At 47.2% G+C, this 71,769-nt stretch overlaps 1 protein-coding gene across 1 annotated transcript; it reads right to left on the bottom strand.

The window, feature by feature from the left end:
- Positions 1-33,907: 33,907 nt before the first annotated feature.
- Positions 33,908-71,509, bottom strand: LOC307219190 (papilin-like; the record flags this gene model as incomplete). The annotated part of the gene is made up of 17 exons (XM_079982193.1): positions 33,908-34,134; positions 42,508-42,639; positions 43,265-43,432; positions 45,878-46,045; positions 48,645-48,812; positions 50,357-50,524; positions 51,831-51,998; positions 52,969-53,136; positions 55,251-55,418; positions 56,713-56,880; positions 62,485-62,652; positions 64,934-65,077; positions 67,697-67,837; positions 69,498-69,632; positions 69,764-69,811; positions 70,332-70,577; positions 71,410-71,509. The coding sequence occupies 17 exons, from the start codon at positions 71,507-71,509 to the stop codon at positions 34,124-34,126; spliced, it is 2,469 nt and encodes an 822-aa protein (XP_079838319.1). The 3' UTR covers positions 33,908-34,123.
- Positions 71,510-71,769: the final 260 nt, after the last annotated feature.

Raw genomic sequence — 71,769 nt, 5'->3', positions numbered from 1 at the left:
GCGAAGAGTCCGTGTGCCTATGTGTAGAGAGCCTAGCGCTTGGTCTCTTTAGAGAGGCGCTCAGCGCTGGCCAGGAATCAGCAGTGCGCAGCATTGGACACAGGCGTTTGCCTTTCAAAAGCAAAAGAAAACAAATTTGGCTTCTCCTTGGTAGCCTCTTCGTCCTGCAAGGATGCAAGTCTTTTGTACAGTGGTTGTGATAGGAATTTTGAGGTCTTAATTATATGTTAAATGTTCATAAGTGTACCAACCAAGCACGTACATAGATCAGCACAGGAAGACCGACCTGAAACCATTTTGATTCCTAAACTGAGCAAATGTTTTCTCTGCAAGGTCAAAGTGGGAAACCTTCCCATTGTCTCTTTCCTCACAAATCCTGTCTTAAGGGCACATTTAAGATATGAATACGGTGTGAGCCTGTGACCTGGCCCAGGAACTAAGTATTTACAAAAGACTGGCCAGGCTCCCCACGCAATCCAATCAAGTAACCTGCCAGACAGGAGATAAACAAGGACAGGAGAAAATAACATTCAAATTTCTGTTTTAGACCACCTTTTCTGTGATGTAGGTGTGATGTATCTGGGGGTGGTCTTAGGTTACACCCCTTCTGTGATGTATGTATGATGTTTCTGGGGTGGTCTTGATCTACAGGGTGGCAATTTCAAAAGTCTATATAAGACCTTGTGTGCCATTGTTCTGGGTTCCTTTTCCCTCCTTCGTGTGGTGAGTGAGGACCCTGTTGCAACAGATCAATAAAGATTAAGCTTACTAGCTGCTTTGCTTCTCAATATTCTCTGGTTGGCCTCTGTTATTTTCTCCTACCAATAGGGAACCTAAGTAAGGACTCTATATGGGCTCTTGGATACCCCATAAGGGAAAAGGGGCAGATTTTGTTTACAACATGGTTCTCAGGAGAACATAAGAACATAAGGAGAGCCTGCTGGATGAGGCCAATGGCCCATCTAGTCCAGCATCCTGTTCTCACTGTGGCTGACCAGATGACTAGTTCGGAAACTGGCAAGAAGAACAAGAAAGAGCAGCAGTCTCCCTTTCTGTGCTTCCCAGCAGCTGGTATTCAAAAGCAACTGGTATTCAAGCAACCACGTTCATGGGTTTTGCATGCTCTTGCCTCCCAACCCATCAGTGCTGGCCTGCTTAAGCAGAGCATGAGGCTCTTAATCTCAGAGTCGTGGGTTGGAGCCCCACGTTGGGCAAAAAAAGGCCTGCATTGCAGGGGGTTGGACTAGATGACCCCCATGGTCCCTTCCAAATATACAATCCTACGATTCTGTATTCCAGCTGGCGCTCTCCCAATATCCATCTGTTTGGACCAAGCTCCAGAAGCGACACATTTCAGACCTTTGGGCAAACACACAGAATCTATTCTTTTCTCTGACGGGGACTCAAGGTGGTTTGCAGCTGAAATAGCTGAAAACAAAGCCATAATAACCAGCACTTTGAATTGTGTTTGGATGGGGAAATGAAGAAAAGAGCCTTTTGCATCGCAGGTAGCAGTCCCTCTTCTGCTCTGCTACCTGCAGCATTACCTCTAACAGCTGCTGGAAGGCTGTTCCTACACTTGCCTGCTCAGTAGTGTTGGCAAACTCTGAGTTTGAAGCACCGGTAGACTCTCTTTTTTTGCATGCCAGATTCCCCCAGGGCTGCATCAGTTCCCTGGATTGACATCTTTTGTTCTTAAGACAAATAAAATTAAAAACCAGTCTCTCGCCATTTTGCTTGCGGACCTATAAGGGAACAAGCATTCCAGATTTAACGCTGTGAAATCCTTTTACACATACGGTATTAGGCTTGCAGTGTTTACTTAGGTTCTGGTTGTTCTGCTGGGATCCCTGCTATGCCCCCCCCGCCCCCCCCCCCCCCGCATGGTGGAGGGAGGTGCATAGCTGTCAACTTTTCCCTTTTCCTATTCGGAATAAGGGAATTTCCCTTAAAAAAAGGAAAATGTTGACAGCTATGCTCCGGGAGGTGTCTCTGTCGCTGCAACATTTCTGCCTTCAACTTGCCCAAAGGTCCAGCCTGTTAGGGTTCATCGCTTAATTGGTGTGGATGAGATTGCAAGGGGGTCAAGAAGGGAGGAGATCCGTGTGCGAGAGACGGGGAGAGAAGAGGGGGAGGGTGTGTGTGTGTGGGGAGATGAGGTTCATTGCTCCCACCATCTGGTAGCTTTTGTTAGCAGGCAAATCCATTCATTTCCTTGGCACTATCCCCCTTGGCCTAACCCGTCCAAATGCAGAAGGTTAATTGCACCAACGATTTAAGTGTGTGTGTGTGGGGGGGGGTGTTTTCTGGGAAGCAGAAGAGGGGAGGGTGCTCTTCTGTTTGGGTCCCGCTATTTATTTTATTTACTTTTTTTGCAAAAATTATATGCTGCTTGCTTGTAAACAGCTTCAAAGCGGTTTACCAGAAGATCAAACAATAAAACTGGAGGGGAATTCACGACCGTACTTAAAAACATACAAAAAGTTGCCTCAACTTCCTAAGCATCTGGGTAGGCTTGTCTTTTTTTCAGCAGGCGCTGAACAGAGTACAGTAAAGGCACCTGCTTCATCTCAGTTGGCATGGAGCTCCAAAGTTTAGGTGCCAAGTTCTTACAAATGTGGAGCAGGTATTGTGTGGCACTTGTAAAATTCTACCCGTTGGTTGAGTGGGCACACGTGGCGTCAAGGCAACCTCGCAGGTCAACTGGTCCCAAGTTGTTAAGGGTTTTATATACTGATAGCAACACCTTGAACTTGGCCCAGTGGCAAATCAGTAACCAGGGCAGAGTTCTGAGCACAGGTGTTGAAGGATGACAAGGTCTCACAGCTGTCAGCAATCATGCTGCAGCAACAACAGCAGCAAGAATACTCATCGCGAAGTATTGGAAGACACAAGATTTACCCACCCGGGAAGAATGGCAGATGAAGTTGATGGACTATATGGAACTGGTGGAAATGACTGGCAGAATCCGAGACCAGGGAGAAGAGTCGGTGGAAGAAGACTGGAAAAAGTTTAAATATTATTTACAGAAATATTGTAAAATCAATGAATGTTAGGAAAATGATGGAATGAAACTATATGGCTTTGGCAGAAATGTTATAAGGAATTAGGTACAGACAGATTGTAAATGTATTAAAGGGAAAAAACAAGGTTAGAATATGTTAAGATAAATTATAGGACAGGAAACAGAGGAAGATGGAAAGGAATTGCTGAAACAGTTTATTGAAGTGGAATACAAAAAGGGAGGTGTGAGGAGGTCGCTGAAACAAGTGAATGAAAGTTATGATATTGAAATTATTGGATGTGTTTTTAAATTGTTTTTGTTTTGTTTGGTTGATTCAATGTTTTAGGGTTTGGGTTGTGTGGTGTTTTTGGTTTTGGTTTTGTATTGTCTTGTATTGTCTTGTATAATTCTTTTTCTTTTCTTTTGTAATCTTCAAACTGTTAATAAATATTATTTTTTTAAAAAAAGCAATCGTGCTGCAGCATTCTGCATTACCTGCAGTTTCCAAATCAAGAGTAAGGGAAGCCCAACTTAGAGAGCATTGCAGTATTCCAGTCTGCTTATGAGATTCCCATGGGGGCAAATGGTCTGCCACTGTCAGAGCAGGATACTGGACTAGGTGGGCCATTGTGTTAGGATCGTCCTACTCTCGTGTAGGACCCTGATAGAGACACATGCTTGACTGGCATGTTCTCTCCCTCCTGGTTGGTCATTCGGGAGCTTCAAAAGCTTTCTTCAGCCCGAACATCACAGCGACTGATACCAAGAAGCTTCAGCACACTTAGGATCCCGCAGAGTATTGACTGTTCACGTAACAGACTCAATAGCTCAGCGTCTTGGCTAATCTACTTTATTTACATATAATACACTCGGAGCATTCTGCTTTAGCTCCTTCCTCTTTCTCATCAGACAGCAAAAAGAAAGAAACAAAAGATAATAATCCCACATCACAGAACACAGTAACACAAAACATCCTGTCTCCGCCACTTCCCACACTGTGGAACGAAAACATAAGCTGTCATGTGATAGACAACAATCCCATGACTGCAAACATGGAGCAAGAATCCTGACACATTGGCCTAAACCAGCAGGACTCTTCTGAAGTGATGATGATAATGATGGTGATTTATATACTGCCCTTTACTGAAAGATCCCAGGGTGGAGGAACATATTTTACTGAGCATAATAATATAAACATAATAAAATAGTAATAGATAGCATAATGATGAAATAATAATTACAACCCGCCATAGATTGGTTAACAGCCAGAGGCCACGATGAGCCTCCTTTAGCCTCAGCCAGCGAGTCTCATGTTCTTCTGGCGTTCTTCATCCGCACCACATTTCCCCGGGTTTCGTCCAAGAAGCCTGCATGGCCCCCACTTGATCTCCCCCAAATGCCCCTGCCCTCCCTCCCCCTCCCCACCCCGCCTGCCGCCTGCCTTTGCCCTCGCTCAATGTCACACTCAGAGTCTGTCAACTTGAAAAAAGGTTTGCATCCGATAAGCGATCGGCCTGTCAGGCGCCGAGTGTCGCTTGCCCGTGATTTACTGCAGCGCCGCTAACGGAGCACAGATTTTTCTTAATCTAAATTGAAAACTGCTCAAGTAGAAAAATAATTTCATTGCTTCATCTTAAAAGGAGGGTGGGGGGGGGAGATGGGGGCAGGTGAAGGGGGAGACATGTGTCAGCTCTGGGCTCACTCAGAGAAGAAGCAGAGACCACAGCCAAGCAGCAGCATCCCACAGCACAGCACCGGGGTGGCCTCATCCTGCCATGCCCAGGAGGAGGAAGAGGAGAGGGCAAAAGGCCTGCAGGGACAAGCGATGCTTTGGGGCAGGTGGCAGCTGGAGGGAGGCCAGGGAGATCTTGAGAATATCCATGCAGCAGCACGAGGCCCAGAATTTGGCAGAAGGAGGAAGAAGAGGAAGGGGGCAGAATGGAATCAGGGTTCCCATTACCCCGTGATCATAAGCCTAAGATCTGGAGAATGTTTGTGTGTTGCAGCTGCCCTGGCTCAGATCCTTCATACTCAAGAAGTCTGTCATCCAACTCTGTCCCACACCTAGCTATGGGTAAGAGACTCTTCTGGGGTAAGAGGCTTGGCTAATAATAAAAATAAAAATATTTTTTTATTTATATGCCGCCCTCCCCAGCCGAAGCCTGCCTCAGAGTGGCTAACAACAATAAAAGTAACACAGCATCCTAAAATCAATTCATTCTAAAATCAGTTCAGAGTCAAATTAATGGCAACCACTTGGCTGTGAGGATTACCAAAGGAGGGGGTCAGACTGTGCCTTGGCCAAAGGCCTGGTGGAACAGCTCCGTCTTGCAGGCCCTGCGGAAAGATGTCAAGTCCCGCAGGGCCCTAGTCTCTTGGGACAGAGCGTTCCACCAGATTGGGGCCATGGCTGAAAAAGCCCTGGCTCTGGTTGAGGCCAGCCTAACCTCCCTGTGGCCCGGGACCTCCAAGATGTTTTTGTTTGAAGACCGTAAGGTCCTCCATGGGAGATACCAGGAGAGGCGGCCCCATAGGTACCGTAGGCTACAGTGCTATATTGGATGTGGCCGCATCAGCAGAAGTCTAATGTGTCCAGATCAAGGGAAATCATAGTCCCACTCTATTCTGCCTTGGTCAGACCACACCTGGAGTCCTGTGTCCAGTTCTGGGCGCCACAATTTAAGAAAGATATTGACAAGCTGGAACCTGTGCAGAGCAGGGCAACCAAGATGATCAATGGTCTGGAGACCAAGCCTTGTGAGGAACGGTTGAAGGAGCTGGAGAAGAGAGAATGAGAGGCGATATTATTGTTTTCTTCATATATCTGGAACGCTGCCACATGGAAGATGGAGCAAGCTTGGTTTCTGCTGCTCCAGAGAGGAGGACCTGAATCAATGGATTCAAGTTACAAGAAGGGAGATTCTGACTGAAGATTAGGAGGAACATTCTGAAAAGACTTTTAAAAGTCTTTTAAAATATTTTAATCAAGATTTGTACTTTGTAACATGGAAATATATATTTGTGTGCAAGTACAGATTTAAAGCTATTGTTTATGGTAAATATTTTTCTATTGTCTAATCTTTTTTTTCTTCCTTTTTTTCTTCTTTTCTACACATTGCTTGAAATATGTAAATAATTATGTATATATGCATATGACTGAAATTTGTTTTTTATTTCTTTTTTTTGACATTCTTGTATTATTTAATAAAATAAAAAGGGGGGGGAGGAGGAACTTTCTGATAGTAAGAGCTCTTTGACAGTGGAAACGACTCCCTCAGAAGGTGGTGGACTCTCCTTTGTAGAAGTTTTTCAAGCAGAGATTTGGTGGCCATCTGTCAGGGATTCTTCAGCTGTGATTCTGCACTGGAGGGGGCTGGACTACATGATCCCTGGGGTCCCTTCCAACTCTACAATTGTGTTATTCTATGATGACCAATAAATACACGTCAAAAAAGAATACAATAAAATATAGAATCATAGACTCATAGAATCATAGAGTTGGAAGAGACTACAAGGGCCATCGAGTCCAACCCCCTGCCAAGCAGGAAACACCATCAGAGCACTCCTGACATATGGTTCTCAAGCCTCTGCTTAAAGACCTCCAAAGAAGGAGACTCCACCACACTCCTTGGCAGCAAATTCCACTGTCAAACAGCTCTTACTGTCAGGAAGTTCTTCCTAATGTTTAGGTGGAATCTTCTTTCTTGTAGTTTGGAGCCATTGCTCCGTGTCCGCTTCTCTGGAGCAGCAGAAAACAATATAACCCAGAAAGCAGCAGAGATACAAAATCATACCCCACTTTGCAGAATCAGTTGCCTGGAGCTCACGGCGTTGTGGTCCGCAAGTTTTCGAGAGCACCAGGTTGGCAAAGGGTAAAGGGACAGAGTAGTTTAGGCATGGAAGGGCAGCCTCCAAGAGCAGGGCTGCTCAGAGACGGTCTCCCCACTGCCAGGGCTCCCCATCAGAAATCCCACGCCCGCCACGCCGCGGGCCAGAGGGGCGACGGCCGGCACTTAAAATGGTAATTTCCGAGAGGCTGCGGATGGCGGGCGCCTTGGCTGAGCTGGTAATGACGTGCCCACTGAGCTGCATCGCAACGGCGTCGCCACCAAATTAAAGAAATTCTTTTTCCCGTTTAATTTGAAAGCCACCGCTGGGAAATCTCCCGTGGCTTCGGCGATGATTTCCCCCCGGGCTGGCTTTCTGGAGAAATCTTTAATTTTGATTGTCACACTTTGCGGAGTTTTAAATCAAAGGGAGCGGAGCCATAAATAAAAACCGCCAGCTCAGGAAGCAGAAAAACAGAACGGCAGCCGCCGAGGTGCGCAGCTGCTGCAGAAAGCCACAGGTCTCGCTCCACGGATGGGCGCAGGCTCAGGATGGGCGCAGAGACCTTTGCCGGGATCTGGCACTGCGGAGTTCATAGAGAAGCAGAGACCTGGCACCGAGGAGTTCATAGAGAAGCACGGGGTGGGGCAGGTTGACTTTTCATTTATAGAAATATTTCTAAGCCACTAATTCATGAGGGCGAGGGGAAATAGCAGAGCAGTGCAGGAAGCCACAGAACATTCAAAGAGTTAAAATCAGAAACCAGGTAACTATCGTGGAGAAATGTGTCCTTCGTTCCCTACGCAGAGTTGGCAGAAGAGAAAAGTTTTCAGCAGGCATTTAAAGATTGAAAACAGAAGGCGACTGCAGGATCTCTTTTGGCAGAGCATTGCACCGGGGATATTAGGGGAGATGGGAACCATTGCTATTTCTGTTATTATTCTTGTTGTTGTTCGTTTATCATAAACATATGTGCAAACTAGCGCATAACCATAAACACAATAACCATACACGGATTATATTCAGTAAAAAAAAAAGTCATCACTAATTCTGAGGAATCTGAAATTTTAGCTATTGGTTGTTTCTAATGGCTCCTTCCTTGTCCCTCCGCTGGCAAACAGAGACCCTTTTCTCCAACTGGCTTTTGGGAACGGACTGCTTTTGATGAAAGGGCTGGTGCAATGCTTCTTTTTATCATAATTATTTGTATATTTTAAGCAGATCGTATACCTTTATTTAGTTTAAATTTTATCAATGTTTAAACACATTGTTAACAATCATTCTGTTAATGATTTTTCGTGATTCTTCCCTCTGTTTATCGTGATTCTTCTTTTTATCTGTATGCTGCCTCGAGTCCCATCAGGGAAAAGGGCGGAGGGTAAATAATTATAACAACAACAAACCCAATTGCTTTATGGAGCTTTTACCAGACATATATAGACTCTTGAGAGCAACTAAACTCAAAACAAAACATCTCCCCAATATAATGAAAATGCCACCAGACTGTTGCCCTTTCTTTTTCTTTGGGGACTTGCATGCCACACTCCACAAAAAGCCAGGCTGTTTTATTGCAATCCCATCAGCAGAGCCCTCTCTTGAAATTCTCCCAGCCAGTTGCATTAAGGACCCTCAGTTCTACTGAATTAACTTCAACCAGTTGTGCATAACCAGGTCCCCCAATATCCGTCTGCCTGGAAGACAGTCCTTCTTCTTCCAACTGCTACACGGCCGCCCCAAGTTTGGTTTCCTTGAAATGAAGGTCAACGGAGACCATGGTGTCCTTAGGAAATACGGTTTCATTTACACATCTGTAACACCCCAACCAATCTTCCTTCTCCATTTAGTCCAAGCTTTGGATCTGGCAGAGAGCAAGCAGCTCCCTGTATCTCCAGCTCCCAGCTCAGCCCACACATCTACCCAGGTCATGGTTCTCCTACCTACTAGCTGGGGGTTTGGGCCGTGGGGTGGAAGAAAGGCTCACAGATGAGTCTGCAGGGTCACGTCACTTAAATTTGCCTGACTTGTTCAGTGGCCTCTTTTCTTTGATTCTAACCCTCCCCAGGCACAGGAGCCCAATAATTGGAAGCAACTCAGGGTGTCCTTCAGACGGACCTGCTAAACCCAAAGTTTTCTTTTCTTTTCTTTTTTTGCTGCATTGAAACAGTTCTACAGCTCTTTTCCAATATTGTCACCATCAGTTTGCCCAATAAAAATGCTGCTGTGTTTCTTCCTCTTTCCCCTCCCTCCCCTCCTCTTTTTCTATATAATAGTGTTAATCTGCAATAACAGAGGCGCTTTTTAACTCTCCTGTAATGAAGACCTTGGAAAGGGATCACTTCTCAGCTCTATTAGCAATTAAAATAATGAGGGTGGGGAGGGGGGGAGATGAAAACTCCCAGTGCCGGCCTGTGTATGAGCCCCCTTCTCCCCCCTCCCAGACAGCAGTTCCAGTAGTGAACTCCGCAAAGGTTACCACTGATTTGCATTTTACTCTTCAGTAATTTCCACACTTCAGGGTGCAATTAGATAGAAGGCTGGAGTTATGAATCTGTCGGCGTGGAGAGACCTGAATGCTAACTGACTCGATTTATCCGTGATAAAACCGCAATAATGCCGGCAGATCTTTCCACCGGCCGCTGTAATGGACCTTGACTGCATTAAATGCACATTTTTTATTTTATTTAATTTTTTTTAGCATATCTGATGGCCTGGTCTTCTGTGAGGCATTTCTTTCAGTGAAGGGGTCTAGTTGATAGGATCAGCTGATAGCAGGAGTGAGAGAGAGGCCATGTACACATTAGCAGCTTGAAAAGCAGCAAGGTCACCTGTCCAGCCCTGCACAAACATTTCCAGTTGCATTTGCGCAGTGCTGTACACCCCAGAGATGGGGAGGGGGTGTCTTCACCCCAGGCACATTACTGGATTTGTTCCTCCAGCACCTGCTACACCCCCAGTCCCCTAAACGCCTCTTCAGGGAAGCTGCAATCTGCACATGTGCAATGGCTTTCTGAACTGTGCACAGTTCAGCTTGACCACGGCTTCCCTCTCCAAATCTGACGGAAGGTGGTTTGAGGGGAAATACATCAAACAGGAGTATTTTTCAAGAAGCTGCAGAACTGCGGCTAAGGTCACGCATACACAGCTGCAACTCCCCGCTGACAATATTCTCAGAGGATCCAAGCTTCAGGGACAGGCTTCCTTTTCCTTCGCGAAGCGCACAGCCCAGGCTGATTTTTCCCCTGGCAGGAGAGGGCTGTCCCTTTAAGTTCCGTCACAATTTAGCTGGATCTTTCTGATCTTCAGTCGCATGATTTTCTCTCTCTTTCTTTGCCTCCATCAATTTGGCCTGAGATTTCTTTCTTTCCCTCTATTATCCGCCCTGATTAACTCAACTGCACCTGTCAGCTTTTATTCCACAGAGCGGGGAGCAGGAGCGAGAGCCTGTTAAAATGCATGAGTTCTTATCACATTTGCTGTTTCCCGGATGGCAACGCTGAACCAGAAGCGGGCAAAGGGGAAGGAGGCAGCCGCCCTGGGCTCACGGCTCCGCTGGAGAGCAACCTCTCAGGCTGGCAAAATAAACTTGCCACTTCCAAGCGGCTCAAGGCGCCCGAGAAGTTCAGTTCTCACTCCAAGAAAACAGACAGCCTAGCTCTTCTAGAAAGCAAGCTCTCTCTGAGCTGTGCTTCACACAGCCAATGCAATCCTCTCACAGTGTGGACCATTTTGCTTCCCAGCTAGGTTCATTTTTCATTCTTTTCATTCCTAAGAACATCAGAGGGGCCTAAGGGATCAGGTCAGTGGCCCATCTAGTCCAGCATTCTGTTCTCACAGTGGCCGACAAGATCCCTCAAGCAGGATCTGAGCACAAGAGCCCTCTGTCCCTCCTGTGGTCTCCAGGACTGGCATTCATAAGAACTGCTGTCCCCAAAAGTGGAGGGCAGAGAACAGTCATTGTGGCTGGTGGCCACTGATAGCTACATCTGCTGTGAATTTGTCCAGTCCTATGTTAAAGTACAGAGCGTAGAGGTCGGAAGAGAGTTCTAAAAAGGTAAAGGGACCCCTGACCATTAGGTCCAGTCGTGGCTGACTCTGGGGTTGCGGCGCTCATCTCGCTTTATTGGCCGAGGGAGCCGGCGTACAGCTTCCAGGTCATGGGGCCAGCATGACTAAGCCGCTTCTGGCAAACCAGAGCAGCTCATGGAAACGCCGTTTACCTTCCTGCTGGAGCAGTACCTATTTATCTACTTGCACTTTGATGTGCTTTCAAACTGCTGGGTTGCCAGGAGCTGTGGTTTAACCCACAGTGCCACCAGCATCCCTGAGAGAGTTCTACCATGGTATTAGAAGGTCCACAAAATGCCCAATGAAACTCATTACTAAGTGTGAGCTTTACATTTTCTTCGTTTAGGCGTTCTTATTTCCAGTGCAAAACATTGGAAAGTAGGAGGATATTCGCTGTCTTCTTTTTGCTGGAATTTAAGGATGTAAAGCATGCAATAACCAGGCCAGATTAAGATTGGTTGAAGCCTTTAAGCTGTTCTAATTTCACAGAAGCATAGAATTGTGGGGTCATCTGGTCCAATGCAGGAATCACAGCTAAAGAATGTCCATCCAAGCTCTGCTTAAAAACCTCAAAGGAAGGAGAGTCTGCCACCTTCCGAGGGAGTCTGTCCTCCTGTTGAACAGCTCTTACCATCAAAAGTTGGTCAGATCTGACTTCCGGTCGGCGCCAGCGCTTAATGGCGGTCCGAGCCTCGAGCTCCGAGGCAGGACTGCTCCGTTAGTTCGGGTCTTACCCGCTACGGCAAGCGGGGGACCCCTAAAATCACAGGCGCGGAGCCTGTGAACAAAGGAGATTCGGTGGGCACCCTTTGCGCCCCCCGGTACTGTGAGGGAGCCTTTTTAAAGGCTTCTGAGCGGCATCGGGGTAAGCGCGGTGCTGAGAGTCGTCACCCAGCTAGCGGAGTGAAGCCGCGTCGCCATGAGCGGAGAGCGCCGATTCCTTCCTGCAATTGGAATTTGACCACAACACCCGTGAGTAAGATTGGAAAAGTAACGGGACTTTAAAAAAAAAAAAAATTGGCTGAAAACGGGAAAGGCAAAAATTAAGGAAGTCTGCCTCCCCGGAACTGCAGAAGGAATAAAGCAACGAAAATCAAGCTGCACTTAAAGGGAACCTTTCTAATTTTTTTAAGCTGTCAAACTGACATCGGACTTAAAACCTCCCCCCAGATTGGCAGGAGAAGGGGGGAAGGGATTGGAACGTTGTTAATCTGCTGGAAAATTAATGGAAAATTAAGACCTTCCATTGCCAAATCCCTTGGGGTCGGGCTGCCCAAACAAGACACCGGGACGTGGACTGTCAAACTTTGAGAAGTGGGGACTTGTTTGCAAAAAAAGTTATCGGACCTTAGATGTACTTTGCTGCATTTTGGCCACATAGAAAAATAGAGACATTACAATTTGGACATTGGAAACTTTTGGCTACTGTTATACTTCCTTGCTTCTTTGTTTTCTTCTATCTCTGCCATTTGGATACAATTGAATGCTCCCTCTAGAGGGCTCTATCTGAAACTGTTGCACTTGAAAAAGTAACAGTGGGATTTTCCACTTGGGAATCAACTCTGTGAAAACGACCTTGAGGATATGAGTGCCCCTACAGAAGAGATAGTAACAAGGCAGAAAGCAAAACAATCTCACAAGAAAAGGGCCTCTATATCAGGAACTGCAGCTGTGCAGGAAAAAACACCAGCTTCTATGGATCCTATGACTCAGGCTCTACTTAAAATAAATCAATCCCTGGAAGCATTGACAAAACTTTCGACAGAGAATTCTAAAAAATTAACAGAGTTGACAACAAGGTTGGATGTGAATACGGCTAGTGTTGCATCGAACACAGATTCTATAAATAGATTAATTCAGGAAAGTTCAGAAACACGAAAGATTGCAGAAAGTGCAAAAATAACGGCTGAAGAGACAAGGGAAAAATTTGGGCCTATTATTAAAAAAGTGAATGAGCATGATGCAGCCCTCTCCTTACTGGAACTTCAACGTAAAGAGAAGAATTTAAAATTTAGATTGGTGCCTGAAGGGGAAGGGGACAACCTTGTGAAATTTCTCACAGAGAACATCATAACTTTTTGGCAGGAGGAATGGGAGGAAGATGAGGAACTTGAGATAATATCAGCCTTTCGACTGGGTAGAAGGCAGGACAAAAAACCAAGGGACTGCCTAATTACATTGAGATCAAAAGAAGAAAGAGATAGAATATTGAATTTGCATTATCAAAAGGCATTGGTGATCCAAAATTGTCAGATACAGATTTTTAAGGACATTCCTAAATACATTTTAGAGGTGAGAACATATTACAAGAGTTTAGTAGACCTGCTGAAGAAAAACACTATACCATTCAGATGGGAGTTTCCACAAGGATTGTCCTTTAACTTCAATGGAAGGAAGATTAAAATAAAAACAATTCAGGACAAAGAACTATTTCTAGAGAAGTATCTGGAGGACCTGCAGAAAGGAACCGTGGAGGAGAGGGAACCACCCGATATAGCAAATTTGTCATTTGGACTTTCACTACCACCATCGGAGGAAGAGCAGAAGCTTGGAGCAGTTGGAGGAACAGCTACCTAAATACAAAATGTCTCTGCAACTCCTTAGTTGGAACTGTAATGGTTTGAACCTTCCTCGGAAAAGAAGACAGGTTTTTCACATTTTGAAGAAAGAACAATTAGACATAATATGTTTGCAAGAAACCCATATTGCCAGGATACACAGGAAATTATTAATAAATAAGAGACTCGGTCAAGAATTCATCTCATCAGACAAAGTAAAGAAAAGAGGTGTGGTGATCTATGCAAAGGAAAAGTTGGCTCCAAAATTAATATTTAAAGATGAACAAGGAAGATACCTGGCAATTGAAATACAAATTCAAGGAGAAAAGATATTAATTGTGGGAGTTTATGCCCCAAATGAAGGGAAGGCTGAATTTTTTAGGAAGTTGCATGAGACATTAGTTGACTTTTTAGATTATAAAATCCTAATGATGGGAGATATGAATGGAGTTGTCTCAACAAACATGGACAAAGCACAGAGACAAGTGATCTCGAAAGAAGGGAGACTACCAAGGATCTTTTTTGAAATGACTGAAACAATGGACTTGATTGACATTTGGAGAACAAAGAATCCTTTAGAGAGAGAGGGAACTTTCTTCTCAGAAGCAAAAATGACATGGACAAGAATAGACCAAATTTGGATTTCTAGTAGCCTGGCGTCAAGAACAAAAAAAGTAGAAATCTGCCCAAAAACGTGCTCCGACCATAATGCGGTCAAGATGGAGATGAAACTAACAACAACTGGTTCCTTTAGATGGAGAATGAATGACACCCTATTCAAGGACGAAGAGATCCATAAGAAGGCCCTTAAAACATTAAAAGATTACTTTGAGATCAACAGGAAAACAGATGTGGAAAAAAGAATAATTTGGGACGCAAGCAAAGCCGTGATGCGAGGTTTCCTAATTCAACAAAATTCTATTAAGAGGAAGCAACAAAATGAAAAGAAGGAAAAATTTTTAGAAAAAATAAAAGAAGGAGAGAAGAAGTTGAGGTCCAAACCAAAGTCTCATGAGATTTTGAGAGAAATAAAGTTTCATCAGATGCAATACATGGAACTCATGAACCAACAAATAGAATGGAAGATAAAGCAAATGAGACAAAAAACTTTTGAATCAGCGGATAAATGTGGGAAACTTCTGTCATGGCAATTGAAAAAAAGGCAGAAAATGAATACGGTAACAAGTTTAGAAATGGATGGAAAGATTATCCACAAACCCAACGAGATCAATAATTGTTTTCAAAGCTTTTTTAAGAAATTGTATGCACAAGGGCCAACCAACGAGCAAGAAATAGAAGAATTCATCAGAAAATACGGTTTACCAAAAATCTCAGAACAAAGTAAAAGGATCTTAAACGAGGAAATAACAGAACAAGAAATAGAGGGTGCCATTCAAAATATGAAATTGGGAAAATCACCAGGACCAGATGGCCTGACGGCCAAATACTACAAAATGCTGAAAGAATGGCTGATACAACCATTGAAGGAAGTTTGCAATGAAATTTTGAAGGGGAAAAAGGCACCTGAATCGTGGAAAGAGGCTTTCATCTCACTTATACCGAAAACAGAGACTGAGAAGAACCAGGTTAAAAACTACCGCCCTATATCTTTACTCAATGTGGATTACAAAATTTTTGCAGACATTTTGGCAAAAAGATTGAAAAGAGTGTTGGCAGAAGAGATTCATAAGGACCAAACAGGCTTTCTCCCAGGTAGACATATGTCAGACAATGTGAGGAACATTATAGACATTTTGGAGCTGCTGGACGTTGACATTAATAGGAAAGCAGTTTTGATTTTTGTGGACGCGGAGAAAGCCTTTGACAACATTTGTTGGACTTTTATGAAAAAGAATCTCCAAGGGATGGGGGTAGGACAAGGTTTTGAAAACGGTATAGGTGCAATATACTCTCAACAAAAGGCCAAATTAATTGTAAATAACGTGGTAACAGAAGAAATACCTATAGAAAAAGGTACACGACAGGGCTGCCCAATATCCCCTTTGCTTTTTATATCGGTCCTGGAGGTTTTGTTAAACATGATTAGAAAGGACCAGTTGGTTAAAGGAGTTCAGGTCGGAGTTAGACATTATAAATTAAGAGCATTTGCAGATGACCTAGTATTGACTTTGCAACAGCCAGACACTAGTACTAAAAGAGTATTAGAACTAATTGAAACATTTGGTCGAGTAGCAGGTTTTAAATTGAATAGACAAAAAACGAAAGTGTTGGAAAAAAATTTAACAATGGAAGAAAGAGAGAGTTTTCAGAATGAAACAGGTTTGGAAATTACAAAAAGGGTAAAATACCTGGGGGTAAACTTAACATCCAAGAATGTGAACTTATTTAAGGATAATTATGAAAAATGTTGGTCAGAAGTTAAAAAGGATCTGGAAATATGGTCAAGGCTGAAACTTTCCTTGTTAGGCCGAATCGCTACTATTAAGATGAATGTATTGCCTAGAATGCTGTTTTTATTCCAGACGTTGCAGATTGTGGACAAGATGGACTGTTTCAAGAAGTGGCAGAAAGACATATCAAAATTTGTCTGGCAGGGCAAAAAGCCCAGAATTAAATTTAAGATTTTAACTGATGCAAAGGATAGAGGGGGGTTTGCCCTGCCGGACTTAAGACTTTATTATGAATCAGCAGCTTTCTGCTGGTTGAAACACTGGCTACTTCTTGAGAATACTGACATTTTGGATCTGGAAGGGTATGACAACAGTTTTGGTTGGCATGCATATTTATGGTATGACAAGGTAAAGGTGTATAAAAGTTTTAAAAACCATATTGTAAGGAAAGCATTGTACAACGTTTGGATTAGATACAAAGATTTGTTGGAAAGTAAAACCCCTAGGTGGGTGTCACCAATGGAAGCTAGGGAAGTAAAAAAGCTTAATATGGATTCTAAATGGCCAAAATATCATGAGATCATAGAATACGATGGTGAAAGGGTGAAACTTCAGAGTTATGAGAAACTAAAACCTAAGGTTCGAGATTGGTTGCATTACTATCAGATAAATGAGACGTTTAAACAGGACAGGAAAATAGGATTTCAGAAAGAGAAGTCAAAATTAGAAACAGAATTGTTGGAACCCAATACTAAGAATTTATCAAGAATGTATAACTTGCTGTTAAAATGGAATACACAGGATGAAACGGTGAAATCAGCTATGATCAAATGGGCACAAGATATAGGTCATGATATCATGTTTGCTGACTGGGAACAATTATGGACCACCGGTATTAAATTTACTGCATGTAATGCTTTAAAAGAAAATATTATGAAAATGATCTACCGGTGGTACATGACCCCAGTCAAGCTAGCAAAGATTTATCATTTGCCTAATAATAAGTGTTGGAAATGTAATGAGACTGAAGGCACTTTCTACCACCTTTGGTGGACCTGCCCAAAGGTTAAAGCTTTCTGGGAAATGATCTATAATGAAATTAAGAAGGTCCTTAAGTGGACTTTTCCTAAGAAACCAGAGGCTTTCCTTTTGGGTATGGTGGGCCAAGTGGTGTTAAGAAAGGATAGGACTTTCTTTATGTATGCCACTACAGCAGCAAGAATTCTACTGGCAAAGTATTGGAAGACGCAAGAATTACCTACTCTGGAAGAATGGCAAACAAAGGTGATTGATTTTATGGGACTGGCCGAGATGACGGGCAGAATCCGGGACCAGGGGAAAGAGACAGTGGAAGAGGACTGGAAGAATTTCAAAATATATCTTAAAAATAATTGTAAAATTGAGGAATGTTAAGATGTCAGGGGGTAAGAAGTAAAGAATTGCAGCAGTAAACAAAAAAAAAAAAACTTAAGAAATATTTACGAAAAGGAATTAAGACAATGGACTTAAGGGTTGCTAAAGAATTATTAAACAAGGATGCAGGGATGGGGAGGTATGGGGAAGTCAAAGAAAAAAGGTTATGAACCGATGAGTATGAAGTTATATTGTGTTATATTGTTGTTTATTATCTGTGTGGAAAATTAATAAAAATTATTATAAAAAAAAAAAAAAAACAAAAGTTGGTCAGATCTCACAGGGAGTCCTGTGCCCAGTTCTGGGCACCACAGTTCAGTAATGATCTTCAGAAGCTGGAAGGTGTGCAGAGGAGGGTGACCAAGACGATCAAGTATCTGGAAACGATGCCTTGTGAAGAATGGTTGAGGGAGCTGAGTATGTTTAGCCTGGAGAAGAGAAGATGGTGAGGTGATATCAGAGCCACTATGAAATATCTAAAAGGCTGTCACACAGAAGATGGAGCAGGCTTGTTTTCTGCTGCTCCAGAGGGCAGGACCCAAAATAATGGATTGAAATGACAAGAAGGGAGATTCTGACTAAACATTAGGAATAACTTCCTGAGGGTAAGAGCTGTTTGACAGTGGGATGGATGAGCTCATAAGGCGGTAGACTCTCCTTCAAACACACCTTAGACAGCAGGTACCCCCTCAGGTGGGTGCTGTCGAGAGAGCAAAGTGGCAACCAGGAAGCATTCCTTTTCGCCAGAGATTCCTGCATCTGCTTTGGCTGGAAACAGGTAGTCATTTCTGCCACCAAAAAGGCAGAGTGAAGTTTGTAAGAAGGACCATGGCTTGCAATTTGCATGCAATCCCACCCTTGCCTTTGGTCATCAAACTGGCCTTCACTGTATTGGAAGCCTCCCATATCCCATATTCCTAGAGGTGACCAAAGGGCTTGTCCACACTGGAGCTTGTTGTGTGCTTGCATCTGTTTGGGTTCCCATTTAATTAGAGTTCCCATTAAATTTCCATATGATATTATTACAATTATTATATATATAAATAATAATATTTTGTGCCCCACCCATCTGACTGGGCTGCTGCAGCTATTCTGGGCAGCTTCCCACAAGGTATAGAAAAACACAACAACAACAGAACAGAACATATTAAAAGAACGCCGATACAGGGCTGCCTTCAGATGTCTACAGAAAGTCCTATAGCTATTTATCTCTTGGACATCTGACAAGAAGGTGCTCCACTACCGAGAAGGCCCTCTGCCTGGTTCCTTGTAACTTCACTTCTTGCATTGAGGGAAATGACACAAATCTCCACGTTTACCCCCTAGGAATTTAGGTTCGCCTGATGTGGGAATAATCTGATAAGCTCTCAACCACTCCACTCAGGGCCACATGCAATTTGTTTGCCTATTTTTGAATGTGTGGATCAATGGCCACTTTTTGCTACTTTGCTTTCAATGCTCACTGCTTCTTCCTGAGCTCTTTCCCTCCTTTTCAGGCAGTGAATACATACATACATACATACATACATACATACATACAGTATTTGATTTGATCCCTCAAATTTGCACAAAACCAGAAATCTGCATGAGCAAATTTCTAATCACCCGACTGTGCTTTTGCACACTTCTTGGACAGGTGTTTTTTTTTTCTTTTTAAAGAAACTGCCAGTGCTTATTTGACATGACAGAACCAACAAATTAGAAGGCAGGGAGGAACACAAAAGGCAACTCCTATTGGTATTGAAGGGGAAGACTAAAGTTGCAGATTCCTCATATGCAAATTCTAATACGCACAGGTCTGGACTATTCCAGTCTGATTCAAACGGGGAGGCAGAAATGGATTAAGAGCTAAGCAGTGCTCAAATGTGGATTCACAGTGAAATTACATTCCAATGTGGACAAGCCCAAAGAGGCATAGAAGAATCTGTGTGCACATCTCCCTGGGAAACAAGTCCACCGCCTGCCAAATCACTCCTGACGCCCTCTTTAAAAATGAGTGTCTGTCTCCAGACTCTGCAGAGTGCACAACTTGAATCGATCAAACTGTTATTTCTGGTGCAGCAACAGCTCCCTCAGAAACTGGAGCCCCCCCCCCCCCGGCAGGCACTCAACTTCCTCACACTGCAGTCACCATGGAAATGGTTCTCAAGGGCTTGGTGGAAGGGGAGGGAGGGGCAGGTGTAGGGAGTGCCGTACTAAAAAAAATAATTGCTTCTGATCACCAAAAGAAGAAACGAATCGGCAAATAGCAACAGATGCAGCCCCTTTCAGGTGCATTCCTCTAAACTGAAGCACAAGCAAGCAAGCCCAGCCTGCTGTGTCCCAGAGTTTTAGTCTGGATGTCAACTGCCATCTGTTGCTTTCAGGATCGGGTTCAGTTATGTGTTTGCCTCCCACTGCAGGAGATCTGGGGATGGGGGCTGGAAAATATAGGCACTTTCCTCTGAGGTGTTCTTTATCTAGATGAAGAACTTGCAGGCAGGAGATGGTCTCAGTGCATGCTTTGAATGTGCCTCATTCAAAGTGTGCCACTGTATTCTGCTCTGGTCAGACCTCACCTGGAGTACTGTGTCCAGTTCTGGACACCACACTTCAAGAAGGACACTGACAAACTGGAATGTGTCCAGAGGAGGGCAACCCAAATGGTCAAAGGCCTGGAAACGATGCCTTATGAGGAACGGCTAAGGGAGCTGGGCATGTTTAGCCTGGAGAAGAGGAGGTTAAGGGGTGATATGATAGCCATGTTCAAACATATAAAAGGATGTCACATAGAGGAGGGAGAAAGGTTGTTTTCTGCTGCTCCAGAGAAGCGGACACGGAGCAATGGCTCCAAACTACAAGAAAGAAGATTCCACCTAAATATTAGGAAGAACTTCCTGACAGTAAGAGCTGTTTGACAGTGGAATTTGCTGCCAAGGAGTGTGGTGGAGTCTCCTTCTTTGGAGGTCTTTAAGCAGAGGCTTGACAACCATATGTCAGGAGTGCTCTGATGGTGTTTCCTGCTTGGCAGGGGGTTGGACTCGATGGCCCTTGTGGTCTCTTCCAACTCTATGATTCTATGATTCACAACAGCACATGCTTCCTATTTGGAAGAGGGGAGAAGGGTTTCCGGTGCAGAAGAGGCATAATAATAATAATAATAATAATAATTTATCATTTGTACCCCACCCGTCTGGCTTTGTTTCCCCAGCACTCACTGCATCTGCTCATTTCTTTAAAAGCTCTCATCTTTATCCTAAGTCAGACCATTGGTCCAGATTTCAGGTGGGGGCATCTTCAGTCAGACCTGGAGGTGCCAAGGCTTGAAGCTGCAACTTGGCTACTCTAGCAAGGGTGATTGCGCTGCTTTGCCTCCAAGCTTCGGGATATGGGTTGCTGGACACCACAGGAGGAGAGGGGGCTTTTGCACACAGGCCTTGCATGGGGGCTTCCCATAGGTATTGGGGGGGGGCAGATGGGCCACTGGCTGATCCAGTAGGGAGAACTATCTAATAGTACGGGTTGTTTGACAATGGGACGGACAAATTCATAAGGTGGTGGGGTGACCTTAAAGTTTTTGCCCAGAGGTTGGAGGGCCGTTTGCCAGGGGTTATTTAGCTGCGATTCCTGCATTTCAGGGGGTGGGAATAGAAGACCTTTGGGGTCCTCTTCCGACTCTATAGTTTTATGATTCTATGATGCCAAACAGGTGGGTTTTTTACAAACCTAATTTAGCTGAATCTCAAAATTCAATATGCTAGAACTTTTGGTGGTGGTAGAATAGTCTTGAACCAATGTATTCAATTCATAAGGCAGGAGATTCTGACTGAACATTAGGAAGAACCTTCTGGCAGTAAAAGCTATTCAACAGCGGAACAGACTCACAGAATCCTAGAATCCTCACTTATGGCTTATGTGTGTGGTACAGAAGCTGCACTACCCAGGACAGGATGGGGTTGTGCAGAGTTGTGAAGGCAGCAGAGAGCATTGTTGGCTGCCCACTCTCCACCTTAGAGCAGATCTATGCCACAAGGTGCCATAGGAAGGCACTGGACATAGTAAAAGATCCATCGCATCCTGGTCACTGTCTCTCCGAGCTCCTGCTGTCGGGACGGAGATACAGGACGATGAAGACAAGAACGAGCCGTCTCAAGAACAGCTTCTTCTCCAGAGCGATCTCGGCCCTGAATGGGAAACCTGGACTTTGAAAGTCATCTAATCTTCCTTGCTGTATTATACGATATTGTTTTAATTAGTGTTTTTATAGTTGTTCTGATTTTGTGTGGAGTGCCCTGCCTGGGTGGATGGAGCAGCCAAGTAATTTCCGTTGTCCCCGAGAGGGGGCAATGACAATAAAGATATTCTTATTCTTATTATTCTTATTATTATTATTATTGAATTGCAGAGTTGGAAGGGACTTCACTTCCACAAGAGGCGGTGGACCTCCTTCCTTGGAGGTTTTTAAGCAGAGATTTGGTGGTCATTTGTCATGGGTTTTTTGGTTGAGATTCCTGCCTTGCAAGGGGGTTGGACTAGATGGTCCTCAGGGTCCCTTCCAACTCTGCAGTTCTGTGCTTCTACCACTGAGCCACATCTTCCCACCTCCGCTACAAGGAGTCCAGACACAGAGGCCAAAACTAGGACCCTTATCCATCCTCTGGTAGATTCTTCCTGATGCAGCCTGACCCTCCCTGCCACCGCATAGCGAAGCATCCATGTCTTGCGCGGCCTTGATGGGAAGCTCTTGGCTTGCATGCCCGCAGGCAGCTGCAGGAAGGGACGGGAAACAAATGAGTCTGTTTATGGAGCCCATAATGTGACCGGCCAAACAAGTCGCTCAGCGAAGCGTCTCCAGCCCTGTAATGGGAGGTTATTTACAGCCATCCCTTCTGGGTGCCATGCAGGAGCGGCTGCGGAGCAAGACACCCGTCTGACAGTGTGCCAATGTCACCGTGAAGGAGGCTCAGCTGCACATGCAGACACACAAACACCTTCCTGTCTTGGAATGAGAGAGGACTCAGCAGGCGGGGGGGGGGGTTTCAGGTGGGGATGAGGTTCTCAACCAAGTGTTGACGCCAAGATCACTGTTTGACAGTGGAACAGGGTCCCTCAAATCATGGTGGACTCTCTTTCCTTGGAGGTTTTTCAACAGAGGTTAGGTGGCCATCTGCCCGGGATTCTTTAACTGTGATTCCTGCATTGGAGGGGGTTGGAATAGATGGCCCTTAGGGGCCCCTTCCACCTCTACCATTCTGTGATTCTGTGACTGCCTATGCACCAGGAATGGCCTGCCTCTTCTTGGGCACAGAATTCAGGCCAGCTCACTCTTCCTTGTCTTCACTTGAGTCCACCCTCTCCCAGGCAGCCACCCTGCAGACCTCATCTTCTGGGTTTCATGGCCCTGGCCATCACCACATAGGTGCACAGTGAAGAACCAGGGCAATCCTAAGCTTGAGGGGATCTGAAGGTTGTTCATTCATGGCATTTCGCTTTCCCCACTTCCCTACCCGTGGTGAACAGTTACGGATATAGTGTTGGTCATCTTTGGATTCCTGCGGAGGAGAGGGTGTGAGGAGAATAGGTGTTTCTGTATTTGTTGTTGTTGTTTAGTCATTTAGTCGTGTCCGACTCTTCGTGACCCAATGGACCAGAGCATGCCAGGCCCTCCTGTCTTCCACTTCCTCCCACAGTTTGCTCAAACTCATGTTGGTAGCTTTGAGAACACTGTCCAACCATCTCATCCATGGCCCTCTAGTGGCTCTGGTGGCTCATGTACTGGAAGTAATGGATTTAGCGATAACTCTAGAAGTGTAGACTCCATTCTGATCTATGTATATTTTGCTCTAGGCCAGGGGTCTGCAACCTTTAAGACAAAAAGAGCCACTTGGATCCGTTTCCGAAGAAAAAAAAACCCGGGAGCCGTAAAACTCGTCATTATAAAAATAACTTTTTTGTCACTTTTTTATTATTTCTTTGTTTGACCCCTCAGAATTACTCCTCCTCATAGAAATAAACGTTAAATTAACAAGTTACCTTTTTGTGTGTGTGTGTTCTTCACTCCCCTTCAAAACAGTGACCAGCGTACATGCCCCCTTTCAATGCAGTGACCAGCGTACATGCCCCTTACAATGTAGTGGGCAGGCGGGCGGGAAGGTGACGTCGGGACGGTGTGTGACTAACGCACGCACCGCCCCCATGCGACGTCACAGCCAGTACAGCGCCCGCCACAGTGGGGAGTGTTGGGGCGCACAATGCGCCTCCTCCGCTCGCTAGTATCCGCCCCGGAGCCGCGGCAAAGGTGTAAAAGAGCCACATGTGGCTCCGGAGCTGCGGGTTGCAGACCCCTGCTCTAGGCGGCTTAGTTTGGTCAGCAGTGCGTTGGTTGCCAGATGCAAAATTTGTTGTTGTTTAGTCGTGTCTGACTTTTCGTGACTCCATGGACCAGAGCACGCCAGGCCCTCCTGTCTTCCACTGCCTCCCGCAGTTTGGTCAAACTCATGCTGGTAGCTTCGAGAACACTGTCCCACCATCTCGTCTTCTGTCGTCCCCTTCTCCTTGTGCCCTCCATCTTTCCCAACATCAGGGTCTTTTCCAGGGAGTCTTCTCTTCTCCGGAGGTGGCCAAAGTCTTGGAGCCTCAGCTTCAGGATCTGTCCTTCCAGTGAGCACTCAGGGCTGATTTCCTTCAGAATGGAGAGGTTTGATCTTCTTGCAGTCCATGGGACTCTCAAGAGTCTCCTCCAGCACCATAATTCAAAAGCATCAATTCTTCAGTCATCAGCCTTCTTTATGGTCCAGCTCTCACTTCCATACCTTTCCCCCCAAATATATAAATAGGACGTCAGTGAAGGAACGAGGAGAGACTCTTGCCAGACAGTCTGCCTCTTCTCTACATTGGACCTACAGAGAGAGTCCTTGGACCTCTAAGGAGCCAAATTGACAGCTACATCTATCTATTACAAACACCCCTTAAACAGGGCCCTCCCCTTATTTTCTCTGGGCTCTGATGCCTCTCTCCTTCTGAGGGATCTCCAGCTATCAGAAGGACCACCACATAGAAGAAGGAGCAAGCTCTGAAGGGGAAGATCCAAACGGATGGACTCAAATTCCAAGAAAGGAGATTCCGAGTGAACATTGAGAAGAACTTTCTGGTGGTAAGAGCCAGTTGGGAGTGGAACGGACTCCCTCGTGGCTCTCCTTTGTTGGAGGTTGGGTGGCCCTCTGTCAGGGATTCTCTAGCCTTGATTCCTGCATGGCAGGGGGTCAGATTGGATGATCCTCCAGGGTCCCTGCCAACCCTACCATTGAATGATTTGCCAGTGCTGAGCCCTGGATGGCCAGAGTTTCAGCACTATCTCCTTCTCATCTTCTTCCATAAGCAAGATATGGGAGAGAGAGAGAGGGGGGGGGGGAAAGGCTATTTCTGTAAAATTCTGCTGCCTGTCCCACCGACAGCCAGAAAGAACAAAACAAACCCCTTACCTCCTTCATCTCTTTCCTCCTCCTCCTCCTCAGCCACCCAGAGACCAGAATAGATGGCTGTGGAGCTGAAAGGCTCCAACTGTGGAGGTTATATCCCGGCGACAGCCGCATCCATCACCAAATTTTCATTATTAAGAAACATTCTGTACACAGGGACAGATTTCGCACCTTATCTGAACCCAGCAGCTGTGCCCTAAATTCTGAGCATGGCACTTGTCTGGAGGAATTCACTTGCCTGTGTTTAAAATTAGTGTTAGCATCTATCATTTCCCTGCACCAAATGGGTTTGTGTCGGCCACTGGCAGCCCCCATCTGTCACCAGAATGCTCTGCTGCCCGCCTCCGCCCCTTATCCATCACTGCCAGCTCCTGGGACCCTCAGGTGGGCAGCTGTCACCCAGAGGTCAAGGGACTGGCCAAGGGTGCAGCCCCGAGGGGCTCCTTAGGTGGCGAGGGAAGCAGGTTTCCCTTCTCAACTACTTGTACTTTGAGGTGCTTTTAAATTGCTAGGTGGGCAGGAGCAGGGACCAAGCAACAGGAGCTCACCCCGTCGCGGGGATTCGAACCGCCGACCTTCTGATCGGCAAGTCCTAGGCTCTGTGGTTTAACCCACCACTTCTAGAGTTAACGCTAAATGCATTACTTCCAGAGCTACTAGAGGGCCATGGAAATTTGTGTCCCAGGCTTTTTTGACTCATCTCCCCATGTACTACCTGAGACCAAAGGGGTGCATTGGTAGCCAGATGTGAAATCTATGGGCATTATTTTCAGTATTCCTACCCTGCTATTCCCCAAACCTGGATCTTGGCATCTAAGAATTATGCTTTGATTTTTTTCCTCCCTCTCCTTGCACCAACACTTCTTACCTGAAATACATTTCAGGGGTTAGGGAATGTTCTGTCGGCTGTCAAGTGTGGTCGCGAGTGGGTCAGGAGGGGCTGGCAAACCAGACGCCAATTCTAATGCTCAGAAGAAAGGCCTTGAGGTCTTTTCAAGGACTGTGGCTGGACAATGAGATGGTGAGGTGCTGTGCTGGGGTGTCAGAAGGTGTCAGAAGAGGGGTGGCTAGATAATGAAACAGCCAAGATGACACATTCTGCCTGTATGGCAGGCATGCTAATAGCAATGCTCTTGGGACAGTAATGCATTATTGAATGAAGTCTAATTGGGAATTTTCTCCCACAGCTGCCCCTATCACTGGATGGAGCTGCCTTGTGAAGAATTTCCAAGATCCTCACAACTCAGCGATGTGGTGGAATGGGGCTCCCTTTCAGAAGTGTCATCCTTCAAGCCCCTCACCCTACAGAGCACCCCGACATCTCTAGGTGAGGGGTGGAGAGAAGGGGAGCCAGCAGAGGCATCTGGACAGTGGTCACATACCTTCCAGAGAAATCGATGGTTGAAAACGATGCTTCAATCAGCAAATGGTTCACTGGTTTGAGATGGTTTAATCTTCCATTTGACCTTATCAAAAGCTTATTTGCACTGGGATTTAAAATTAAGTTTTCTTAAATCATCTGCTCCTGATTTTACACCATATTAATTTCTCTTCAAGCAAAAGGGACTTATTTCCATACTCCTAGAGACAGGGAAGGGAGAGTGTCTATTTTCACCTCCCCATCTTCCAGCGTGGGGGTTGAGGATCACTCAGTACTATTTTGGGGAAAGGGTTGTCTATGCAGGGCTTGTGTCTGAGGAGTTATTTCAGAGGATGGTCCACTCTGCCCAGCCTGTGGCCATTTCCCTGCTTTACTACTCTGAGATCCCTTCACTGGAGAGGCCACAGATGAAAGCTATGCTCAGGGCACTGCAGAGGGTGAAACTCTGGCATGCTAGCTATGGTCATTGTCTCTGGGTGGACATTTCCCTGACCAAGGGGGGCTGGAGCATGTGCCTTTCAAAGTGGTGGTGTGCTCATGTGGTTTTCAACAAGGCACAGCTGAGCATGTTGCTTGTACATCGAAGACCCAGTCCAGGTTCAATTCCTGGCTTTTCCAGCTAAAAGGATCTCTTGGGTCAGCAGTCTGGGAGCTGTCATTCCTTGAGATCTCAGATCCTTCCATCATGAGTCCCACTGAAATGTTGGAGGGGCTGGCCAGACTGTCAGAATTCCTGCTCCGTGATTGCAGTCATGGGATTTTTGTCTTTCACATGACGGTATATGTTTTGACTCCACAGAGTGGGAAGTGACGGAAACAGGATGTTTGTTTTACTGTGTTCCGTGAAGTGGGACTATTGTCCTTTGTTCTCTCTCTTTGCTGTCTGATGCTAGAGAGAGAGAGGGAGCCATGTTGCAGTGCTCCGTGTGTGTTTATATGTAAATAAAGTAGATTAGCCAAAATGCTGAGTTGCTGAGGTCTGTCATATGCAAGTTGCAAAGACTCTGCGGATCCCTAGGTATGCCGGTGTCGGTTGGCATCGGTCGCTGTGATGTTCAGGCTGAAGAAAGCTTTTGAAGCTCCCGAACGATCAACCAAGAGGGAAAGAACATGCCAGTCGGGCATGTGTCTCTACCAGGGTCCTACTCGAGTGTAGGCTGAGCTCCTGACACAGACCTGGATGTGGAATGAGAAGAGCTGGAGGCTGACAAAGAAGGCAACTGGCAAGCTGGAAGGTGTGCAGAGGAGGGCGACCAAGATGATCAAAGGGTCTGGAAACTAAGCCTTATGAGGAATGGTTGAAGGAGCTGGGAATGTTTAGCCTGGAAAAGAGGAGACTGAGAGGAGACACGATAGCCATCTTCAAATATTTCAAGGGCTGACACTTGTGAGATGGACCCAGCTTGTCTTCTGCTGGTCCAGAGGGTGGCACCCAAAGCAATGGCAAGAAAGGAGATTCCAACTAAACGTCAGAAAGAAATTTCTGTAGGCAAGAGCCATTCAAAAGTGGAAGGTGGTGGAATCCCATTCATTGGAAGTTTTTAAGCAGAAGTTGGACGGCCATCTCTCAGGGATTCTTTAGCTGTCATTGCTGCATCACAGGGGTTTGGACTAGATGACCCTCAGGGTCCCTTCCAACTCTGCAGTTCTTTGATTCTATGTCCCCAAAGGAGGAGGAGAAACAGCACCCTCACCCTTAGGTGGTGGAGTTGGTGAGACAAATGCAAGTGATGAGTGTTGGGGTGCTGTGCCTGAAAGTGAGGCCCCAACCCTCCCGGCAATTCTTGGGCTGGAGCTGTTCCTTCCTTGCTGAGGGCAGGGCAGGGGCTGTGAGTGCCAATGGGGCAGCCTCCCCATGGCTCGCCTCCGCCTCCATTATCTCTCAACTTTGAGTGGGTTAGCAGCTAATGTTTCTGAGGAGCAATATCCTTCACTGTCTCCTGTTGCCAGGCAACCAGCCCAGGTGAGCTCTTGAACTTTATCTGGAGAGCTGGAATTTACTAGGGCGTCATGATACAGAATACCTCTCCCTCCATCACCAGGCAGAGCCACAAGCTTTCGTTAGGGCTGTCTGCTCCATCCACCCAGCGGGTGTGAGATGCAAGCTTGGGGAGCAGCAGTGGCAAAGAGGTGATGGGATGGCCGCCTTCAAATATCTCAAGGGCTGTCCCATGGAAGATGCAGCAAGCTTGTTCTCTCCTGCTCTGGAGGGTAAGACTCGAACCCATGGCTTCAAGTTACAAGAAAGGAGATTCGGACTAAACATCAGTCTTCCTGCTTGGCATGTTTCCTGCTTGGCAGGGGGTTGGACTCGATGGCCCTTGTGGTCTCTTCCAACTCTATGATTCTATGATCAGGAAGGACTTTTTGATTGTAAGAGCTGCTCAAGAGTGGAACTGACTCCTTGGAGAAGTGTTGGACTCTCCTTCAATGGAAGCTTTTAAGCAGAGTTTGGGTGGCTGTCTGTCGTGGATGCTTTAGCTGAGATTCCTGCATTGAGATTTCTGCTCTGGTCAGACCTCACCTGGAGTACTGTGTCCAGTTCTGGGCACCACAGTTCAAGAAGGACACTGACAAACTGGAACGTGTCCAGAGGAGGGCAACCAAAATGGTCAAAGGCCTGGAAACGATGCCTTATGAGGAACAGCTAAGGGAGCTGGGCATGTTTAGCCTGGAGAAGAGGAGGTTAAGGGGTGATATGATAGCCATGTTCAAATATATAAAAGGATGTCACATAGAGGAGGGAGAAAGGTTGTTTTCTGCTGCTCCAGAGAAGCGGACACGGAGCAATGGATCCAAACTACAAGAAAGAAGATTCCACCTAAACATTAGGAAGAACTTCCTGACAGTAAGAGCTGTTTGACAGTGGAATTTGCTGCCAAGGAGTGTGGTGGAGTCTCCTTCTTTGGAGGTCTTTAAGCAGAGGCTTGACAACCATATGTCAGGAGTGCTCTGATGGTGTTTCCTGCTTGGCAGGGGGTTGGACTCGATGGCCCTTGTGGTCTCTTCCAACTCTATGATTCTATGATTCTATGACCCCTTGCTTGAAAGCCACAGAACTTAATGCCAGGCTGCCTCTCAGTGCACACAGAAGCTGAGGAGCAAAAATAAGAAAGTTCTGCTTCCTTCTTTGCTCTCCTCCTTCTTCTCCGTGATTGACACTGTAATTGGTCTTTGCCTGCCACGGGCTAATTGAGGTCAGCGCTGATTGCAGTCTGCGCCTCCTACACTTTCCTGCTCATCCAGTCATGCTGACATCTCCTCACTGCCTGGCACTCATTCTGCTCCTTACCTGGTTGCTCCCTGCAGTCCTGAGATGCTGGTGCTGGGCACCCCCCTGGGGAAACATCTGTCCTCACCTGCAAGCAGCACGGGGCAAAACCCCACCACCTCCTCTCCCCCATCAAGGGACAGGGCCACTTGCTTGCCCTGGGCCCAGCTCTGGCCACCCAAAACAAGAAATGGGGTTTGCGAGCTGGAGGAGTTTGCACGCCCGTTTCTGAGTGGCAAGGTCTGCATCTTTCAGGGTTGCCCTTGGGCCTGGTTCAGAAGTGCCAGCTGGCGCAGAAGGAGGCGGCCCCATTGCTGATGGGGGCATCTGGCTGAGAAGGTGTGGTACCCTTGTTGAAACAGCTGCGCTGGCTGCCCACTTACTGGTCAGGTTCAAGGTCCTGGCATTGATTTGCCAAGATCCTAGCAACTCAGGGCCAGGGTACCTCAGGGACCCCCTGAATAAGCGGTTCCCAACCTGTGGGTCCCCAGATGTTGTTGGACGACAACTCCCATCATCCCTGAGCTCTAGCCTTGCTAGCTAGAGGTGATGGGAGTTGTAGTTCAACAACATCTGGGGACCCACAGGTTGAGAAAGGCTGCGCCTGAACCCTTCTGTCCCAGCTCAGTCACTGGGATCATCTGCATGAGCACCTCCGGTCGTTCCCTGCATTCCCAGTGCATCAGCCCAGTCCTGTGGAACCCTCTGCCACTAGACATTCAGCCGGAGCCTTCTGCGCCCACTTTCAAATGTCTGCTGAAAACTCTTCTGTTCCTCCAGGCCCAGAAAGGCAATTCAGAAGACACCCTTCCAAAAATAGTTAACTGGTTTCTGAGTTTGACTATGTGCTTTTTATTATTATATGGCTTTTGTGGCTGTTGCAAACCACCCTGATATAATATACTGTATATGTTTATGAATACTGGTGTACAGATATGTTTTCATAAACAAACAAATAAAGAAAACCATGTGTGAATCAGCCTGAAATCTGTCTGCATGTAGAGAGCACCCAGCTGGGGGTCAGCTCTCTGTCTCTCTCCCCCCCACCCCGCCCATCTCTCTTATCTCCCGGAAACTGAGGCAGATCATGCCTGCTGGCAGCCCTTCTTCCAGTGATTGAAGGAGCCCTCAATGAGGCACCTGCCAAAATGTTCCAGAGAGAGAGAAGGAACTGATGATTGCCTCCTCCTCCTCCTCAGAGAGGCCAGCTGCACGGTGGATAAGCAGAGGAGGAACAGGAGAAGGAAGAGCTCCGTGACCCCAATCAGGGAGAATGCTATTAATGCATCCTTCTTCCCAGATACACCTGGAGATTTGCATTGATGGTGATTGCGCCCATAATGAGGCGTCCTGACCTCTCTTTGCCTCGCTCGCTGGCCGTCTCCACCACATCGACCGCAGGGCTGGCAGCGGAGAAGGGGCTGCTTGTGCCAAGCCCACGGCTGCCCTGCCCTGGCAGGTGTGGGGATGAAGTCCCCAGCTTGGCCTTGTCATCACCAGCGTCAGCATCACATCGGGCAAAGGATGAAGGGGGACACTTTGCTTCGCATGCCTGAGGAACTGTATGCAGAATATGGCACATAGCAAGAATAGCACTACAGCAGTACCTCTGGTTACATACTTAATTCCTTCCGGAGGTCCGTACTTAACCTGAAACTGTTCTTAACCCGAAGCACCACTTTAGCTAATGGGGCCTCTCACTGCCGCAATTTCTCTTCTCATCCTGAAGCAAAGTTCTTAACCCGAGGTACTATTTCTGGGTTAGCGGAGTCTGTAACCTGAAGCGTCTGTAACCTGAAGCGTCTATAGCCCGAGGTACCACTGTATATCTTTCTTAAGGAAAACACACAGATTGCCCAGGAAAAGAGCAGAGGGCCTAATCCTGCCAGAACTATGGACCCATTCTGGCCAGCTTCTTCCACTTAGCCGATGGGCTTTCCAGAGGGGCTCTACCGCATTGCCTGGTGGTCACAATGTCGAACTCGAGACCTGGGTTCAAATCCCCACTCAGCCATGAAGCTCACTGGGTCACCTTGGGGCTTTCCTCTCAGCCTGGCCTACCTCACAAGATTGTGGTGGGGATTAAATGAGGAAGGGAGAATACCATGTGCGCCGCCTTGAGCTCCATGGTGGCCAGGAAGCGCAATACAACTAATTAAAAAATAATAATTAAATATTTGATCAGCTTTTTTGGCAGAAGCAGATGCTCTCAACTGGGTTGCTGTGGACCAGGAAGGATGCGAGCAAAGGGGAGCGCCTGGGGGGGGGGGCTGGGGTTGCGGGAGAGGCACATTTAACTCCCCCCCCCCCGTGGCGCCAAAGAGGATGCAAATGAGAGGCGCTGAATGATGTCTGCCGAGACGCTTCATTTGGGTGATGCATTTGAAAGGGGCTAATTAGAATGCTATTAATATTTATAGGGCCATATGCGAATGCCGATAGTCGCTATTGGGAGGAGTTCGCGGGGTAACGGGAGGCAAATTTAATTGTTCCGGGAGGGGGGGGGGAGTGGACCCTGATAATTCCAGCACAAAGCCACCGGCAGCCAGCGCAGGGGGATCAGCTGGCCAAATGGGTTTTACGGCGGGCTCATCAGGCGTCTCTGGGAATTAATTAGCCGGATCACCTGCCAGCGGGCAGCACCCTCCAACAGGCCCATAAGCTTTGGGGAGGACGAAGAAAGTCCACCTTGCCCCCCTGCTTAGTGACCTGCCTGCCGGCTGCGCTTCAGGCCCCAGGCATGGGGAGGCACCGCGTGGAAGGGGGGGGGGGCGTCCCGGGTGCTGGAAGGGACCCTCTTCTGGAGAGCCTGCCAGTCAGAGGAGGAGTCCTGGGGCTGGTGGGCTCAGGGGTCAGACTCGGCACAAAACAGCGCCCCAGATTCCCCCGAAGTCAACCGCCAGGTCTGCCCAGTGATGCATGGAAGTGAGAGCTGGACCATCAAGAAGGCTGATCGCAGAAGAATTGATGCTTTTGAATTCTGGTGCTGGAGGAGACTCTTGGGAGTTCCATGGACTGCAAGAAGATCCAACCTCTCCATTCTGAAGGAAATCAGCCCTGAGTGCTCACTGGAAGGACAGATCCTGAAGCTGAGGCTCCAAGACTTTGGCCACCTCCTGAGAAGAGAAGACTCCCTGGAGAAGACCCTGATGCTGGGAAAGATGGAGGGCACATGGGGAAGCGGAGGACGGAGGACGAGATGGTGGGACAGTGTCTTTGAAGCTACCAGCATGAGTTTGACCAAACTGTGGGAGGCAGTGGAAGACAGGAGGGCCTGGCGTGCTCTGGTCCAGGGGGTCACGAAGAGTTGGACATGACTAAATGACTAAACAACAACAACTAAAAGTAGAAATAATCAGAATATTGAAATTGAAAGGACAGGCAATTTTCTGGGGTCAAAGGAAAGTAATTTAAAACAACTGTTGTTGAAGCATTTTGTTCTGAAGCTGCTAGCTAGGCAGAGCCAGACAGAGGATGACGACAGGGGGGTGTCCTTCCTGCCCCCGATCCCAACATAAATCCTGGCTGTGCCCATGGTCCCATGGAAGGCGGCTGTCTGTCCCTCAGAGGCTGGGTGGCCAGGGATTCTGCAGCTGTGATTGGGCTAGATGGCCTTTGGGGGCCCCTTCCCCTCTACAGCTCTGTGTTTCCAGCAGGGGCCCATGAAATCCACCCACGCAAAGCCCACCTCCTCTTCTTGGTGCTGCTTAACCCCCCCCCCGCTGCATTCCTGGCTCCCCAGCCTTGCCTCATTAATGCTCTGATAATCCATAACGAGGTCCCTCTTCACATGCTTGCTGACCTCACGATGGAGCAAAGTTCGCATCCATTTTCCTTCCCCTCATTTGTCTGTAAACCATGAAGAAAAATCGCCCGCATCAGGCAGCCACTTTGATGTATGGCTGTAATAAAAAGCCCATTTTCGGCTGCCTGCCTGCCTGCCTGCCTGGTCAGAGGGGCGGAGAGCGGCAGCCGGGCAGGGCCAAGAGCCCGTGGATGGTATGGAGGGGAGGGGACAGTCGGGGCAGGGCTGTGTGTGCCCACTCTGGTTTGGCAGAAGGGCTGACAAGACGCAGGAGGTGACTCAGGGCAGAGAGAGCTCAGATTCTGGAGAAGCTCAGCTTTAAGAGCAGAGCAGGCTTCCAGTCCTCATGAAGGAAAATGTATGCTTAGAAGTGTGTGGGCAAGGACTGTGGAAATCTGAGGAGCCAGAGGGATGGCTGAATAATGTTTGCTTGTTCGAATAATAATAATAATAATAATAATAATAATAATAATAATAATAGAGGGTCTTTGGTTGCTATGCCCCTTCTGGGAAAACCCAGCCAGATGGGCAGGGTATAAGTAATAAAATAATAATTATCATTACATCTTAAGACCAGGAAAACCCAGAAAAATTATGCAAACCAAGAGAGATCCATGAAAATGTGCCTGATCAGTGCAGGTGGACATTGGAGCTTGTCGACAGTATTTGTTTATTTATTTCATGAAATTTATATACCACTTGATTGCAGAAAAAACCCCAAACAAAAAAAGGTAAAATAATAAAATCATCGGTAATAATGTATCATTTAGAACATACGAAAAGTTAAAACCACAAAAGAATAGAACGGCAACAAAGTACAACTCATGCAAGCTTTCTGAACATCTGGGTAGAGGCTTGTCTAAATGTCTTCAGCAGGCGCTGAAAAGAATACAGCGAAGATGCCGGCCTGATAATCAAGAGGGAGGGAGTTCCAAAGTGTCGGTGCTGCCACACGAAACGATCCGAGTTCTTAGAAATGCGGTGCAGAGATTAAGTATTACCTGTAAAAGGACACCCAGTGAAGCCGAACGTTGGAAGATTCCAGAGAGAGAAAAAGTCCTTCTTAATGCAGAGCAGCGTTAAACTGTGGAACTCCCTGCCACAGGAGGCAGTGGTGGCCACCAAGCTGGAAAGCTTTCAAAGAGGACTGGACAAATTTGAGGAGGAGGCAAGGGCTGTATCCCAAGATGCATAGGGCTTTGTGCTGTAAAACCAGCACCTTGAACTTAGCCCAGTCGCTGACGGGCAGCCAGGTAATTGATAGCATTAAACATGTTTCATTTACAAACAACAGCCACAACTAATCACTCACTGAACATTTTTACTAATAACAATTGGGCAAGATCTAGGAGAAAGAGGGGACGAACCATCAATCTTCAAAGTACATGTTTTATTTGTTGTTGTTTTAAATGAATTGTTTATTACCCAAAATAAAGTGGTAAAAAAAAAATACCGTATTTTTCGCTCTATGATACGCACCAGACCACAAGACACACCTAGTTTTTGGAGGAGGAAAACAAGAAAAAAAATATTCTGAATCTCAGAAGCCAGAACAGCAAGAGGGATCACTGCGCAGCGAAAGCAGCAATCCCTCTTGCTGTTCTGGCATCTGGGATAGCTGCGCAGCCTGCATTCGCTCCATAAGACGCACACACATTTCCCCTTACTATTTAGGAGGGAAAAAGTGAGTCTTATAGAGCAAAAAATACGGTAATAATGAGACTGTAGTGATTGATTGGGTCTCTTTAGCCCAGGGCCAAATTGGACATTAGGAATTGTGGGGACAGTTTTTAGGAATAAGCAGCAGGAGCACCAAGTGGCGAAGCCTATGCCGGCGCCACCCAGCACCAAAGGAACCTCAGCCCCCAGAGCAGGGGTTGGCAACCTGCGGCACGTGGGCCACAAGCAGCCCATGGGGGTCGTTTAAATGACCCATGAGCCGCCCCCGAACCAAGCCACCTGCTTGGTGAGTACCCGCGTGCTGCGCTAAACTGGCGCAGCACGGAGCAGGTACTTGCTTCCGCAGTGCTGGAAATCACGTCTGCGCAGACACCATCCGGCCCACGGACCGATCTCTGTGGGAGTGTACCGGCCCAGGCAAGGTAGACCTTGCTGACCCCTGTCCTAGAACATGGGTAGGCAAACTAAGGCCCAGGGGCCGGATCCGGCCCAATCGCCTTCTCAGTCCAGCCCTTGGACAGTCTGGGAATCAGCATGTTTTTACATGAGTAGAATGTGCCCTTTTATTTAAAATGCATCTCTGGGTGCATCGTTCTGCCTGGACACTGAGGTCCAGCACTGAGGGCCTTCTGGCGGTTCCCTCGCTGTGAGAAGCCAAGTTACAGGGAACCAGGCAGAGGGCCTTCTTGGTGGTGGCACCCGCCCTGTGGAATGCCCTCCCAGCAGATGTCAAGGAGAACAACAGCTACCAGACTTTTAGAAGACATCTGAAGGCAGCCCTGTTTAAGGAAGTGTTGGCTTCTCGCAGTGGCTTCTTGCAGTGAGGGAACCACCAGAAGGCCCTTGGCGCTGGACCTCAGTGTCTGGGCAGAACGATGGGGGTGGAGACACTCCTTCAGATATACTGGACTAAGGCCATTTAGGGCTTTCAAGGTCAGCACCAACACTTTGAATTGTGCTCGGAATCGTACTGGGAGCCAATGTTGGTCTTTCAAGACCGGTGTTATATGGTCTTGGCGGCTGCTCCCAGTCACCAGTCTAGCTGCCGCATTCTGGATTAGTTGTAGTTTCCGAGTCACCTTCAAAGGTAGCCCCACATAGAGCGCATTGCAGTAGTCCAAGCGAGAGATAACCAGAGCATGCACCACTCTGGCCAGACAGTCCGCGGGCAGAGAGGGTCTCATCCTGCGTACCAGATGGAGCTCTGGCCAGACAGCTGCCTTGGACACAGAATTGACCTGCACCTCCATGGACAGCTGTGAGTCCAAAATGACTCCCAGGCTGCACACCTGGTCCTTCAGGGGCACAGTTGCCCCATTCAGAGCCAGGGAGTCCTGCAGGAGGCACCTGGGTGGGTCTGCCTGCACTGATTCTGACCCACCACTTAGAGGCAGAGGCTTTTGTGCTGAGTTTGGCAGCGGCTGGAGACGGGTGGGATGGCTCTGCTGCGGAGTCTTAACAGGCACCAGAAACACCACCTCCGGTTGGAGGTGAAGGAGGCAGGAGAGAGTCCAGGCAACCAGTTGCTAAAGAGGCGAGGGCCGTGGGTCCAGCCCCATAGGTAGAGCTGGCAGCAGCTGATGCCTGAAACCCTGGGAAGTCGCTGCCAGTCAGTGTTGACAGTACAGACCTAGACAGTCCAAAGGTCTGACTTTACATGCTTCCCATGTAAGTTTTGCAGGAGTGTTCCATGGCCTTTGCTGCCATTTCCACCAGCCCAGCTTGCCAGGTCGCCCAGAAGCGGAGCGAAGGGAATTTTGCCTCTGCCCCAAATGCCCTCTTCTGAAAGGCAGAGAATTTGGCAGGTGGAAGAGAGAGAATGGGTTAGGGGGCTGCTCCTGGGCTTGCAAAGTTCCACCAGATTTCTAGGCTGAGCCTGAGGGCCAAAACTGAAGACACCCATGGTCTGGGTTTGTAAGGAGCTGGGTCTAGGTAGATGGTCAGGGGAGAAAAGGATGGAAGAGGTGTTGCCCCTTCAATAAGGCTGCATTGCAAGGCTGAGTTTCGGACTGGTGGAACTGGTGCAACTTTCCCTGCACCAAATCTCCATGCCAGGTAAAGCTGCACCGGTGGAATTACTTCCTGTCGCGAGGATGCTGACGGCATCCAAATGGCAGCTCCATCTGCAATAACCAAATTATGTGTGTGTGTGGCACTGCTACCCTCTCGTGGACTCAGGCAGAAGTGGCCAGAGACCAGAGATCTTGCACTCTGCAAGTGACACTCTACCAGCTGATGTGGCGTCCTTGTCACAGAACGGGCTTTGGGGACAGGCAAGATGTGGCACCCGAGACCCTGATGCTCTCTCTTCCCCACCCATTCCTTAAAAACAAAAACAAAAAAACCCAACAACACTGAAATACAGCTTGGAGTAGCCTTTGATTGTCTGATTGTTGTTAAAATCCACCCAACTTGGTGGTCATCATTACACCTGGTAGTAGCATATTAACTACATGCAACATGTGAATATGTCCTTCCCTTTCCTGAATCTGCCGCTCTCCAGCTTTGTGGGTGACCCCACTGGCTTCTAGTATTTGTGGCGTGTGAAGCACAAGAGCAGTCAAGTACAACATTCCTAGAGTGAACGTGTTTACACATGGGGAGGAATGTTTGTCCAGCCAGCAGGTCAACTTCCTGTTTCCTTCTGGGCTGGGACAGACTTCCTCTGCATGTGACTAGAGGTGGGCGTGGCCTCACCTGTGCAGGTAACGGCAAAAAGCACAGGGCAGGGCAGCCATCTCTCTCCTTTTGACTACATGCATCAAAGAAGCAACATCTGCTTAGCCAAAGATGCTCTCTTGCCATCCAGTTATTATAGAGGCTTTAGTGAGCCTGAGCAAACCTATCCGCTGCAAGTTTAAAAAGGGGAATATTACTCTGCTAAACTGTGAATTTGTTTACACAAGTTGGAAAGGCTATAATCAGACAATATATCCTCTCCTGCATCCCTGAACATTCCCACAGTATTATGCATAGAGGGTAAGGAGAGGGGGCAGTGAGCATATCCCAGTGGGCGTGTGCATGCGCACACACAGGTGTGTTCACTGGGTGGTCTGTCTGCAAAGTATTACACGCAAAAACTGCCTCCCACCTGCTAGGAAGGCAACTATCTGAGGAGTGTCTGAAACATAGCTCAATGCTGCCACCTGCTGACCAAAGGGGACACAACCTCCTTGGCTGCCCAGATTTTCCCACTGTACGCGAAAGTGTGGTCTCATCCACGCCACAGACCCAAAACACTTTTGTAGCACTTCAGTTAGTCACAGATCCTCCCGAAGAATCCCAGGAACTGTAATTTGCCCCTGAGAGATGTGCGTTGTAATCCACTGGGAGCAGTTAAATACAACATTCCTTGTTTTGCTAGAGTGGACATGCAAGGGAATGTTTGGTCCACCAGTCAGAACTTCCTGCTCCTCCTGGCTTGGAGCATCCTTCCTCTTGCATGTGACTAGCAGGTGGGCATGACCTTTCCAGACCTGGTAAAAGGACAAGGCAAGCTGCCACCTTTCTCTTTTTGACCTTCCTGTTTGTCCTGCAAACTTCTTGGACCGCCACAGCAGTTCCCCAGGTTGTCTCCCATATGGGGTGAACCTGTTTGTACATGTTTGTAACTTTAAGCCTAAGGCCTGCCTTCAGGGATCGCACTGCGCTCTGCCTGATCGTGAGTCAAACTCCTTTTTGTTACTTATGAATAAGACTGTGGTGCCTTTATTCTTTTAGCAGGGATTCAAAGGGGATTTTACCAGGAACACACAATTCAATCTGAGCTAGATTGAATTGTATAATAGTACAGTGGTACCTCGGGTTACATACGCTTCAGGTTACATAAGCTTCAGGTTACAGACTCCACTAACCCAGAAATAGTACCTTGGGTTAAGAACTTTGCTTCAGGATGAGAACAGAAATCGTGCTCCGGCAGCACGGCAGCAACGGAAGGCCCCATTAGCTAAAGTGGTGCTTCAGGTTAAGAACAGTTTCAGGTTAAGAACTGACCTCCAGAACGAATTAAGTTCTTAACCTGAGGTACCACAGTAGTAAAAGGCTCAGACGAGTCAGCAACTTGTTTTCTGCTGTGTGAGAAGGGGAATGCACTCTGCTAAGTGAAGGAATTTACTAGTGCAAGTTAGGAAGGATATTAACAAACAATATATCCTCTCCTGCCACCCTCAGCATTCCCGCAAGAGAGCTACAGTTCCCAGCAGTCTTGACAAACTACAGTTCTCAGGATTCTTGGTGGAGAATGCCATGCGGTTTATTTGCATGGGTTTGCTGTGACCAGCCTTTGCAAAGTCCCAAGTCCTCCAAGACCACCTCCCACCTCTATGATTCTTGTGGGACGTGAAGCACAAGAGCAGTCAAGTACAACATTCCTAGAGTGAACATGTTTACACATGGGGAGGAATGTTTGTCCAGCCAGCAGGTAAACTTCCTGTTTCCTTCTGGGCTGGGACAGACTTCCTCTGCATGTGACTAGAGGTGGGCGTGGCCTCACCTGTGCAGGTAACGACAAAAGCACAGGGCAGGGCAGCCATCTCTCTTTGACTACATGCATCAAAGAAGCAACATCTGCTTAGCCAAAGATGCTCTCTTGGCCTCCAGCCAGGAGAGGACAAAGGGACTGTCTTCTTATGAGATTGTTTCCAGGTGTATGTTACTTTTCTAAGCTAAGTCTGCCTTCTGGGATCCTATTGTGAACAGAATGATGTGTGAGTAAACCTTTTTATACTTTTATAGAAGACTGTGTTGTGTCTTATCTTTTATGAGGGAATAAGGGGAAAATACCAGAACAGTTATTATAGAGGCTTTAGTGAGCCTGAGCAAATGCATCCGCTGTGAGTTTAAAAAGGGGAATGTTACTCTGCTAAATTGTGAGCTTGTTAACACAAGTTGGAAAAGGATATAATCAAATATTATATCTTCTTTTGCATCCCTGAACATTCCCACAGAGAGAACAAGCCCAGTCTCATTAGGACCCTTAGGAAAGGAGAAGGCCCACTCCAGGGCCTGCAGCCAGCATGCCAGGTCAACCCCAGCACTCAGCACCAGGACTGGATCTTAGCCTCCACTCCTCTCCTCTTCCACCTTAGCCCAGTCCTGGTAATGCTGACTCTGCAAGGTGGTAGCAGCAAGGACACAGTCTTCTCCTCAGCGTGTCAAAGAGCTTCACCCAGCAGCTCTAAGCAAGATTTGGGAGGGCTGCTGGAGCCATTTCAGGTGGGTGCCTGGAGCTAGGCCAGCCCTTGTTCCAGAGATGCACCCACCCACCCATTTTACCTTCCTGCTACAGATACCCAGAGCATTCCCATGAACAAAGGCCAACTGCGTCAGAGAAAGCTTGAAAGTCACATTAAGGAGGAATCTGCTCTTGGTCCTCTTTGCCCGCTCTTCATGTATGTACAGGAGTCCAACTGGACTCTTCCTGGGAGCCCAGGAAAGCTACCCAAGACTTGTACTTGGCTCGTGGTTCTCCATGGAAGACACATCAACAACAAAAAAAATTCCTTCCAGTAGCACCTTAAAGACCAACTAAGTTAGTTCTTGGTATGAGCTTTCGTGTGCATGCACACTTCTTCAGATACACATGCACACGAAAGCTCATACCAAGAACTAACTTAGTTGGTCTTTAAGGTGCTACTGGAAGGAATTTTTTTTGTTTTGACTATGGCAGACCAACACGGCTACCTATCTGTAACATCAACAACAGTCCAGGAGGATATATAAGAACATAAGGAGAACATTTGCAGGATCAGCCTAATGGCCCAACTAGTCCAACATCTGGCCAACCAGATGCATCTTCTGGGAAACCCACAAGCTGGACCTGAGCACAAGGGCAACTTTGATTGCCTTCTCCTCCTCCACGAATTTGCCCAATCCTCTTTCAAAGCCATCCAGTTTAGTGCCCATCACTGCCTCATGGGGGAGGGAGTTCCATAGACTAACTCTGTGCTGCCTACTGACATGCTTTTTGTCAAGAGGTTCTGCTCAGCTTCCCCCTTCTCCCCCTCCCCTCACAGTCACCCCAGAGGTTGAAGAGTTCTTTAAACTGAAGTGACCCCCCCACACACAACAGAGATGGCCTTTCCCTCCCTCTCCCCCTTCTCTCCTACACGTGTGTGGAGGGAAAACAAAGCTTTAAAGCGATTAAGAAACCAAAGGATGGTAAATGTGCACCTCTAGGCTGGGTGGAATGTAAGGTGTGCACAAACTGATAGCAACAGGCACCCCTGAAAAGATCAAGGAGGCTCCGGCAAGCTTGTCTCAAAAGGAATGAGGAGGGGGAGCAAAGAGCACGAGACCCCCCCCCCTTTTGTGACCTTGCTATTGTGTGAGTTGAAAATTCCTGCTGTTGCTGTGTCACAATGTAGTGGTCATGTAGGATTGCTATGAGGAATTATGAAAAATGAAGCAAGCCATTGTGTCAGCGGTGAAAGCATCGCTTTGGCTGGGTTTGGGTGACTGACATGATTTCTGATCAATCCCACAAGCCTCTGCATCTCTGCCCCATTTTCTCTATGCCCGACCGTCACGTATAGAGCATGCTTCACCGGGCATCCTGCGTACATAAAAATATGGAGATAGCTTTGAAGGAGGGAGATATGATGCAGCTTTTGTTAATCTTTAGGTAGATCTTAGGGCCAGGAACAGAGTTCACATGGAGGTGGTAAAATGCCTGTCTTTCCTATGGGTTTATTACCTTCGGGGTTTGCTAAATGCATTCCTCCTTGGTTCCTGCTTATTTAGCCTGAACATGTATGCATGCTCAGATAGTAAATACAGTAGTAAATAGGCTTCCTCTGATCTGACTTTGTCCCCACTTGGGGATTTTTTTCAATGCTCAGAGGAAATCTGATTGGTTCTTACAAACCCTGCGTTAAAGTTCTTTTGTTAATAAAAACGGCCTGGGCCAGGGAGTGGAATGCGCCCTTTCTCCCAGGGTCTTGCTGGTCAAGCCTCGTGTCTATTGTATTAATCAGGGTCCAGTCCTTCCTTCCTATTGTATTAATCAGGGTCCAGGGACTCGGGTGGCGCTGTGGGTTAAACCACAGAGCCTAGGACTTGCCAATCAGAAGGTCGGCGGTTCAAATCCCCACAACGGGGTGAGCTCCCGTTGCTCGGTCCCTGCTCCTGCCAACCTAGCAGTTTGAAAGCACGTCAAAGTGCAAGTAGATAAATAGGTACCGCTCCGGCGGGAAGGTAAACGGCGTTTCCGTGCGCTGCTCTGGTTCGCCAGAAGTGGCTTAGTCATGCTGGCCACATGACATGGAAGCTGTACGCCGGCTCTCTTGGCCAGTAAAGCGAGATGAGCACCGCAACCCCAGAGTCGGCCACGACTGGACCTAATGGTCGGGGTCCCTTTACCTTTACCTTTGGTCCTTCTTTTGCCTTCAGAATGCAACATCACAGTGTATGCTTAGTAGAAAGAGGAGTGTGTTTTAGCTCTTGGTGTAAGTCAGAGCACATTGCAGTCCTCTACTCAAGATGCCCCTTGCTTGACAACCATCTCTGGAGTCTAACCCAGGCAGCTCAAACCCTGACATTTCCCTAACACACGCACGCACATGCACACACACACACACACACACACACACACACACACACACACACCCTTTGTGTGCTGTGGAGCTGGCTGAGTTACCCCCTCCAAGGGCTTGCCAGGAGCCCCGCAGCACCAACCTGACCCCGCAGCCTCTCACCTTTCACGGGCTCCTTGCACACTTGACCGCACTGGTTGCTGCAACACTTCCTGCGCCCTGGGCAGTCACAGTCCTTCTGGCAGGTCATCAGGCAATCGGCAGGCTCCGGAGGGGGGCAGAAGCCAGGCTTCTCTGCAAGAGATCAGCCACGTGTCTGTGACATCTTGGGTCGTGGAGGGGATGGGTCCAACGCAGCATTTTTGTTTTCAAAAGCTGTGTCCCAAGGAACTCAAGGGGGCTGACACAACACTCCTCAAAAATGGTATCTCAAAGGCATAAAGCCAGTCTTCAGATTGAGTAATAATTCCAGCACAGGGGAAGAAAGGCCATAGCTCAGTGATAGAGCACTTGCCTTGCATGCCAAGTGTTGTGGGTTCAAATTCCAATGGCATCTCCAGTAGGGCAAGGAGAGGCTCCCTGTCTAAGACCCAGAAGAATGAATGGTCTGACTCATTGCAAAGTATTCTCCTACGTTCTCAAAAAACGACAACCCAAAAGGCCTTTTTGATCAACCGCGTCCTCACCAAATGCGTGGAACCAGATGATGATGACATTTTAATTTATTGCCACCCACCCTAAGATCCCAGGCTGGGTTGCGACAATGTAAAATGGCACATTAAAGCTTTCAATTGCTAAAAGAAAAGATAACCGCAAAAAATAGGGTGGGTCCTGAAAGATACATCTCAGGTGTCAGCGATCCACTGCGGAGACAGAGCGCAGCCTCAGTCGCCCTCCCGGCATCTGCCCAGAGACCCACCTGGGCCCTTGCAGGCCAGCTGGCATTCCTCTTCGGTGGGGAAGTTATTCAGGTTCCCCCTGCAGTTGCCATAGTCAAAAGGGGTGCACTCTCTGCTGGTGGAGTTGAAGTAGAACCTTTGGACGTAAGTGTTGCAGGGACCCGGCTTCTGGGGAAGCTGGCAGATATCTGCAGCCAGAGAGCAGAAGGGGTCTTGTGTTCTGAGCTGCTAGAAAGAATGAAGGAGGAGGGGTCTGGTGGGGGGGGGGAACTGTTGGATATGCACAAATGAGTTTGCAGGTTCTGGGATGAAATAAAGCCTAGCTTTGCCCCTGCCCACTGCATAAGTGCTGGTGCTGACCTTTAAAGCCCTAAACGGCCTCGGTCCAGTATACCTGAAGAAGCGTCTCCACCCCCATTGTTCTACCCGGACACTGAGGTCTAGTGCCAAGGGCCTTCTGGCACATAGCTGTCAACTTACAGATTTGAAAATAAGGGACCAGCAGCCAAAATAAGGGATCAACTTAAGATGGCTCCCCGCCTGGCTTTGCACTGCAAAGTTTGCAGCAGCACGTGCAACAAAATGGCATCCAGTATTCAAAAAAACCCTCAGCTTGCATTAACTAGCCACACACAAGGCATGCAAGCTCCATCCCCCAATCATTCTTAGACTTCTTATTGGGTGAGCAACACAGCCAAGCAACACAGTTGGAGCCTCCCTCCTCCCTGGCCGGCAGGGAGGGAGGGAGGGGAGCTGCTTCCTTTGAAATTTAAGGGACATCATTTAAGGGACATTTAAGGGACATCCATCAATAAGGAACAGCAGCAGGACATGGCGCTGGAATAAGGGACTGTCCCTTCAAATAAGGGACACTTGACAGCTATGTTCTGGCAGTACCCTTGCTGTGAGAAGCCAAGTTACAAGGAACCAGGCAGAGGACCTTCTTGGTGGTGGCACCCGTCCTGTGCAACGCCCTCCCACCTGATGTCAAAGAGAAAAACAACTACCAGACTTTTAGAAGACATCTGAAGGCAGCCCTGTTTAGGGAAGCTTATAATGTTTGATGTATTACTGTACAGTGGTGCCCCGCAAGACGAATGCCTCACAAGACGGAAAACCCACTAGATGAAAGGGTTTTCCGTTTTGGAGGTGCTTCGCAAAACAAATTTCCTATGGGCTTGCTTCGCAAGAAGAAAATGTCTTGCGAGTTCCTGTGGGTCCCCCCCCCCTTTTTCTAAGCCGCTAAGCCGCTTATCAGCTGATCCGCTAAGCCGCTTAACAGCTGATCCGCTAAGCCGCTTATCAGCTGATCCGCTAAGCCGCTTAACAGCTGATCCGCTAAGCCGCTTATCAGCTGATCCGCTAAGCCACTGATCAGCTGATCCGCTAATCCGCTAATCCGCTAATAGCGCTAATCCGCTAAGCCGCTAATGGGCTTGCTTCGCAAGACAAAAAAACCGCAAGACGAAGAGACTCGCAGAACAGATTCTTTTCGTCTTACGAGGTACCACTGTATTTTAATATTTGGTTGGAAACCACACTGAGTGGCTGGGGAAACCCAGCCAGATGGGCAGGGTATAAATAATAAATTATTATTATTATTATTAGAACTTAAGAACAGCCTACTGGACCAGGCCCATTTGGTCCGGCATCCTGTTTTCACAGTGGCCAACTAGATGCCCCAGCCCTCTCCACCGTCCACCTTGGTGGCCCTGCCTGCCTCCAGTGGGAGGGAGTTCCACAGTCTAACTCTGTGCTGTGTGACGAAGGACTTTCTTTTCTCTGTCCCGAATCTCCCAACATTCAGCTTCACTGGAGGCCCGCAAAATCTAGTGTCATGTACGGCATTTCTGATTTGAGGTAGAGGCTGGAGGAAGAAATAGGAGGCCACTGGCGATGGTGAGAGAGCGTATCCCCACAGGGTCTGCCCCCACCCTAGTTTCCTAATCAGTGTACCCCGACTTTTCTTTCCATGAAGCCTCTTCTCTCTGCCCCTAGGGGTTGGGACACCCTTTCCACATGTCCTGCAGAGAGAGAGAGGAAGCCCAAACAACAACAACAATAATAAATTTTATTTATACCCCGCCCTCCTTGGCAAGAACCGGGCTCAAGGTAGCTAATACCAGTAAAATTACAGTAAAACATAATAGGCAAAAAACCCCCAATTTAAAATACAGGTTAAAATGAAATTTAAAATGCAGCCTCATTTTAAAAATCAAGACCACAAGGGGAGGGAAACATAAGGGTCAGACTGAGTCCAAACCAAAGGCCAGGCGGAACAGCTCTGTCTTGCAGGCCCTGCGGAAAGATGTCAAGTCCCGAAGGGCCCTGGTCTCTTGGGACAGAGCGTTCTACCAAGTCGGGGCCAGTACTGAAAAGGTCCTGGCCCTAGCTGAGACCAATCTAACCACCTTGCGACTTGGGACCTCCAAAATGTCGTCATTTGTGGACCTTAAGGTCCTCCGTGGGGCATACCGGGAGAGGTGGTCCCGTAGTTACGAGGGTCCTAGGCCGTATAGGGCTTTAAAGGTCAAAACCAGCACCTTAAACCTGACCCTGGACTCCACCGGGAGCCAGTGCAGTTGGTAGAGCACTGGCTGAATGTGATCCCGCGGCAAGGACCAAGTGCTTACCTGGGTCCCTGCAGGTCTCCTCACATTCCACCAGCGTTGCAAACCTGTTGGCGTTGCCCTTGTGGCCTCTGTAGGTGAACAGGTAGCAGCCTGCTCCAAGGCGGCTGTAGTAAAACAGGTGGATGGAGTGGTCCCCCTCTCCAGGATTCTTGGGCAGCCGGCAGATATCTGGAGCCACAGAACAAAGAGAGATGGGAGAGAGAAATGGACCTGGGACTTGTGGGCAGGAATAAAGGCACACCAAGACCATCCTGGCTGGGACTCCTGGGAAAACTTGCTCCCTGCCTTGCAGGCTTTTCCCAACTGGCCTGGGAGGGCCTGGACTGACTCCAGCTGCAAAAGCTAAGGCGGCTAAACAGACTCTCGGGCTGAGGTGTTGTTTGGGGTTTTTTGTTGCAGGCTTGGGGGGTTGCCGCTATTGGGTTTTTTCCCCCATCTTTATTTGAGACCTTGTTGTGATTTATGTGGAAATTGTTCACTTTGCTCGTGTATTTTTTTAATGCTTTATTTGTTATTTATGTGGGAATGTTCAGGGAGGCAGGAGAGGATATATTGTTTAATTACAGTGGTACCTCTGGTTGCGAATGGGATGCGTTCCGGAGGCCCATTCACAACATGAAAGGAACGCAACCCGCAGCGATGCATCTATGCATGCGCGGGGTGCGAATCGCTGCTTCTGCGCATGCATGTGACGTCATTTTTCGCTTCTGCGCATGTGCAAGCAGCGAAACCCGGAAGTAACCCTTTCCAGCACTTCCAGGTCGCGCAGGACGTAACCTGAAAGAACGTAACATGAAGTGGACGTAACATGAGGTATGACTGTATATCCTTTCCAACTTGTCTTAACAAGTTCTATAATTTAGCAGAGTAACATTCCCCTTTTTTAAACTTGTGCAGCGGATAGTGTTTATGCCAGGCTTGCATAAGCCTCTAAAATAAGTTACCTGGTAATTCCCCTTTTATTCCCGCATGAAAAGAATAGACACGACACAGTCTTCTATAAAAGTATAAAAAGAATTTACTCACTCACTCATTCCGTTCACAGATGGATCCCAGAAGGCAGACTTAAGTTACAAAAGTAATATACACCTGGAAACTATCCCATAAGGAGACAGTCCCTTTGTCCTCTCTTGGCTGGAAGTCAAGAGAGCATCTTATGCTACGCAGATGTTGCTTTTTTGATGAATGGAATCAGAGAGAGAGTGATGGCAGCCTCTGCTGAGGTATTTTGTTACCTGCACAGGTGAGGCCACGCCCATGTAGAGGAAGTCTGTCCCAGCCCAGGAAGAAACAGGAAGTACCGACTGGCTGGTTCAGATACCCCCTTTTTATGTCCACTCTAGGGATGTTGTATTTGACTGCTCTGTGTTTCACATCCCACAATTTAGAACTACTTTTCTTATGTTGCCATTATGTATTTTCCCCCCCCACTGCATGCCACCTTGAGCATGGATTGAACTGTGGAATACAGTCGTACCTCAGGTTACAGCCGTTTCAGGTTGTGTTTTTTCAGGTTACGGACCGTCGAAACCCAGAAGTACTGAAATGGGTTACTTCTGGGTTTTGGTGGTCATGCATGCACAGAAGCGCTAAATCGCACTTTGTGCATGCGCAGAAGCACCGAATCGCAACCCGCAGGTGCGCAGGTGCAGGTTGCGAACGCTGCAGGTTGTGAACGTGCATCCCGCACGGATCACGTTCGCAACCGAAGCGTCCACTGTAGTGGCATTCAAATAAAAATATGTATGTATGCTTGTATCCTAGGATCTGCTCAGCCGAACCTTCGTTCTTGGCCTGGGAGGTGGGTGGGAGACCTTTGAGCACAAGGTGGGAAGATTAGCCAAGGCCGCAATGTGTGGGGCAGCCTTTGAGGGGCAGCTGCTCCTCCCCAGGTTTGCCTCTTTTCTTGTAGGAATCCCTGCCCCTCCCCAAGAATAGCCTTAGCCTTCAGCTTCCCCCATAGCTGTCAACGTTTCCCCTTTTAAAAGAGAAATTCCCTTATTCCAAATAGGATTCCTCGCAAGAAAAGGGAAAAGTTGACAGCTATGGCTTCCCCTATAGAGAATGGAGCAAGTTTACCCACCTCCCAGCCTTCCGGTGGGCTGTATCTGTATAGGGCAGGCACTTAATAGCTTGCCGTGGGGGTGCGGGGGTCTTGCAGCTGAGTACGAGGCAGGATTAAATCATTTAAAATCTGATGATATTGGTTTTCATTTATGTATAGTATAGATGTTTCCTTTTTCCTTTTTGTTTGTCGGTTTTTGGTATGTATGTTCGTCGCTTTTTGTGTTTTTGTGCCATCTTCAAATACAGAAAAGTGTTAAAAATAAATAAATAAACAGTTTGAAATTGCAATGACAACAGAAACCATAAATGGAACAAGAGAGCAATCACAAACGCTAATAAAATACCTAAATCTAAACATGGGTTTAGTGAGCAAAGTGACCCCTTCGCTCCAGGAACAGAGGAAGCTGCCAAGCCATTGGTCCATCTACTTCAGTGTTGTCTACACTAACTGGCAGAATTGTTTCTCTAGGATTTCAGGCAGGCATCTCTCACAGTCTTACCTGGAGATGCCAGCAGGGATCTCACCTGGGGCCAATGCTCTGCCAATGTTCCTTGGCTTTTGCCCGGTTAGAGTGCAAGCAGGTTATTTCAGGGGACAAGTCTGATAATGAACCCACGACAAGAAGCTCGGGCCAAGAGACTCTTTCGCCTACCTGTCGGATGGACGGCATGTAAATATTAAAATCATTATTATCATTACCCGGCTTCTTGCAGGCGTGCTCACATTCCGAGAGAGATTCAAACCGGTTCTCGTTGCCCTCGCAGCCTCCGTAAATGAACACTTCGCACGTTTTAGTGGCGGGGTTGTAATAGTACCTGGGCCTGGCTGCCTTGCAGGGTCCTGTCTCCTTAGGCAGCTTGCAGATATCTGGAAGGATGTGAGAGGGACAGGCAAGAAGTTGCTTGGGCAAGAGTACTGGGAAATAATTCATAATGAACTGAAAAAAAAAAAGTTTAAAAGTACTTTCCCAAAAAAGAGTCCTTTTTGTTGAGGATAATTCAGATGGAAATTCCCAGGTGTCAAAAAAGGTTATTTATGTATGCCCCTACTACGGCCCGTGTTTTGTTAGCCCCCAGATGGAAATTGAGCAAAGTCCCAGCTATAGAAGAATGGCAACTTAAACTGTTGAAATATGCACAGCTTGCGGACCTAACATATAGAAAATAAGAGAACAAGAAGAACATACGTTTAAAGAAGATTGGAAAATGTTTATTTGATATGTGGAGGAATATTGTGTTTATTTGTAAACGTGGGCAGCATAGAGATAAATTCAGCAGTGTAAATAAGTTTTGCTGGATTTAAGAATGGAATACTGAATGGTTTAGTTTATATAAAATATGCAGGTATTTATGTTGTGCAAAATGAACTGTGGAAAGAGAGGAAGGGAAGTTATTGATATTTCAAGGTTGTTTAAGGGAATATTCTAAAATGTAAAACAGAAATTTAATTTAAAAAAATTGTGTGTGTGTGTGTGTGTGTGTGTGTGTGTGTGTGTCTGTCTTGGGCCTGGGTGCAGAGAGCACAGAGTTGAACTTTGGAAATCGCTTCTGTGTGGGGCTGTGATGGCCACCAACTTGGCTGGCTTTAAAACAGGATTGGGCCAAAAGAAATAAAACCATTCAATAAATCAGAAAGCAAAAAATGTGCAGTTTAAAAGATTAAAAAGAAAATAAGAAAATAATAAAGTACTTTAAAAATCCAAAAAGCAGAGGGAAGAAATAAGAAATAAAAAGATAAAAATGTTTCCCAAAGGAGGCACTTGGTTGCCCAGCCTAAGAATAGGATGCTGGACTAGATGAGCCCCTGGCCTGAGCCAGAAGGCCTCTTCTCATGTTCCTAGGATGCTCATGCTCACACCGGTACCGCCACCAACCCCACTCTATTCTTCTGTTTTTAAATCATTTTAGCAGATTTTAGTGCTGTAATCTCCTCTTGCTGTAACCCAGGACATGAGACCTTATATTGAGAAGGACTTAAGAAATGAAAGTAAAAGCAACAAGAGCAGAAATAACAGCAGTAAAGATAAGGTGGTCCACCCCAAGCGCATTTAAAGTAGGAAACCAAAATATTTTCTTTTGTGAAATGCTAAGTGGGGTGCAGATTCTGGGCAAGGACTGCAGATTTCTAGGGCTGCCCCAGGAGGTTGGCTGTGCATTGATGCAGCTTGTATCACCAGCAAATATCATAGGATCATAGGATCTCACAACTGTAGAGTTGTAAGGGACCTCCGAGGGTCATCTAGACCAACCCCCCCGCAATGCAGGACTCACAGCTAAAGAGCCCCTGACCGATGACTACCTGTCCACTGCACAATGCTCCCCACTTTGTCAATAATAATAATAATAATAATAATAATAAAATTTATTATTTATCCCCCACCTATCTCCTCTGCTCCCCTTCCTTGGTCTGACCTGGGTTGCGGCATCTCCAAATGCATTCCATCTGGGTCTCAAACTGGTTGTCGTTCCCTCCGCAGCCTCCGTAATGAAACATCTCGCAAGTCTTGTTTTGCGGGTTGTAATAGAATTTGGGGAAGAGGGCCATACAGGGGCCAGAATCCACAGGGAGCTTGCAGATATCTGTGGGTGCAGAACAGAGAGGGGGGACAAAACAGAAAGTCTCTCAGGCGTCCCCACGGAAATGAAGCAACGCCAACAGCCAAATCCTGCACATTGCAGAAGTGAGCATGCCTGGGGTGTGTGACGCACTCTGGAGCCAGAATCTCTGGTCCCCCACTGACTCAACCAATTTGGCAAGCTGGCATTTCTATACCACATGGAAAGAGAGGGGCTTTTCAGTTGCCCCCAATGAAGTTAAAGGGAGCACCAAACAACAGGGAGTATTTACAGCTAGAGAGAGACAGTGTAGCACAGTGGTTAGAGTGGTTAGACTAGGACCTGGGAGACACCAGCACTCAAATCCCCACTCAGCCATGAAGCTCACTGTTATACAAAAATCTCCAAATGGGTCCGAACTTCAATATCTCAAACTCCTGGTAGAGGACAAGGATCTGGAGATTACGCTAAGGGTGGCCAAATTCTGTGTGACTGCCATAAAACTTAGGGAACAAGCTGTACTACCAAAATGATTAAGGTTTTAAATGATAATTTTTGGTTATATTTTAGTGATCAAGATTTTATATATACACACACACACACCCACACCCACACACCCTGTATTTTTTACTGTATAAGACGCACCAGACCACAAGACACACCTAGTTTTTGGAGGAGTAAAACAAGAAAAAAATATTCTGAATCCCAGAAGCCAGAACAGCAAGAGGGATCGCTGCTCAGTGAAAGCAGCGATCCCTCTTGCTGTTCTGGCTTCTGGGATATGCTTCCTGCATTTGCTCCATAAGACGCACACACATTTCCCCTTACTTTTTAGGAGGGGAAAAGTGAGTCTTATAGAGCAAAAAATTTGGTATATTTTAATTGCCGCTACATCTGAATTGTCTCTGTTGTACTCAATTGCAATTCAATTGAGTTTTATGATTTTCCTGATATTGTAAGTGTCCCGGAACTGATCTGTGACCGTAATAATAAAATTCATTCATTCACTGGGTGGACCTTGGGCCAGTCACTTCCTCTCAGCCCAGAGGGTTATTGTGGGGATTGAATGATGAAGGGGGAGAAACTTGAGCTCCTTTTTCTCCAAGGGAAGGGTGTGAATGCAATTAGTAATGCATTATGCCAATAAAGGCCCTAAAGCACTGGTAAGTATTTGCACCACTGTGACATCTGTTTATTTTGAGCATTCACATATTGCTCATTTAAAAGCAAACAGTGTTGAACCAGTAAAAACCAACCCAGTAAGACAGAAGTTGCCCCATAAGAAGCTACGGGGCTAGAAGGTAGGGAAACGATCCCCAAGTCTGCCCACCTTTGCTCCCGCAGGTGTCCAGGCATTCCTCCATGGTCGCAAACCGGTTGGCGTTGCCTTGGCAGCCTCCATAGGGAAAGGGCAAGCAGGTCTCCTTTGACGGAGAGTAGTGGTACATGCGGGAGTAATCGAGACACGGACCCGAATCTGGGGGCAGCACACAGATATCTGCCAGCAGAGAGCCGAGAGGAGGAGTCAGCAGTCCCCACCTTCCCTTCATAAGAACATAATGTGAGCCTGCTGTGGTGGTCACATGGGATTACTATGAGGAATTATGAAAATATGGAGCAAGCCATATTATGTTATGTGAGCTGGTCTTTGACCGTAGTAAATTATCTATCTCACCTTGCCATTGTAACCTACTCCGTCCACCCCCCAAGATGATCAAGGCAAAATGAATGATATGCCTCCTGTGGCAGGGAGCTCCACCGTTTAACTGTGCGCTGCTTGAAGAAGGAGACATTTGGAGTATAACAGAACGGGCTACTTCAGGGATATTACAGTGCTGCTGATTGTACGCATTGTTGCGCTTAACGAATACCTAGAATGTGAGAAAACCCTGCCGGATGAGGCCAATGGCCCAACTCATCCAGCCTCCTGTTCTCCTAGTGGCCAGCCAGGTTTCCCGCAAGCAGGATTCGACCACAAGAGCGACTCTCCTCCCTCCTGTGGTTTCCTGGAACTGGCTTCCTCTAACCATGGAGGCAGAGCAGAGCCATCATGTCTAGCGGCCGTCAATAGCCGCCTCCTCCTGATTTGTCTGTTTTAATATGGTGTGCCTCCCCCTCTTTTTCCTGCATTTTAAAGGCCTTGTCTTCCACATTGTTGGGCACTTTTTCTTTGGAAAGTACAGTCATGCCTCGGGTTACAGACACTTCAGGTGGTGTGATTTCGGGTTGCACACCTCTCCGAACCTGGAAGTACCAGAACGGATTATTTTTGGGTTTCGGCACTTGCGCATGCGCAGAAGCACTAAATTGCACTTTGCACATGCGCAGAAGTGCCGAATCGCAACCCGTGCGTGCGCGGATGCGGCGTTGCGGGTTGCGAATGTGCTTCCCGCATGGATCACGTTCGCAACCCGAGCGTCCACTGTACAATGACGATGACAGCTGCATTGGCAGGAGTCCCTCCTTACCCGGGTTCCAGCACTGCTGTTTGCATCCCTCCAGAGTCTCGAACCTGTTGAGGTTTCCCCCGCAGCCTCCGTAAACAAAGGGAAGGCAGGACTGGTTGGAGTGGTTATAGTAGAACATGGGGAAGTAGGCATCACAGGGACCGGGCTCTACTGGGAGCTTGCAGATCTCTGCCGTCGCAGAAGAAACAAAGCCTCGTCAGAACAAGGGCACCGTGGGAACTGTGAAAGAGTGTCATGCCCACCCCTCTTAAAAGAGCTGCCCCAATTGGGGTCTAAACGTAAAGGTAAACGGACCCCTGACCATTAGGTCCAGTCACAGACGACTCTGGGGTTGCGGCGCTCATCTCGCTTTATTGGCTGAGGGAACTGGCATACAGCTTCCGGGTCATGTGGCCAGCATGACTAAGCCGCTTCTGGCGAACCAGAGCAGCGCACGGAAACGCCGTTTACCTTCCTGCCAGAGCGGTACCTATTGATCTACTTGCACTTTGACGTGCTTTCGAACTGCTAGGTTGGCAGGCGTTGGGACCGAGCAGCGGGAGCGCACCCCGCCGCAGGGATTCGAACCGCCGACCTTTCGATCGGCAAGCCCTAGGCGCTGAGGCTTTTACCCACAGCGCCACCTGCGTTGGGTCTAGTCGATGGTAAATGTATCAACAGGAATCTGCAAGTTTCTTGCATAGTCCCCCCCCCCCTAGAATTGCATCATAGAATTGTAGAGTTGGAAGGGACCTGTGATGGCTTGGGAATCCGATTCAGAGGCTGAACCAGAGGAATCCCAGCCTGCACAGGAGCCCCCACCTCCAGGGCCGGCTGAACTGGGGCAGGGCCTGGATTCTGAAGCGCCTGCACCTGTGCTGGATCCTCAGGAGCAGGCACCAGGTGAATCCACTCTGGCTCCAGAGGTGGCTGAGGACTCAGTGCCTGCAGGTGAGTCTCCCCCTGGGCCCAGTAACCCTTCAGCCTCTCCTGAGCTGCAGAGGCTCAGGGCAGAGAGGCGAAGGGAACTGGTTTCTCCCAGGAGGAGTGCTCGCCTTAAGGCCAGGAGAGGCGGGTCTCCTGGGGGCCGGGACCGCCCCTGGCCTCAGAGAAAATAAAGGCCAGTCAGCCCAGTCCCAGGTTGCGGGAGCAACGTCAATGAAGAGCTGTCTCGGCCAGCACCCAGTCCTGTTCCCCCAGAGTTCCTGTCCTTGCCCGGCCTCCAGCTATGGACCCCGCTTTGCCCGAGGAGGACTGTCTGCCGACCCTCAGCTCAGGTCCTGGACCTCGCCCCACGGTAACCTCCCCCCTGGACCAGCACAGGACCCAATGATTCATTGGAGGTCTTTCAGCAGAGGTTGCGGGGGGTGGAGTGCATCTGTCAGTGATCTTTTAGCAATAATTCATTGATTGGGCTACTAGATGACCCTTGGGATCCCTTCCCACTCTGCCAATTCTAGGATTCAATTCTAGGATCATCACCATCATTATATTCATTTGTACCCCACCTTCCCCCAGATGGAGACCCAAGGCAGTCTACAGATGAAATAGAAATTGCTAAAAACATGGACTTCCGGTTTGCCGCAGCCATCGGCAAGAAGCGTGGAAGAATGGAGTAAATTTATGGACTACCGTATATAAGTGAGAACTGTAGAAATTTGAAGACGTTAGCAGGGCTGAAATAAATCTTATGACATGGACTAGATATTCCTAAGGAACTGTGGATTAGAGACTGGAATAAGAAAACCTGCTGAAGGGAGGGAGGGAAGTCAATGCTTAGAAGAGCGGAAAGAAAGATAGATGTAAAAGGATATGAATTATCAGTGTATTTTGTTTGTGTATATGAAATGAAAACCTAATAAAAAGCATATTAAAAAAAGAGAGAAATTGTTAAAAACATAGACGGGAATCATTAAAAAGCAAATCACGAATTAGAATTATCTAGCCATGATCTATTAAAACACGCAGATAATTGCAATAAAAACAGCACAGCACCAGCCCTTTCCTTAAAGATAGTCAGTTCCCAAAAGCCCGTGGGAACAAGGACAGCAAGATGGGAGCCAACCTAGCTTCTTGAGGCAGGGAGTTCCAAAGTTGCCTGGGAGCAAATACAACAGAGAAGGCCTTCTCCCACATCCCCACCAATTATGCCTGTGCGGGTGCTGAGAATGGTCTCCCCCAAAGATCTCAGAGGCTGGGCAGGTTTGTATGGCAAGGAGAGAGTCTTTCAGACTTCTTAAGTCCACGGCAGCAAGGCTCCCCTTCGACAGCCAAGCCTTGCTGCTTCTCCCTCGGGGTCTCACCAGGGTACAGGCAGGTGCTCCGGCATTGCTCCAGTGTCCGGAACCGGTTCTCGTTGCCATCACAGCCCTGGTAGGTGAAGCGCTCGCAGGTTTTGTTGGCGTAGTTGTAGTAGTAGCTGAGCTTGTGGTTATTGCAGCTGCCGCTGTCCTGTGGGAGCTTGCAGATATCTGGGGAACAGGAGAGAAGAGGGGAGGAGATAGGAGGGACCTGGGTTTTATCCCCACCATCTCCAGCCGAAATGTTACACTTCTGACTGCAAGCCAGATACCCCTCTGGGGTTCTGTTGACACAGAGACCCAGGCGTTTCCTAAAACTGGCACTTGATGGAGCCATAGAAAGCCATGGAATATTATTCAAGTTGTGGTGATTCAGGCAATAAAAATGACAAGGGTATGTAGCAACTCCTCTAGGAAGAAAAGTTGCAGCATTTGGCATGCTACAACAGCGGCAAGAGTCTTGATAGCACAAGGATGGAGGAACGAGGAAATCCCAACGAAAGAACAGCGGCAAGAAAAACTGATGAGTTACGCAGAGCTGGCAAAATTGACCTACAAATTGAGGGACAAGGACAACTGTGCCTTTAAGGAAGAATGGGAGCTTTTTACAAATTAACTAAAAAGACAACAAAATGAATTGGACTCCTTGGCAGGTTTTGAATACACATACACAAATTTATTGGTTGATAACAGGGGAGATACCTGCAGATTATGTAAGGATATGTATAATTTCATAACATGCAGAGAATAATATGTGCTGAGAAATCAGAGAGAGGAGCTGAGGGAGGTCTCGGGGGGGGGGAGGGTTAGAGGGGGAAAATAATGAATATATGTTTTGATAATTTGTTATGTTGAAATTGTTAATATAAATGTTTTTTTTTTAAAGAAAAGTTGCAGCATTTGGGACTTTTCAGTTTAGAGAAAAGAAGTGATGTAATAGATAGGTCCAATGTGTGGCTCGAGACCTTTGGCAACATTTGACAGCCACCCAGCCTTTGCACCATCATCCCAAAGCCAGGTAAGTGAGGTGCTGGGCTTTGGGAAGGAGGCACGAGGCTCTGGCAGGATCCTGGCATCTCCCCTCCTTCTTCCCAAAGCCTAGTTAGTGCTTAGGCAGCTTTGGGAAGGAAGAGGGAGGGCTCTAGGACTCTGCCAGAGCCTGAGTCTCCTTCCCAAAGTCCAGCACCCTAGGAAGGCTGGAGGGGGGCATTAATTTTTGGCTTTCCTCGCCCTCAACCTGTGTGACAAGGGAGTGTGCAGCCTGCGGTTTCTGTGTCCAAGTACACTTGCAGCCCACTTTGTATGGACTTGTGGACATGCAATGAAGCCAGATGTTGGAAGAGTCAGGGCAGTTAAATGAAAGTCCTTCTTCACCCAGTGCATAGTTCTACAGTTTAGCTCCCTCACACAGGAAGCGGTACCTGCATCTCCCTCTCGTTTCCATCTGCCTGCATTTGCCTCTCACCTGGGTTTCTGCAGGTCCGAAGACACTGCTCCTGAGTGGAGAACCGGTTGCCGTTTCCTTCGCAGCCGCCATAAATGAACACCTGACAAGTCCTGTTGCTGGGTGAGTAGTAGAACATGGGCTGGTAGCTTTTGCACCGACCTGGGTCCATGGGGAGGCTGCAGATATCTGCCACCAGAAACCAAAGAGGCATCAGAGGAGGGCAGTTCAAGAGAGTGGGGTGGGGAAACTGTGGGTGGGTGGGGGTCTGGGGAGGAGACTTCACGACTGAACGGCAATGTCACTACCCGGAATTTCAGCGAGCGGAAGAGTATCAGCTTGTGAGAAGAGGCCTTGTAAGATCCAGGAGGGGAGAAAGTGGGGCAGGTGGCTCCTGAGATCATAGAATCATAGAGCTGGAAAGGAACCCTGAGGTTCATCTAGTCCAACCCCCTAAAATGCAAGAATCTCAATTAAAATCACTGGCTGGAGAATGGTTTTCTGAAGTCCAACATCTACAGTTGTTTTAGCTATTTGAAGGGGTCCAGATCTCCCACCCAAGGATGCACTGTTCTCATCACAATTAATTTAAAAATAGCTTTGAAAACCCCTTCTCTGCTTGGCCTCTAGCATTGACGAAGAGTTCTGAAGATCCTGAAAGCTTGCAAACAATTACATATGTTGAATTTTGATTGGCCTAATATGAGTTTAGGATGGCTTAGGAACTGCTATACTTACTCCCCTTGCTTTCTCCACTGTGCTTTGAAATGAACTGCCTTGAGATCTTATGATGAAGGCCAGGATATAAAATTAATAAGTTAAATAAATAAAGTATCCATGACAGATGGCCACCCAACCTCTGCTTAAAAACTTCCAATGTTCAAGAGTCCACCGCCTTTTGAGGGATTCCTTCCTGATGTTTGGTTGGAATCTCCTTCCTTGTAACTCGAATCTACTGGTTCAGGTCAGGGGCGGAGTAAGGGGGGGGGTGCGGTGGGTGCTGTCCGCCCCAGGTGTCCCCACTGACAAAATGCTGGCTGGCACTCAGTGTGGTGCCTGCAGCATGCCTGAGCCACGCATCTCTCCTGGGAGTGACAAGGTGGCTTAGGCACGCGCAGGCTCCCTGCTGCCCCAAATGGTCTGCCCGCCACCTCCCCCTCACCTGTAGGGTGGCTGAGTGGGAGGAGGCAGGCAGACTCCTCGGAGGCCCCGCAAAGCGTCCTGCCCTGGTTCGCTTCGCCGCCGTGTGAAGGTCATGCGTGCTGACCCAGGCGCCTGATTGGCTTGCTCCACTGCTGGTTCAGGTCCTCCTTCCAGGTATGTAGGTCCATCTTCCAGGTATGTAGGAAACGACTGTTGGCATTTGATGGCATACACAATGTTAGACGATGAGCAATTAAATAGTCCCAACATTGTCCTCCTGGACAATGACAGTTCTCTTTCTCAAGCTCTGGGAGGAAGACCTTTCATTGCCGACAGACAGCCACCCAATCTTAAACAACTCCTAACCCACAATAATACTACAACCAGACTTAACACGGACACTGGCACCAGAGCCTGCAATAAACCCAGATGCCAACTTTGCTGCCACATACACCTGGACAACACCATTACTGGCCACAACAATATCACACATACCATCTCGGGACTATTTAATTGCTCATCGTCTAACATTGTGTATGCCATCAAATGCCAACAGTGTCCTTCAGCTCTCTATATTGGACAAACAGGCCAAACTTTACGCCAAAGAATAAACAGACATAAATCTGACATCAGGAATCACAAGACAGAGAAACCAGTAGGAGAACACTTCAGTCTCCCAGGACATTCTATACAAGATCTCAAAGTAGCTGTTCTATTACAAAGGAATTTCAGAAATAGACTGGAAAGAGAAGCTGCTGAATTGCAACTTATTACCAAACTTAAAACCATGGAGAGACCTGGTCTGAACAAAGACATTGGATTCTTATCTCATTATACATGACAAAGCCATTTTTCACCTTCTCACCCCTTGCTTTTTCCTGTAAGACCTATTGCAGTCGTTAAGAGTCGTCAACAGGCTCATCACAGCTATCTGCCAATCACCCAATCCCACCACCCTTCTGAGTAATACCCCTCCCCACCTTCTCACTATATAGAAGGGTCTGATGACTTCTGTTTCAGTGTATCTGAAGAAGTGTGCATGCACACGAAAGCTCATACCAAGAACTAACTTAGTTGGTCTTTAAGGTGCTACTGGAAGGAATTTTTTTATTTTTTTTTTACTATGGCAGACCAACACGGCTACCTATCTGTAACCAGAATCTTCCCTGGTATTGATGTCAGACTGATTGGGCGGTAATTATTTGGGTCCTCTCTTTTCCCCTTTTTGAAAATAGGGACAACATTTGCCCTCCTCCAGTCTGCCGGGACTTCGCCTGTTCTCCAGGAATTCTCAAAGATGACTGCCAGTGGTTCTGAGATCACATCTGCCAGTTCTTTTAATACTCTTGGATGCAGTTCATCTGGCCCTGGAGACTTGAATACATCTAAACTAGCCAAGTATTCTTGTACTATCTCCTTAGTTATTCTGGGCTGTGTTTCCTCTGCTGAATCATTTGCTCCAAATTCTTCAGGTTGGGCATTGTTTTCTTTATCGGCGAAGACTGAGGCAAAGAAGGCATTGAGGAGTTCAGCCCTTTCTGTGTCCCCTGTTTGCATTTCACCAGCTTCTCCTCCGAGTGACCCCACTGTTTCTTTGTTCTTCCTTTTGCTACAAACATACCCATAAAAGCCTTTTTTGTTGCTTTTAACCTCTCTAGCAAGCCTGAGTTCATTCTGTGCTTTAGCTTTTCTGACTTTGTGTCTACACATGCTGGCTATTTGTTTGAATTCCTCTTTGGTGGTTTCCCCCCTTTTCCATTTTTTGTACACATCCTTTTTTAATCTTAACTCAGTTAAAAGTTCTTTAGATAGCCACCCTGGCTTCTTTAGGCACCTTCCATGTTTCCGTCTCATTGGTATTGCCTGAAGTTGTGCTTTTACTATCTCCCTCTTAACAAACTCCCAGCCATCATGAACTCCCTTTCCTTTTAGTATTACTGTCCATGGGATCTCACCCAGCACTTCCCTAAGTTTTATGAAGTCGGCTTTCTTAAAGTCAAGAAATTGAGTCCTAGTATGCTTGGCTGCTCCTTTCCGCTGTATAGTAAACTTCAGAAGAGCATGATCACTCGCGCCTAATGATCCTTCCACTTCTACCCCACTAACCAGGTCATCAACATTGGTTAGGACCAGATCTAAAATGGCTGTTCCTCTTGTTGCTTCTCCCACTTTCTGGACAAGGAAGTTGTCTGCAAGGCCAGTGAGGAATCTGTTTGACCTTATGCTCTTGGCTGAGTTTGACATCCAGCAAATATCCGGGTAATTGAAGTCCCCCATTACTACTATCTCCCTTCCTTTTGCATGCTTGGCCATCTGTTCCAGGAAGGCATCATCTATGTCCTCCGTTTGGCTTGGGGATCTATAGTAAACTCCCACAATGAGGTCCCTGTTATTCTTCTCTCCCTTAATTTTGACCCAAATGCTCTCACTTTGGCTTTGAGGTTCTAAATCTTGGATCTCTTCACAGGTATACACATCCCTGACATATAACGCCACTCCTCCTCCTTTCTTGTCTGGTCTGTTTCTCTGAAATAGATTGTATCCCTCCATTATTACATTCCCGTCGTGGGACTTATCCCACCAGGTTTCAGTGATGCCTATTATATCATATTTAGTTTGCTGTATCAAGAGCTCAAGCTCATCCTGTTTATTTCCCATGCTTTGAGCATTAGTGTACAGACATTGAAGTCCATTAATCATTCCCCCGTGTCTCTTATTTAAGGGTTTTTTCCTCCCACCACTAGGTCTGCGTGCTGTTTGCTCCATTTGGTATATGACATTTGGATGATCATCTTCATCAATTGATAGACTCCTACCTTCAGGAGCACTGTCTCCCTTCCCCACATTAGTCAGTTTAAAGCCCTCCTGATGAGGTTTCTGAGAGTTTTGGCAAAAACATTCCTCCCAACCGTTGTGAGGTGCAGCCCATCGCTTGCCAGAAGTCCATCTTCAAGAAACTGCAGTCCGTGATCTAAGAATCCAAACCGTTCCTGTTTACACCATTTGCGAAGCCAGCTGTTCACTTCCACTATTTTTCCCTCTCTCCCTGGGCCACGTCGTTCAACTGGGAGGACAGATGAGATGACAATTTGTGCATTTAATTGCTTCAATTTCCTGCCCAGAGCCTCATAGTCTCTTTTGATCTTCTGGAGGCTTGCAGTGTCATTGGTTCCCACATGAACCAAGAGGAAGGGGTATTTGTCAGTGGGTTTTATGATTCCTTGCAATCGTTCAGTTACATCTTGGATCTTAACCTCGGGGAGACAGCACACTTCCCGAGACATCTTGTCAGGCCCACAGATCACTGCTTCTGTTCCCCTCAGTAGGGAATCCCATATCATCACTACACGCCTCCTCTTAGGTTTGGTAAGATGGCTTTCATATCACCTCTCCATGATGCAGGACTAAGGAGGAAACTGGTCATTTTTATTTTGTTTCCATTTTCATGGGAAATCTCCGACATCCCTCAGTGCAAGGCACTAACCCGCCTTCCCTTTGTGCAAGCAGCAAAGTGATGTGGCCTTGTGGCCTTGGAAACCCAGGTACTCTCCAAAACTCATCCTGGATATAGGATTGCAACCAGTGTAAACCAGTACCTCCAATATCCACCCCATTAATTCGGCTCAGAAAGATGCCACGGTGAATGGAATTAAAAGTTGTTGAGATATGAAGGAACACCTAGATGGCCACCCCCTTCCTTTCCCTGTCCTGCTCCCAAGAAGGCTGAACAGGGCCAGTTCAGCCCCATAACCAGGCCTGAACCCAGACAGAGATGAGCCAAGATGACCTGTTTCATCTAAGAGTACTTTCAATTCTTGCTCTGCCTGCAACTCTCTTGACCACTTTCCATAAAATTTGCAACCAGGTGATGGTTGTCAACAGCCAGTGGGTCTGATTTTTTCCAGTCAGAATGAATGCTCAGTAAACCAGACCATCGCATGACCTCCATGGGAATTTTGTGCAGAGAGATCATTCGCTTCTCCTGATTCATTCATTGCCGAAAAATTCATTCATTACTGATTCACACTGAGGCTGTTAATATTGTGCATATGGAAGCAAATGGGATGAATGCAAGCAAACTCTTCTTGAAATAAAAAATACTCCAGTCCAAAAATATGGTTCAAAAGCTTTACTTCAGAACTTAACTCCAAAACAAACTTAGAACAATAAAGTTACACTCAGATAGATGCATAATATTTTATGTTGATCCCAACAGGTAAAATATCTTAGATTATGAATATCTCCCATCCAGAGCTGAAATCAAAGCTCTTCCTCTCTTGCAAACAACCTCCATCATTAGCCTGAGATTGTTTTCCTAGAGTGAGAGAAGTTCTTTCTCTTCAGTGGCTTCAGATCAAAGACTAGCACACCCAAAACTGAGACCTACAGATTAACATACGCATAGGCTGGCGATTGCATCATTTTCATATGATTTACGTTAAATACCAGTCTCACTTAATCATTAGCTGTTAGGCTCTCTACTTAGCGTCAATGGAATTTTCCATGCCTTGCTACACAGTATACATAGACACATTACAGAGTCATTTTCCATTTCAGTGTACAATTAAACAATTATACTTAACAATTCACCCATCCATCCGTTCCCGATCTGCAAACCAACCTTCTAACAGAGCTCGACATCTCACCTACCAACTTCCCCACAGACGTCCATGCAATCCTTCCTGGTGTAGAAGCGATTGGAGTTCCCTTCGCAGCCGCTGTACTTGAACCTCCTGCACCTCTTGGTGTGGGCGTAGTAGTAGAAGTAATCCAAGGACAAAGTGCAGGAGCCAGGATCCCTGGGGAGGTTGCAGAGATCTGCCGGAAAACAGAAGGAAGGAAGCAGGGCAGGTTGAAATAATGGGAGACCACCATCTTGACCTCAGAGAGGAATGAACCAAGCATAATCATCATCATGATAACAATAATTTATTATTTACCGTATTTTTTGCTCTATAAGACTCACTTTTCCCATCCTTAAAAGTAAGGGGAAATGTGTGTGCGTCTTATGGAGCGAATGCAGGCTGTGCAGCTATCACAGAAGCCAGAACACTGTGCAGCGATCCACTGTGCAGCGATCCCTCTTGCTGTTCTGGCTTCTGAGATTCAGAATATATATATTTTTTGTTTTCCTCCTCCAAAAACTAGGTGCGTCTTGTGGTCTGGTGCATCTTATAGAGCGAAAAATATGGTATACCCCGCCCATCTGGCTGGGCTTCCCCAGCCACTCTGGGTGGCTTCCAACAAAATATTAAAATACCGTAATACATCAAACATTAAAAGCTTCCCTAAAGAGGGCTGCCTTCAGATGTCTTCTAAAAGTCTGGTAGTTGTTTATCTCTTTGACATCTGGTGGGAGGGCATTCCACAGGGCGGGCACCACCACCGAGAAGGCCCTCTGCCTGGTTCCCTGTAACTTGGCTTCTCGCAGCGAGGGAACCGCCAAAAGGCCCTCGGCGCTGGACCTCAGTGTCCGGGCAGAACGATGGAGCCCTGTGGCTTCATCAGAACTGGCAGGGATCGTAATTTGGTTTGTGAGGCTGTTCCCTTCCCCCAACAAGCCAAGCCCACGTGCCCCACAGGTAGGTGATACCAGGTGTAGGGCAGGTAAAGGTGCCTTAAAATGTGCTCTGAAACAGTCCTCGGAGGGGCTTGGATTGGGCCCCTTTTATTGATTTACGTATTCCTTAAAATTTATACACTGCTTGATTGTAAGAACAAACACACCTCAGTATGGTTTACAAAAAAAGAGAAAACGATATAACTATTGAAAAATCAACAGCAACTACTTGAGACATTCAAAAAGTTAAAGAGCAATAGGCTAACAACAGATTAGACCTTACACCAACCTTCTAAACATCTGGGCAGATTTGTCTAAGAAACATTTTTAGCAGGTGCTGGAAAAGGTACCGTGAAAGCACTTGCCTGAGACCAACAGGCAGGGAGTTCCAAAGTGTAGCTGCTGCCACGAGTTCTTGTAAATGCAGATCAGGGAGCAGCACCTGTTCCACCACTTGAAGTGTGTTGTGGTTCTGGACTGTCAGTAGTTAACACTCCAGGAGCGTTCTTATCAACTGGGTGCACTGCCCACAGGATCCGTGCTTTTTTCCTTTGATCTGTGCTCTGTGGGAGCTGAGCTCTCTCTGGAGAGCAGTCTGTCTGAGAATGTTAGCAAGCTCGTTTCGGTTTTTGTTAAGAGGCAGAAAGCTGCGAACATGCAGCTAGATTCTGTAGGTTTTCTTTTCTGTTTCGAATGCTTCTAAATAAAGAGTTTTAGATTAGAAGCACTAGTGTCGAGCTGAGTTATTGAGGACACCACGTCGACACAGACAAGCCATTTTATGCTGTGTGTGAACTCTGCTATTATCTGGCAACTGAGGAGAGTGGCAGCGTGCGGAGTGGAAGAGTGTGGGCGCCATTGGAAGTTTGTTGGAGTGGCAATAAATCAAATTTATTGCAGGGCCGTTGCAGCAGACTCTGTGGGTCAAAAGATATACGACCCAACAAACTTTAACAAAGTGGTTGGGTGGGCATATTTGGGGTAAGGCAATCTTGTAGTAAACTGGTCCCAAGCCCTTAAATTGGGCATCAGATGCAATGTTCCCCACCAGGGCGGATTCTGCTCAGTAGCTTTCAATCAGAGCTCCCAAGCCGAGTCGATCCCAGATGAAAGACAGGCTCAAAATCAGTTCCCATCAGTGGATCAAGCTCTGCAAGGAATATCTGCACTCTGGAGTTTCCCACTGGGAACTGGGGAGTGTGGCCAATTCCGGCCAAAAGTGGACCTTGAAGACAAAGCCAATTATTATTGTATTGCTGTAGTTGTGATTAATTAAATTTGTATACTGCCTGTTATCTGCATGTCTCAGGGCAGTTCACAAGTGTGTTCAGGACCCAGTGGAATCCACTATACTCCAGAGTATGGATCGTTTGAGATCCTGCTCTGCAGAGTAGCTGTGACTTGCGCTTTGGTGCAAAACAAACATGGGGAATGTCTGGCAACTGCCAGGTAGGCAGACGGGTTTTAAAAGGCAGAGAAAAAGCCCAGAGCAGATCACCATCTCCAGCTCAAGAACTCTGCTGGTCCATTTCCCAGTACCTTTCTCAAGGTTGACACACTTGCGGGCGCATCCTGTGAAGCAGCATTTCTGTGTGTGGTCACATCCCCGGTCGTCCTCGCATTCGTTAGTGCAAGAGGGAAACTGTCCCAGGGCATCTATCTTTGGGCACACTCCAGGATTTTCTGGGAAGAGAAGGGCTGGTCATTAAAATCACATCAAACCAAAACGCCCAGTAAAATAGATATAATAATAATAATAATAATAATAATAATAATAATAATAATAATTGTGGGGGTGCAGATATCCAGAGTGTGGGGGTGTCAGGTGGGATTGCTATGAGGAATTATGAAATATGGAGCAAGCCATTGTGTCCGCGATGAAAGGATTGCGTTGACTGGGTTTGATTCATTGACAATAGTTTCTGATCGAATCCCACAAGCCTCTCCACCTCTGCCATTTGCTTTCTCTATGCCTGACAGGGCACATATAAGCATTCTAAAACACAGGCCAGTTACTTCATCAGGTCATAAAGATAGTAGGTAGCTTCTCTGATGTAGCTGTTGTTAGTTTTGTTAATCTTAGGGCCAGGAAGAGAGTTCAGGAAGAGAGTTCACAAGGAGATGGTAAATACTGTTTACTGTTGTTTATGACCTCTGGAGTTTCCTAAAAGCATGCCCTTTCGCTTCCTCTTTTATTTACTCTGAACTACATATGCATGTTCAAGTAGGAAATAGTTTCTTTGTAGTTAAAATAATTTCTTCTGATCTGACTTTGTCCCATGTGGGGGTTTTGAAATGCTCAGAGGAAATCTGATTGGTTCTAACGAACACTGTGTGAAAAGTTCTTTTGTGAATAAAACGACCTGGGCCGAGGGGTGGAGAGGAATTATTATATGCACTCCTCCCAGAGTCTTGCTGGTCAAGCCTCGTGTGTATTTTATTAATCAGAGTCCAATCCTTCCTTGCTTTGGGAACGCTACAAACAACAACAACAACAACAACAATGGCCTGTTCATCTGGGTGGGTTGCCCAAGCTGCTCTGTTGGATTAATGGGAAACACTTAAGCAGAATCTGAGCAGAAGAGCAACTCTTTTCCGTCCTGCAATTTCTAGCAACTGGCATTCAGAAACATTGCTGTTTCCAGCTGTGGTGGGCAGAGCAGAGCAGAGCCATCCTATCTAGCAGCCATTGATAGCTCTCTCCTCCTCCGTGAATCTGCCTAATCCAGTTGGTGGCCATCACTGCCTCCTGTGGGAGGGAGTTCCACAGTTTAACTCTGCACTGCATGAAGAAGGACTTTTCCCCTCTGTTCTGAATCTTCCGATGACGTCCCTCTTCCCTGGATGCCCACGAGTTTTAGTGCCATGAGAGATGGAGTGCGAAGGCAAACCTTGCACCAGACACGCAACAGTATGTCAAGGAGTGTTGCACCTGCTTTCCCTGACCTTTTGCCTTCCTGGCTAGGAAACAGGGTTTTCCCCCAGACCTTTTGTCCTCTCACAATTTGTTTGCTAGACATATCGCTTGGCTAGAGCATGACGGGGGATGCAGACATAATCAAGTATCAGGGGGAACATTTGAGGGAAACACCTGCTGACATGTGTATTTGCTAACACTGGAAATGTGCTTAGATGGAAATGCATTAACTTCAGGGTGGTTTCATGACTGTTTCCATTTGTTGACTTCTGCTAATAAAAGGAGCCTCTGCAGAGCTAGCTGGCAGTTTGCTTGGAGCATGCTTGACAGCGTGCTTCTTCTTCTTCTTCTTCTTTTTTTTTTTGCTATCCATTCCCTTAATCTTTATTGATTTTCAATATAAATTAAAAAACAAAACAACGCACACATATAAACCAACGCACACATATAAACCAACAGAAACGAAAGAAAAAAGAAAAAAAAAGAAAAAACACACAAATAAACACATACATATATCCAATTACAACATTACATTAAGGACTTCCCTCCATCACGGTTTGAGCTCTATTTTAACCTTATCTCCCTGCAGTTTGTTCTCCCTGCAGCGTGCTTCTGCATAGCTCACCTGCATTCAACTTCCTGTTGTCTCCGTTATTCCTACAATGGAGGAAAACTTTTCCTATTTACTCACTCCAGGCCATACTTAATTATATAAAACTTCAGTTCTGTGTCACCTCTTACGTTTTCACCAAGCTAAAGGTAAAGGTGAAGGGACCCCTGACCATTAGGTCCAGTCGTGACCGACTCTGGGGCTTATTTCACTTCACTGGCCGAGGGAGCCGGTGTACAGCTTCTGGGTCATGTGGCCAGCATGACTAACCCGCTTCTGGCAGTGCACAGAAACACCATTTACCTTCCCGCTGGAGTGGTACCTATTTATCTACTTGCACTTTGACGTGCTTTCGAACTGCTAGGTTGGCAGGAGCTGGGATCGAGCAACGGGAACTCACCCCGTTGCGGGGATTCGAACTGCCGACCTACTGATCAGCAAATCCTAGGCTCTGTGGTTTAACCCACAGCACCACCCATTTCCCTTTCTCCAAGCTAAAAAGCCCCAAATGCTGCAAGCTTTCTTCATTGGTGAGTCAATCGGCTCTGTCCCTATGATAATTGCAGTTATCCATTTCTGAACTCTTCCCAACTCTATCCTTTTTAAGGTAACGCAACCAGAAATGTACACACTATTCCAAATGCAGTTGCACCAAAGGTTTCTTTCGAGACAGTCATGCCATTCCTCCAGAGGACGCTTCCATCCCTTCTCCCAGCCCACCTATGAGTACCAGCAGGGTCTGCCCCTTCCTCCGGCTCTCCTGGCCCCCACTTACCTGGCTCTGCTTCAACGCAGCTGGATAAACAGCCCCAACGGCAGCATTTCTTCCCCCTGCCACACGTTTTGTCGTTGACACACCTGATGCCGCACATTGTAGGGGGGAAGGGGTTGGAGCTGGGGCAGTAGCCGGGATTCACTGAGGGGCAAGGAGAGGGAGCAGATTAGGCCATGAAGAATACATCCTTCCACAATGGTTAACTGAGGACTGTTTTTAATTTTTCATGGTTTTCACTGTATGGCTTTATATTGCTGTAAACCGCTTTGATGTATATTTTCATGACAAATAATAAAGCTAAGGCAAGGAGCCAAATATCTCCTCATTCAGTGGTCCTTAGTTCTGTGAGCCACCCTGAGACCTCTGGGCAGTATATAAATTCTAATTCTAATTCCAACAATAAGAATAATAGTCTGCCCTCTTTCTGAAGAAATGCAGCACTCCCCATTTTTCTTCCCACCATCTGCTGCCACCTACAGAGGACTGTTTTCTAATGAGAAGTGGAAAAGAAGGAGCAAATAGCACAGTTGCCATCAGGAATGTGGCCCTCCAGACCTCTCTATCTGGCCCTTTGGACCCTCTCCAGGAAACCCCCTTCCCTGCACCTGCTTCACATACATCATTTTGTGGCAGGACAGGCATCCGTCCTTGACCTTTGACAACATCCCTGCAAGGGTATGTAGAAAAGGGAACTGTTCAAAAGGTAAATATTGCCTACACTGCTCACCTTTGCCTCTGGCCCCACCCACCCCTGGCATGTGGCCCCTGGAAGGCTGCCCAGAAGGGAATGCGGCCCTCCCCCCCCCCCGTTCCTGGAATCTGGAGACAGAGAGAGCTGATTGCTCTGTGCTGGATCCAAAGATGTAATGAAGGAAGATCTCCTGGAAGTGTGTTAATGCTGTGACTCCTCCATCCTATGCTCAGGTTGAATACCTGTGCAAATCATAGGTGCCAACTCCCTGGGGCCTTGGGTGCCTGAGCACCCACAAAGTTCCCCGTGAAGAGGTTGGGCACCCACAATTTGTTAGAATATTCCGTTCCACCTTAAAAGGAACAGTCATGATTGTTGTGTATCACATGCCTGTTTACACTCCCGCACAGCTTGCTGGGAACTTCCGTTTGTGTAGAGCTTTTGCTTATTCTGTCTTGCTTGGACATGAAAGGGAGAAGACATGTTTTTCCTTTGTCCTGATCTATGTTGAATAAACTGCTTGTAAATACACTTTACATATGCCTCTATCTGCCCTTCCGTTTCGAAGAGTTTGTTATCTCTGCTGGCTTGCGTGCTCAGCTTCTGAAAGGCTTCTGAAGCTCTGAGTCACAGTTTTGATGCAAAACTGAGGACTGGAGTTTGACCGGCTGCCGGCTGGTGGGCTGGAGTCAGCTGGGGGCCTGCCAATTGCCCCTGTTTCCTTGGACGCATCCTAACACAAATTTCAGTGCCAGGGCCATGCACAGGGCATGGCATCCAGGGCCCCATGGTTGCGGGGCCAAGATGGCACTCCTGCTGCAAATTAAAGGCACCACAGTCTCTGCAAACCTTTGTTCCAGGGAATCAGAACCTGTGTAAATGCCTGGAGTCTCACTGGGTTGCTCGTAACAATACAAGATGGTGGGAACGCTGCCCCTGAATACTGGAATTCCCAAAGGCCAATTCCAGAAGGTGTCCAGGCACCACGCTATTAACGTGCACGGACAAAAACTCTGAAACATAGGGAAACTTTCCCCCTAATGAGTTCTCCGTAATTGTAAATATTGAAGCAATTTACAAGCTGAGAAGGGACAAGGGGAGAGGACTCACCATTGATAGGCAACACGCAGCTCCGCTGGCAGCCATATCTGCAACAAATCTGCTCTCCTGGGCAGTTGCTGTCTGTTCTGCACTCAGTGCCACACTCCAGCTCTTGGTGATCCAAGTGGGTGGGGCATCTCATGGCTGGGAGAGAAAGAAACAGCGTCAGTGGAAAGACGGCTGGCGCTCCATGGGAGGCAGGGATGGGGGGAGGACAACTGACCAGCAGCGCAAGAGCCTAACCACAGACAAAGAAGGGAAAGTGGGGAACATACCTGGGGGTGTTGGCAGAGGCACAGGGCGTTCCTCAGATGCTGGTGAACCTGTGGAGAAGGGAGAGATCTCCAAGGATTTGCCCTCAACACAGTTAAAGCAACAGCAGCCCATACCAAGCCAAAGTTCTTCAGGCAACAGCAGTACCTGTGAAAAGAATCTAGGGGTCTTAGTGGACATGAGTCAAACTTAGCAAAGAAATGCTAACGCTATTCTAGGCTATAGTTATAGTTATAACTGGAGGGCAGCCATCTGATCTTATTTTGATTTTAATCTGATTTTACGCTGTGTTTCGGTCGATTGCTGAATTTTATGTCTTAAAAGCTGCCGAGACCACATTAACGATGGTCTTGAAAGACCTACACTGGCTCCCAGTACGTTTATGAGCACAAATCGAAGTGTTGGTGCTGACCTTGAAAGCCCTAAACAGCCTCGGTCCAGTATACCTGAAGGAGCGTCTCCACCCCCATCGTTCTGCCCAGACAATGAGGTCCAGCTCTGAGGGCCTTCTGGTGGTTCCCTCCTTGTGAGAAGCCAAGTTACAGGGAACCAGGCAGAGGGCCTTCTCACGTGTACTGCTGGCATGCCAGGTGCCATCTTGTGAAGAGGCCCCAATAGCGGCACCCTTGGGAGTTTTAGTTTCCATTGCAAAAGGAGGGGGGAGCAGGGTCAGCGGAAAGGCGTTTGGCGCTGCATGGGAGTCAGGGATGGGGGGAAGGGCAACTGACCGGTAGCGCAGGAGCCAGCACACAGACCCAGAAGGGGAAGTGGGGGACATACCAGTGGGTGCTGGGTGTTCCTCAGATGATGATGAACCTGTGGAGAAAGGAGAGATCTCCAAGGATTTGACCTCAACACAGTTAAAGCAACAGCAGCCCATACCAAGCCAAAGTTCTTCAGGCAACAGCAGTACCTGTGAAAAGAATCTAGGGGTCTTAGTGGACATGAGTCAAACTTAACATGAGTCAACAGTTTAATGCAGCAGCACTAGAGGGAGGGGTTTCAGGTGGATTACGGGTGGCGGGGAGGGTTAACACCCCTTCCTACACTCCTGTTCATGATCAGCTCCCCCACCTTCCAAATAACAGCAGCAGCAGCAGCAACTACTGCTATTTGCATTTTGTTTTTGTTTTTTTTAATTTTAATTTTTTATTGGAAATTTTATTTACAACATAACATAAACCCCTACCCCCCCAATACAGATATCCACCCTCACTAAACGTGAACATAACATACAATAAGCATAACATACGACAATACAAACAACCCAATAAAATACTTCCTTTATCCTGTATCTGGCCTCCTTATTTACTTCTTATAAGCTGTTTCCTTTATGAATAATTATTAAGATTTTTCTAATTATAACTTAAATATCCGCAAAGTCTCCTGCAGACATTAATCGAAAAAAGTCCAGGTATGTATTTTAGGGCACTGTTTTGTGAAGTATTCTCTGCATTTCCCCCATGCTTTTCGAAATCCTTGTCTAGTGCGATCTCTAATTGCCTCTGTCAATCTAGCCAGTTCAACTAATCTAGCAGCTGAACTGCAATTTGCATTTTTGAACCCTGCAGATTAAGCACAAAGGTCCCAGCTAGGGCAACATCACACCTAGTTTTCAAGCACAGCTTCAGGGCTTTGCTCCACTCACCTCCCTGAGCTGAGGTAGGTGGCACCCTGGCCCAGAAGGCAAAGAGACCCATGAGGAGGAAGGTGCACTGGGTCGTCTTCTTCTTCTTCATCATCTCCATGGCACTTTGGCCGGCTCCAGCATCTGTTTATTTTATACCTCCCATCAGAAAGATGGGAGGGGGGGAGGAAAGAGAGCACAGTGGCCGGAGCCAGCTCCACCCCTGCTGGAAGAAGGGAGCAGGCTGTGTTGCTGCAGATTCACACACCTGTACACCTGAGCTGCTTCACCTGCCAAGAGAGCCATTGGACGTGCATGGTGGCACACTCCAGTAAGGCGAAGAAACAACACCAGAGTGCAAACCTCATAGAAAAAAATTCT

This window comes from Podarcis cretensis (genome assembly GCF_951804945.1).
Source record: "Podarcis cretensis genome assembly, chromosome: 6".
Classification (NCBI taxonomy): domain Eukaryota; kingdom Metazoa; phylum Chordata; class Lepidosauria; order Squamata; family Lacertidae; genus Podarcis; species Podarcis cretensis.
The sequence above is the reverse complement of the archived record's forward strand: the minus strand, read 5'-3'. Positions and strand labels throughout refer to the sequence as shown.